We start from the raw sequence: 72,089 nt of genomic DNA, 5'->3' as shown, positions 1-72,089 counted from the left end.
TAACTTTTACATATTTTGTTATCTTAAAAGAACAATGATGCACAAATTGTTATTAAGGTATTAGGCCCCTAATAGTGATGTTTAAAAATGGCATTTGCTTTGTATATTCTTAAAGTTGACCGTACTTCGCACTTTGTTGCAAATTTTTAAAAACTTTTACCGTGTCATATTTTATAAATTCTGTGTAATTTACGGTATTTCCTCAAGCTCAAGTAGAGACAAATTTCAAAGTGGCGGCCTTTATCCAAAACGTTCGCAGAGAATTCATTATACCATTATGTTTTATGAAAGAAACATCAAACTATTGGTAAACAATGATAAAACTTAAAATAAAACTGTCAGTATCATTTTTTCTAGGGTACCTCAAGTAAACGGATTTAATGAGACAGAATTCTAACTCCAACATTGAAAAGTTAAGGGCGAATCCTGCGGGTCTGTTTTGAATTTTGCTCACTTCATTCAAAAATAACCTTGGGGCAGAAGTAAAACCTACCTACATTTCATCCACAATATGTAATCTAAAGAATGAAGGCAAAATGGAGAACTTTTACTGCATGTAACTCAGAATTTTTAATGATGTCTAACTCTACCCCTTCAGTTTCAGAGGTAAATTCACTTTGAATAGCAAGAAATCGCATATCAAATGATTTTTTTCCCACTTTTGTACAATAAATCAATAACAAGTATTGAAAGACATCAAAACTTACTAGAAAAAAGGAAAATAAGGAGAAAAAAAAATGGTCCCAGTGGGGCTTGAACCTACGCACCCCTGAAAATTGCAGTCAAAGTAGGTTTATGGTAGGAATTGAATACTCTTCAAAAAGGAGGTACTCTATTATGGGCCTAATACCTTAAGACAGTAGCAAGGTATAGTTCAATCTTTCACCTTCATTTTGGTGTGAGCGGGTACTGTGAGTGTGGCCAAGTGGTTAAGGTATCTGGCTTCAAATCACTTGCCTCTCATCAATGTGGGTTTGAGTTGCACTAGAGGCGTAATTTACAGATTTTTCAATATATATGTTTACATAAGTATATTATGTACAAAACTTGCTGTAATGAGATTTTTCCTCTGGGTTTAATGAATTGACAAAGAAAATCTCCTACATAAGTGACCCCTCCCCCACTAACCCCTCAAATACCAGACTTTTTAATCCCCAATATACAAGATCCTGTCTGGTCCAGTCTGATTAGGGTCCATAAAACCCCTGTAGACTTGACATGTAGCCTAATTATTGTCAGAGAATCATAAATTTTATTGCCTACAGATAAATTGGTTATTTCCTGTGTTTTGCATTGCTGTTTTTTTTTTCTTTTCAGAATGTACACAAAATTATTTTAACTGATAATATACTAATATTGATTGCTCAGTCATGTTGAGTAATGTCCTGGCCAGTTAAATTATAACTCTTATAGCAAAGCAATTCTCACTCCTTAACAATCAGTCAGGGGTGTAACTGTATTAGGTTATGTAACATATTTCAGTTACTTTTTCAAGCATTTTATAACCTGTCTTAGTTATAAAATATAGATAACCCAGGTAAGTTATTCTAAAAAAAGCCTTGCTGCTGTTCTCACAAAGAGACCTTTAAATTGTAATTAGTAGCAAACTGTGGTTAATCAAATTCCCTTTTAGTCTGATCATGACCTGATGAACATAATGGGATGATAAAGAGTTTTATAGCTTTAAAACCATTTGCGTAAGACTTTATCAGCCTTGTGTAAAAAAAATTACTGCATAGCTGGAAAGATAAAAGGCCAAGGATTCAGGAAATGATTGCATTAGTCACATTCAAAATAAGGAATTGACACAGGAGGGCTTTGTTATATTTTCTGATAACTGAAACAAATTATGAAAGTAAACGTAATAACTCAAATGGGCTATTAACTGTGATAACTTGAAACAGTTACACCCCTGACTGACAATAAAATAATTATTTAAGAGAAATTACAGGTTTGTTTATTCAATGATTATGATCTTTTTATCAAAAGTAACAAAATAAAACCAGAACAAAATGATAATTACTGAATTTTATTAGAAATTAAAGAAGCGTTCAGTTGCATTTTTAATAGATATAAAAGTGATATGAACAGAAGGATTTTATATATTAAAAATGCATAATTCCCCTAGTGTTGTCTAAATAACGTTTCTTTTATGTATAATAAAATCCAGCAATAAAATTATATCATTGTTCAAAATACACATAATTTGTTATTTCTAAAAGCTAAGTGCCTGAATGCATTTTTTACATTTTTGATAAAAAATAAAACAACAATGATGAGATGTAATTGTTAAAAAACTTGATTTATCTAAAATAAGATAAAAACACTGTTATCTTATCACTTTGTTTATTTAGCCCTAATTCAGTCAAGCTTTCTGAACTGTTATAAAAGTGAGAACTGATTTGCTATAAAGGTGAGAAATATCACCTGCAATTTATTTGCTATACAGTAGCTTATTATGATAAACAGAAGCAAGTCTATGAATGGTTCAGACTTGTGTATTGGCCCTTACCTCCAATACTAGACCTTATCATCCCCATAGGCCACATACCAGGCACACCAGAATCAGTGTCTTTATTACTTACTGTAACTGTAAAACAGAATTAAGTTAGCTCTGTGTATTTAACTGTTCTTGAAAAAGGCCGCTAAAAAGCTCTATGGAGCTTATGTTAATTGTTTCACAAAGCAAAGGTAAATAAAAATTACCTTTACCTTTACCTATTCCAACTTAGTCAAAATAATTGGACGTTCAGATTGTTCTATGTTTGAGTGTTTTTAAAAATAATGAAGAACAAGTTGGACATAGAGTTGAAAACCTATTTCTAATGGTGGTCACCTATTTTATATGATAGCAAATACTTCAAATTTCAAGGAAATAACTTTGGAAAAGTGCTGAGAAAAACAGTTCAGCCTTTAATTTAAAGTTCAGTGAATTTCAATTGCAGTATGATGGGTGATGACAGTGTTTTATGATAAGAAAATATATTAACAGTTATATTTTCAACATATAAGATATAGGTGTAATGTGTATGGTTTGAAACTTATTCAATCAAATGTTTTTGGACATTGGTTTTTAAAATCAGCCTTTCTGCACAAATCTGACATGAAAAAAATTTTACCTAGAAGATTTTTTGCTTAATGAAAATTAATTAACATATTATTATAAAACCTATTTTTTTCCTCAAATTTTGGATGTTTAAAACATGCCAAATTTCAAGAATGTCCAGTAATCTTAATTTCTAAAATTTTCAACACAAAATTGAGTTATATTGCAGATGCACAGGGGACACATACTGAAAATCAGTATAATTAATAATTCATTATTAGTTTACTATTCATAAAAAAAAAAAGAAAAAATCACAACAAACACATGCTTATTCAACAGCATGTGTTCCTTTAAATGAAAAATAAGTGACTTTAAACATAACCAATCAATTGAAATCATTTATTCTACATGCACTGCTTACTGAGAGTAGAAAATGACAAAATGCCATTCATGGTAAAATGTGACAGTAAAATTCATACATACTTTATCATGTTACTAAGAAGATGCACAGGGGACAAACTGCAGCAAAATATATATTCATAGAATATGTTCATAGTAAGTAATTTTTTTCAACTACACAGCATTCACTTGTGAACATTTACATATGTGGATAGACTTAAGAGCTTGAGAAGCAAAAAAATTGATGTTTCCACTTTTTAACTTGAAAACTGGTTAGTTCTGAAAAAAAAAATGCAAACAATGAATTTTAAATTGTCCAGAGTTTCTTATAAAATGGTAAATTAAATGAATGTCAAAAAAGGGTGCACAGGGGACACCACTTTTGTCTTTGTGAATGTTGAACAGTCCTTAATATGTGAAGTTGAAAGCTGCTTTTTTATCCACTGTAACTCCATTTCAAGAAAAATGAGCGTGCCATGCGAAAACCAACATAGTGGGTTTGTGACCAGCATGGATCGAGACCAGCCTGCGCATCCGCGCAGTCTGATCAAGAACCATGCTCTTCGCTTTTAAAGAGAAACTGTTAGCGGACAGCATGGATCCTGACCAGACTGCGCAGGCTGGTCTGGATCCATGTTTGTCGCAAACCATCTATGTTGGTTTTCTCATGGCAAGGCTCAAATAAAGTATAATCTAATTTTATTTAAAAAAATAAAAGAAATCTGACACTTAACAACTAAAAAGTTGCAAAGGGGACATTTTTGGGTGCATGTATAGACATTCATCAAATCTCTGAGAAAGTTGATCTATTAAACAAAAAATACATACTGTGTCTTCACAGCTGAAAGGATAAAGATCTTAGAAAAACATTAGACTTTAGAAAACTAATGGGGTTATAAAATTGTAGTGTTCCACATTAAAATTTTGTTCTTTTTCACTATATTTTTGTGAAGAGAGTTCCATCACAAGATGTGAAATATTGGTAAGAGTAAGATGTTGGTAATGAAAAAAGAGTATTTTGCTTTAAATGTGCAGAGTTTAAGCTTACTGGAACCAATCTCAAGTCCGCTTCTTGGAATAACCAGTACTGGTGTCATATGAGAAGTCCTGACCCCACTGGGGCTCGAACCCACGACCCCTGGATTGAGCTGAGCCAATAACTTACATACAACATAAATCAATGAGGAACTCGTGCGGACGCATTGGTTGATAGGGCTAATACGCTGTCCTACAGATGTGAAGCCCTTAGGTTCGATCCCTGGCAACTCCCATTCTGGTGAGACCTTGGGTAAGGCACTTTATCATGATTACCTCAGTCGGCTTAGCTGTAAATGGGTACTCGCAAATGCTGGGGGTAAGGTATAATTGGTTTTAACTGTTCTTAAAAAGAGGTCGCTCAAAAGCTCTACAGAGCTTATGTTCATTGTTTCACAAAGCGACGTTAGATAAAATTTACCTTAACCGAATCCCCTTTTGATAAATTTAAGTTTTGTTTTTAATTAATTTCAAAATTGTGACACAATCGGCATTTAAACCTATAGAATTTAAAGGGTCAGCAGCGATGAAAATTTTATCACAGACTGCTTCCAATATTTTGGTCTTTCGAGTGTTTAACACAAGTGGGGAAATTAATTGTCCATACAGTGTATCATATAAAAAATATCTCATGACAATATCTCCTCTGTTCCATATGGATCCCGTTTTAAATTTTTGGATTACATTCCAACTGAACATCTAATTACGGATCACTTTTTTCGAATTTCAGTAGTTGAAAACAGCTAATAAATCACAACTACAGCTGCTAAGTAGACCTAGATCTACCAGTATTGTAAAATTATGTCACTCTGCCTCTGCCTAGTCTTTGGCTGAAGAAGTCTTAAGAGTATCACTAGGCGTTATTAAACTGGTTGTATGTAATCTACTAGATCCATATTATATGTGGAAACAGATAAATAAGATAAACCAGTGACTGTCAATCAGAAAGATCTAGAATCTACAATGTTTTATTTAAAAAGTGCAGATCTACTTACTTTCCATTTCGCAAGCTCCGCCATCTTGTTCCTTCAGGCGGCGAATGATGAAATTAAAACGTGCAAATCACGCTTTTCTCCAAAGGTGTAATTACACCGATAACAGATATTTGCCTATGGGCATGTCAAGCAAGTTATTAGAGTCTTAAATTAACAAGAAGTTTTACTGAAAAATAATAGAACAGTTTTGAATTAAGCAACTCATTATTTGCACACCTCGGCCATGTTTTTCGTAGATTTTTAGACAAAAAGATATTTTCAGAGCGTGTAAATCTTATTTTGAGTAGCTATTCACAAACAACAGTCCCATGCACAATATTTAACACCTCTAGCAAGTTTTAAGACAATCTGATTCGTGAAAAAGATAAGTTACTGTGTTCTGCAAGTTTTTTCTGAAGCACCATAAAAGCCGGTAAAATACGTCATATTGGGCATATTCAAAGCAATATATTTAAATTTCAGGAATATAAAATCAAAATCAAATCATATAAGTTACAAAAGCTATCTTTGAGAATTTAATATGCAGAATTTTGCAAATATTGGACAAAGAATAAGCATTTGGGCATGTTTTGAAAAACATATATAAACCGTAGACCTGGTCACGACCGTGTGATAATTACGCTACACCGGTACTAAATTGCTTTTGCCTATATTTGTTGTTTTACTTATTTCTTGTATTTTGTGTTTGTATATATGTTCTTGGGTATGATATGCTCTCAGATGTTGTATGTTGTTTTAGCTGTTTGCAATTTTTTATCATATAATATGTAGGGTCGATAATGCACCTCTTTTGACAATAACCTTGGGGTCCAAAGTTAAAGAAGCTGAAAGGAAATATTATTATGCATCTTTTTCCTTAGATAAAATTATATAATGCATCATAGTTAAGTTACATATCTTTATCATTAAAATACACATTTTCTTAATTCATACTGTTTGATAAGCATGTTCAGTATTAAAATGTTTGTCTTAAAGTCAGGATTTTGAATCTGTAGAGTTCATTTTTCAATTATTAATTTTGTTCCAAAGACTTTGAAAAACTTCTGAAATTCATCTTTACATTTTTTAAATTATTGAGAAATATCTTATTTTTCTACTGTCTGTCAAACATAGTCATTTAATGGCCAGTTTATTTCTTTGTATTGTCTTCAGTTGACAACTGTGGCCATTTTTAAGTCTGAATATGTAAGAGTCCTCTGTTTAAGGGTGGTTATTTACTCCTTAATGTAACACCTTTAGGCTGTAAATTGTCTGGACAGACAGAGATAGGTAAAAAGTCAAAAATATAACCAAGTTAGGCATTTCTAAATTAAATGGACACTTCCCGCTCTAACGGTTGAAGTGAATTGTAATCGAATAATGGAAACTCGACAGAATTTTTCAGATGAACCAATCAGATACTCTTGGAAAGCAAACACAGTTTTAAATATATGATTTTTTCAAGTCCAGCCATCATTCTATGCTTGGACATTGGAAAATAAACGTTAATTTTTCTTTTTAAAGACTGTGTTTGTGCTATTTTCCAGGTATGTGAGTTTTACTATTTTTCCTTTTTCTCAACTGTTGACTAAGTAAATTTTAGTATTATTTTGATAGCTTCATTTAGGTGAATTTTTATAAGTAAATTTCTGTTGAAATGCAAATGTATATTTCTGTTTATCGAAGGAAATGCTTTTATTAAGGACATCATCAGGCTTACACTTAATTTTAAATACTGTACATGATGTGTAATTGCTATATACTTTTTGAGCAAATATTACATTTGATTTGTTAACCCATTTTAGCTAGAGCCAGAACTTAATGTTTAAATGCCTAAGAATTATGTTTAAGTAATTTGACAAGGGAAATGTTTAATATAACATTTTAGAAGAAATGGTTCGATGCTAACTGTCAAGGTTTGTGCTAAAATGGTGAATATATAATTACTTTGAAGGAAAGCTAATTATTGAAGAGCATTAATTGAGTCTATTTGCCAATCTGTTAATCTGTTCTAAAGTTACTCTAATATCTATAGTTATTCTAATATTCTATTTAGATCTTTATACGAAAACAACATTTATTTAGTGTATTTTGATTTAGTTACCTTGTTGCAATAGTTAATCTGTAACTGATGTACCTCTTACAGCTTAGCGAAATTCCCCGTTTCGTAACAGGTTTTATAAAATACTCATAAATTACTATGTCATATAAAATGTAACCTGTTACACTGTTACTGGTAACTTTGTAACTTGTGTAACTTTGTAAATGCTTTAACATGTATTTCGTATATAATGTATCATTGTAAATATGATCATTCTATGCTTGGACATTGAAAAATAAACGTTAATATTTCTTTTTAAAGACTGTGTTTGTGCTATTTTCCAGGTTCCGACTTAAATAGGTTTAGCCTACATTACAAGTAGTTTATACAAGGCAGAGGAGGAGAACATTATAATAACAATAAAATATGATTAAACTGAACTAAATCATTAATAAATATTAGCGTCAAATTAATGGCCCTTATGTCAAGTTGATGTGGGTGATAAGGAAGAAAAAGTATTTTAAGCATTATCCATCAAATAATAACAGAGAAAAGCAGAAAAAAGAGAAAGTGTAAAAAAAAACTTTAACCAAGGTGGGGATGCGGAAAGACACGATGAAGGGTCGAGTAGGATAGCTGTCATTTTATTTCGTACAGCAAGCTACAAAGTAGGGTCGTGAGACAGCAAACATACATGTTTTAAATGTGACCTTACTCTGAATCTCCATTGCTCTATTTTTTCTTTTTCTTTCTTTTTTTTTTTTTTGGTAAAAAACTATCTGTTATAGATAATAGAGATTACCTGATACAAAAGAATATTAGGAAATTTTTTTCTGGCAAAAGGAAGAAGGTTGTCATTCAGAATCTTTTGGTAAGTTAGTGAATCTATGATCCCAGTGAAGACACAGATGTTTGTCCTGCCTCGGTATGAAATTCCTCCCCATATGTGCACTTGAAAAGGAAAAGAAACGTCAGCATTATACACTGCCTGCCAAGTATTCGAGATACTTCAAACAAGAGTTATTATTATGCTGGTAAAATTTAATACTCACCAATGAGCAGTAAGGAAATAAGACTATCTAAATATATATACTTTTTATTTTGTAATAGGATGGGTGCATTTATTACGAGTGACTGGCCCACTTAGGAAAAAAAAACTGCTCGTTTTTGCAGTGAAACAACAGTTTTTTTTATGAAAAACTGTGTTTTTGCCGGTTATTAAATCTGTTTCCAGCATGAAATGACCAGTTAAAAGCATTTTTTTTATACGCGACGACAAGTTGGACCTGGCTCAAGCGGTTTACGTTAGATAAATACGACTTCATTTTAGAACCGCTGATCTCAGATAAACGTTCTAGTCAAAACACAAGTCAAGTATCAAAAGGGGTTATTCAAGTTGAAGACATCAACTATAATAATAACATAAAGTAGTTTGCCAATGAAAGTAAAATTAAAGTTTATCACCAGGGATTGAAACAACTTTTCCCCTCATTTATGGATTTTAGAAATTCAAAAAGTTTTGAAATGCTAACAATTCTCATATTTTCTCATTAAAATCTCTTTTTAAAATTAATAACTATTTTTAATAACATTTATTAATGGCGTAGCAATTTAACCGTTCATAATTAATCAATTTTATTTCGAAATAATCATTAAAAGTGATTAATAAATTGCTTGCTTCATATCCTTTCCATTGATTAAAAAATGATTGATATCATTTGTGTTTTAAGGAAGTTTCTAACACGATCCGCAGCAGTTGCTATATAAACATATAGCGAAATCGCCTATACATGAAATATAGCTCTTCCATTCCACCCTACGATTGTAACACGACTGTGAGATTCTACTCTGTTTCTGTTATATACTGACTAAATACTCGTCTTTTTCAGTTCTATGTACTAAGTAGTAATTAAAAAGTACATCAAATTTTCTGAAACAAACAATTTCTAACTGATGAATTTATTTGTTTATATTTTTACCGTAAGAAAATATTTCAACCCGGTAAGTTTCAACTTCACAACCAGTGCATCTATGTCTGGCCATGTGTGTAGTTTACAATTTCTGCGTTGTAGACACCACAAATGTCAACTAGATTCTACTTTGTCAGTAAATAAATTATAATTCATGTTCCAATCTTCCAGACTCAAGTGTTTACGTGTTTATATGCCGCCGCAATGTTCTGGCGTGTATGTTTCAGTGCCATCATGAAGGTGACGTGCACTATTTTTAGAAATTGCATATATAAACTTTGAATGAAGTATTTACTTCTGATCTCTATATCTTAGATGTTATTGAAAATAACATTTTTACAGCAGTAACTACTTAATACTTTAATTAAAATTAGCTGAATATCGGAAAATTCAGTTTTTTTGCAACGCTTTCCATTCGTAGGGAGGTTTTTATTTATAGCACATATGGCCAGCCGAATGACATATCGAGCTAAAACGCAGTGCTGTTTCAAATTGTAAACTACACACATGGCCAGACATAGATGCACTGCGAAGAATTTGCGTGGTTAGAATCGAAGTAATAAATATGTTCAAATAATTTTATCAGTTAATAAAATATGGGCAGTCGTTCGGATGCGAATATTAAATCACCGTGCTACGCACTTGTGATTTAATTATTACGCATCCAAAAATATTAACTGATAAAATATAGGCACATATTTATTATTTCTTAATTAAGCCGTTAGAAAAAATCATTGTTTACATAAAAAAAATCATGGACAGTCGGCGTCTGCCCACCCAATATTAACCATGGTAACAGTTCTCAAAATAGAAAATACAATGGTTTTGTATACACATAGGATCTTTCCTATATATATACTAAACACACACTTTGTACCCTGACAATCTTAACTCTGTTCAGTGACCCTAACTCAGTGCCAGCATTGCGGATGTAAAGCCTATACAGCTTTGTAATTTCGATATATAAAGGAATGTTTCGGTTGTTATATCTGTCTCCATTGATCAAGTGTATCGTATTTATTTCAAAATCTATCATGTTAAATATATCAACCCTTGTGTTTTCAGGTGGAATACCGACGAACAAGGCAAACTTTTCAACGAATTTTTTTTTAAATCTTTAAAAATGCCTATATGCTATTGATGCCTCTACTATTTTGTTGTTTGAAAGCAAAAATATACTGCTTTATAGGCCCGTTTACACTATGTTGTTAACCTATTACATGTTGACACAATACATGTTCAAATGTACTGACAGCGGGAAAAAGGGATAACAACCTAACTTCGATTTGATAAAAACCGAACTCAGTTTACATGAGGAATGGATAAAAACCTAACTTTCATAAAAATCGCGGGAAGGATAAACACCTGACTGACTAGTATTCTATAGAAACGAATGAGTTGACATGTACATGGTCTGATTATTGTAAACATTATTTTATAAGCGGTTTTGTCTTCATACTTTGTCATTTATTTTACAAGATGTTATATGTATGCCCACTACAGTCAAATATTTTTTCATAATGTTGATATTATGCAAATAGCAATGTTTGCAAAAATCTGGATAAACCCTCGAAAAAAATTCAATATGAAAGTCAAAATTATTATATAATTATATAAGAAATTATTTAATACCACCGATGTTTTAAGTTCTGTAACCCCCAACCTCCAGCTCTCTCTCTCTCTCACACACATTGTTTCAGAAGAATTGCATTTGTTTCAAATCTTGTATATCTTATAATGTAAGAGATTTTATAGAGGTGCTAGTGGAATATGTTGATATTGTTTAAATGGGACTAGATTTATAATTAATCATTAAATGTGATATTTTTTTAGACATTAATAAGGGAAGAAAAGTGCGTGTGTGGGGGTGGGGGGTGATCATGGACTGACAAGGCAGGGGTGGTGGAAATCACACATGTTTCACTTCTCCACGGACACTTAAAAATCCACTTGTCCATAGTCAAATTTCACCCGCTCGGATTTGTTATATTAAACCTCCATGATGCTGCAAATAGACTGGAGAGTTCATTATTTAAAAATTTAGGACAATGAAATGAAAAGCATATCACAGTAACTGTGGTTAAAAAATAAGCTGTTAAAATTTCTGACTTTTAAAGTTTATAAAAGTCTGAAATCGCGCAAGCAGGGTTCAGGATCTTTTGATGCCATGCCCAAAACACTGTCCACGCAATAGTACAAAGCCAGATGATTTAAGAGAAAGACTTTAAAAACATTCCGACTTGTTTTTAGTCATACTTGCGATCTCTGTGTGCTTTTGATTTTCATTTGGTTGACTACTCGCTCCTATATCTCCTTTGACAATTACTGTCCCAGCAGTTGGAATTCTACTAACAAACTTATCGAAATACTTTTTAAGTTATTTATATTTCTGTTTTTTTTTTTTTATCCTAGTCACCGAGTTACAGTGTGCGAAAGACCATCTAGCCGAAGAATCAATCAGATCATGGAAAGTGATGCTTAAAGACACAAATGCATGTTTTTTTTTCTAAAACTGCAGCAGTCGAGAGACTCTCAGCAAGTACATCACGAATTTCATACATTAAATTATCTTTATCACCTCCATACACTTGAAGCAACACACAATCTAAATGATATTTTTTGTTTACTCATTTTATACCTGAAAAATTCTCCTTGTCCACAGACACACAGAATGAAAAATGCACTTGTCTGCCGGCAAAAAATCACGAGTTGGACATAGGAATCCCACATCCCTGCAGGGGTGGGTGGGTCAAAGAAGTTCAAGCATCTATAATTCAAACACATAGCACAGACGAACAGCCATGTTTTCGTTTGGTTAGGTGTTTATCTATTTTAAGTTCGTATTTATCCAGCACTGTTTCCTATACCAGTTAGGAATTATCCGCAAATCTAAACCCACCTCCAAATCAATACAGTTTATAAGCTATAAAAATGTATTTCAAACTTTGATACTGTTTTAAAAGCATTGTCTAAGAGATGTTTGTTGAACAAATACAGTTGATAAATAAAGTCTTATTGCAATTTCAGGTACTTTAAAACAGTTAGAAACATAAAACATGTTCATTTTGAAGACTTCTTTGAGTACATTTTAATGAATTCCAGTCACATAATGTGACTTGTCGATTGAAATATTAAGTACACAAAATATGTTATCAATACACGATATTATGGCTATCAAAAGTTTTACGCTAACGTTGCATACTAACATAAAAACATGAAAAAAAAAGACAGGGAAAATAACTACATAATCGTCTTTCTGTCAGCCATGTTGGCACTGAGTTACGGTCATTGAACAGTTAGGATTATCCGGGTACATAGTGTGAAACAGAAAAATCACAAATAGTAAATGATAAATCACTAAAAATGTAATTTAATTAACATATATAATGGTACTTTCAGACTTTATGATACAGTTTACAGGGATTTTTTTGAAGTTGAGAAACTGGGGCCCAGGACCTATTCGGTTGGGAAAAATGGCGTGTAAAATCTGAAAACTGAGAAATATAAAAAATAAGTTTTACCATCATACAACCTTTATTTCAGCATTGTTATTGTTTGATGTCATATTACAAATCTTTTATATTATATTTTTTTTTGTCTTTTGAAAGCGTCTTCTAAATTTTCTGATATTTCTTCAGTGAGAAACTCGCAGACACTCAACGGTCAGCAAAATTTTGGGAAATTTAAACCTCAGAATTGGGAAAATATGCCCATGTTTTGCCCCAAAATCAGCCTTAAAAATCCCTGGTTTATCAACTGCGGCTACCTTGACTTATATATATTCATAGTTTTATATATATATATATATATATATATATATACCAGTACAGGGTGTATTTTTATAAAGATAGACTGACAGAATTTCAGACTCCTGTGATAAAGAGCCTACCCACTGTATAATCATCTTAGCCAAGCATAATGTCGCTGTGTGGCTGCTTTTAATGTTTGACTTTTGCAGCCACTCAAGTTTAAGTTTGACCATCAGCATACAAAACAAATCATACGTCGGATTAATTCGACTACAATTTTATTAAAGAAAAACAACTTGAATGTTACCTTATATGAATGTTTTGGTTTTGGAGCCTTTGAGGGAATCTTGTCCATAGCTGAACATTTACAGTGAAAAGTTAAGCTGCCTGCTGAACACATTTCAATTGTTGACTCGCCAGTGAAAATAACATCAGTACAGTCTTCCTTTGTCGATAGCATGTACAATGACCATCTTTTCCGGAACTTTTTGTTTTTGTCAGAGATCATTTGACAGTACCCTGTCATATTGGCACTCCATCCTAATTTTCTTCTGTAGAATTTAATCCTACTAACTGACAGGTCTAACCCGAAAACATCTAAAAGTTTCCTCTTTATTTCTGCCGCTGTCAAGTTTGAATTTTTCTGTAGTGCAAAATTAATATATTGTAAGTGCACCTCTTCTACTTTCAGTTTCTTCGCACGCGTAGCCCGCTAAAATCCTGCCGCCTGTGGCTGTTGTAAATTCCTGGAAGCACACTTTTTAATCAATTTCCTGATACCTCGTGGGGTAATCACGTAACTGTAATTACATTTCAAAACTTCAAATCCTTGGCGATGTAATTTCAGTATCGCCGCTTTGATATGCAGCGGAACTGCCGCCATTTTATTTATGACGTAAACAACCTTGACGTAGATCTTGTCCCAGTACACTGTACTTTCCGGGTATACCGTTTAGAAAAAAAATCTTTTAGAATACTTAAATGATGAAAGAGTAAATTTTCAAATCAATAATACAGTTAGCAAGAAATACCGCCTTTCAAACTAGAACCGTGAGGCGATGAATACATGTACATTTTACAGAAATCAATTGCACGCTGCGCATGCGCATTTAAATGCTCGGTTTCTCACGCTGAGCATGCGCATTTAACCTTCACGGTTTGGCACGCTGGGCATGCGCAGGAGAACATTTATTTGCGCGGCAGCTCACGCTGCACGATGAGCATGTGCAATAAGTATTTTACGTTTATGCACGCGTTTCTAACCGAGCAACACTTTGACACGTTTCGCCTTCAACACGCGTGTTGCTCGCGTTTTCCTGCAAACTCGAGGAACAAACTCGCAGGCGCCACTGTACAGATTATATACATTCGAATGCATTATCGATGTAAAACTTTATCATTGATAAAACTGTCAATTTAATGTATAGCAAAAATAATATATATGATAACTGATATAAGTATAACTAGACTGGTAGATACACTAATTCAAAAAATGAAAAAAAGAAAAGACTTTTGAATGTGTATTGAATGTTTCAGATGATTTTTTGGTTGACAAAAAGGAAAGACGAAATATTAGACTTATTTATTTCAAAATTTAAACCAATCAATTATATCACTTTATTTATAACAGTAATTTTAGTTTCTTCCTACATATTTCTAAATATAACAAAATACAGTGGTAACATATTTCAGAGCGCCGTTACGGACAAAACCTATCTGCTTTGGAAGTATGGAACTGTACTATTTTCTAAGAGTATTTAGTAACTTGATACTAGAATATTCCTATACTACTTTGTAAGAAAATAGCAATACAATAAAACGAGATTGCTAGAATTTTAACGTAAGATATGTTACAAAATGTTACAAAAACTGCTTTTGATAACTTATTGTTGATCAAGTAGTATGTTAAAACAATTTTACAAAGAAAGAAAGTTATAGTAAATTCAATCAGTAAATATATAATATAAAGGAAAATCACTACAGAAAGTATGATAATAAAACTAAGGTCGGAGGGATGTGAACTTTCCAATAATTAAACTTCAAGATATTCTATCTTGTTTCAAACTAACCTTATGGTATAGTTTGCAACCGACCCCGTTTTATATAGCTATTACTTAGACCGAACTTGTTTAATGTATCTCCTTTTAACGAGCACTTGTATTTTGCTCAGTTTGCTTCAAATGGAAACGCATATTTTCTAGAACAGAATTTTAGCCGCTGCGTTAGAACACTGACTAATAAAATAGATACGGCTATCAGTAGGTACAAAAAAGAGTTATTAACAAACAAAGCTAAGCATCTGATCTACCATAGCACTTACAATAAAGTTATCTGGGTGCAACGGCACTGAAGCAACGGAATTAGTTGCGTCTCTGTTGTTCAAGATAATAACTTTTTTATATAACCCGTTAAATGTCTCAAATATGATACGTGAGAAAACATAGCCGAAAAAATCGTTAATGCCACCTTTGTCTTCTGTATATGTATGTGGCATTTTGATAAATATTTTTACTTTGTTATTTCTTTCTAAAAGTTTCTCGATACTAACTCTAATTAATCGCATTTTATTCCTAAAGTTTTCATGATGGAGTGTGCTCATGTGAGCAAAAATATGAAATAAAAATATCGCATCTTCATTCGACGATATTGACTCTAGTCGTTTTGGTATCGATATAAGAGAATGTTTCGGGTTCCTGAAATAATTTCCAATATGCACAGGCTGACAGTGCAATGCATTGATAACGGTAATATTATGGCTTTCCACTTTGCGGATTGAGAGCATTTCTGACCCCTCGAATTTCGTTCTTTCTGCAGAATATGTGCAGTTATAACGCTCGCAAATATTTGAGTACCACTGTCTTGTTGTTGAGTCACCTACAAGGTAGAGTCTTTTGTTTCTCACACATTCCTGAAAGGTGGTGCCCTTGAACCCTAAGAAAGATTAATAAAAGTGATAGATTTATAAAAAGAATGAATATGATCCACGATAGTAGCAAACTAAAACCTAACCCTGCATAACTGATATGGGTGTGCACATAAAGACGGATGGGTTTACAAATATACATAAAAATGTAAACAAATAGACAACAAGTACACAGCAAAACAAATAAACAAGGAATATATTTAACTGATTTAACTGACTTATAGTGCAAAAAATCAGTAAACAAAAAACAAATAGACAACAAGTACACAGCAAAACAAATGAACAAGGAACATATTTAACTGATTTAACTGACTTATAGTGCAAAAAATCAGTAAACAAATTTAATTCCGGAAACGGTAGGCTTGCTTCTGTGTTTTAGGTCTTGTATATGATACTTTGAGATGGTCAAGACCTGATGGTATTAAACTGCATTATCTATTTTTTCCAACAGGGAATAAACTACATTCGACGATAATTTCAATATTCCATTTGCATAATTACGCAACGCCAAATATTTGGTTAGAATGCGCAGGGCGGTATAGATAGTCTTGAACAAGGAACGAGCTATACTAAAACCTTTGTAGTCAATTAAGTGACAGAAGAATCGCTTTTAATGCAGCTTCTCTACACGTCTATAATCTTTAAACTTGGATAAGCAACAACATTTGGAATCTGCTGAATGTGACTTTCATGATCGTTAAATTTATGTAAAAGACTATGTTTACTGAACATGCACTTATTATCCTTGGACATTTGTTTTTGTTACTTAAATTGCGGATGTTGCCAAACAACTGTGCCTCCTTTGGCACCAACAACACGGTAGTATTGTATTTTTTATGATACTAGATTTAAACGAAAATAGATATATTGACTTTTTAAATTAATCTTAGAATCTTTGCAAGAAATGAACTGTCCAGCCATTTCTGACTAACACTAAAATAATATTAAGACATTACTGATCATATCATTCCCAATTATGCTTCATTTTGTTTTGTTTATTGATGACCTAAAGTTTTCCTTAAATTCTTATCTAGTTATTAGACATCATATGTGTCAATAAGTTATTCATATTGTATGGTTTTCAAGGAGGTTCTAGCATAAATACTTATAAACACAGAGTCAACATTTTTTTGAAGTCTGAATAATTCTATGTTTTTTTTCAAGAACCTTTAACGTTGGTGATAAATGAAAGTGCTGGGATCCTTTTATGATCCTCTTAATATGAGGCCGTTTAGAAACATAGATAAAATAGAGAAAAGTTGAAACTTCACAGGTCGCTCAACACAACAGAAACAAAAATGTTGCAGGCTCGGTTTGATTGAGCCTGTTCATGGACGGTAGTGGAAATGCATGCTACCGTCCACGCCCTCTAGCCCCGGGTTGAGCAGAACTCAACATTTACACATGCTAAAAGTACAAAAAGCAATTTAGAGACATCCGCAGATATATTCAAACGGCGGTGAACATGGAACCTTCAATGATACACGTGTTGAGGCGTGTAATTCCATGAAGAGCGGCGTCTGGTCCCCAGATAAAGAAAAGGGTTTGCCCCAAACGAGAAAACAATGGGCAGAAATAAACAAACTGGAATTTAGGAAGGGGATTTGAGGTTATGGAGCCTGCGTATCACAGGAACTGTCAAAAGACAAAATTAAAAAGCAGGCACCATATCCAAGGGGTGATTATACAATACCCAAGGCTATGAAAGCGGGAGTATTGAAAAAAGTCTTATTGAAAACCGTTCATGTATTTCTAAATAGCCAGGTACTACCAATTTTGTTGATTCAGGGTGAACATCAGAAAGATATTTTTGGGAAATTGTCCTGTATTTCTTAGTAGAGAGGTACATGCATAAACCGATGTGAACATGGATAGTGTATTAGTGACAAAATAAGGAATTTTCTCAAAATTGTTTTACCGGTGCTTGATCTTGAATTATCCGCCCTAGATTATTTTTTATTATTTTCTGACTTTCAAGGGTAGAAAACTAATGGCCGATGCTGGGTACCTATGATTTACTTTATTTTATATTTCTGTTTTTCTTTCTGTCAGCACACACAGTTTAAAAGAAAAAGGTTCTGTCCGTAAGAAAATTTGTTCCATGTCAATATGTGGTAAATGCCCTTGACTATGAAAATGACAAAACGATACCACGTTCTGGTCTTTCCCTTTGACTAAATTTCTTTAAACTTTGTTTATAGAATGCAAATGATGACTGAAACAAAACTATAAACTTAAATGCACAATTCCCTTGTCTTAATCTTGAATTATCTTAAACAATTTAGTATTTTCTGATTTTCAAGAGCAGATAATGCAAGATCGAGCACATGTACCTATTGTTTTTAATACAAAAATCCGTTTTAACCTCATTCTCAGTAAGTACACAAAGTTTAAAGAAAGTCTGTCTGAAGGAACGTTTTTGCCTGTATACATATGAAGCACTGTCAGATGTAAAATCTCAAATAATTACAAAAACATGTAAATAAGTCAGTTCATAGAAACACACTTATAAACATAAGATTAAAGTTATCAGTCTCTTTACGAAATCAAAGTTAATTATGCAATATGTCATATTAGCCCGGCTTATAAGTTATTTGATCTTGCACATTTTAGTAGAGACAAGCCATGGACATAAAATGATTGAAGGTTATGTCAAACAGAAATCTGGGTATGGAACACTGACCTATCGCACCTTCTCTTGTCGGGGGTAGACAACTCATATAAAGGATATTTTCAGCAGACTTCTTTTTAAATCGTCATATTTTGCTCAAATTTTAATAAAACTTTAAGATTTTTTGGATTTAAGTGTTTTATTTTACTATCTTTCTATTTATAGTAACAAAAGTAGGTTTATTCTCAAGTTTATTCATGCGCAACTTTATAACTAAATAATATTTTTAGAAAAGACAAAAATATTCATTGTGGTTTATATACAGCAATCGTTCCTTCTTTTTTATCAAAATTACCGTAACATGTTTGTAACATAACATTCAAGTTTTCAATACAAAACCCTTAAAGGGAATTCCTATAGTTTTTAATGCGCATCTTTCTGCGCAGCCGACACTTTCTATGGAAAACTGAACTGAAGTCAACATTTGTTGAAACATGTTACAGACAATCTTAAATATGAGGAATCTTGAATGAAATAACATTTTTGATAAGTTATATCAGTAATCAAATGTTGATACTGGATTGTGTTGTATTGACAAGTATCATGCCTGACAGGTATATTGCTATTTTTGTGGTTGTGTTTTCACATCGCATTTTAGTATAAAGACAGTGTTGTTCATATAATGTAAGATAATTGACTTAGTACTGATAAGACAATATCACCTTTCAGATTATTTAGTATGCAATTATAGAAAGAATTAAGAATTTTTAAAACTTTTTTTAAACTTTTAGCAGACATACATGTAATCAATTTGGGCAGGTTCGCGCCATTTCCGTCCGAACAGGTGTTTGTATTCTAGCGGTCTTAACATAAAATTTAACCTGGTGACCCATACATTTAGCCATTTTTATGCTCACAATACAATTATCTATACACAAGAAAAAAAGGAAAAAATTCTATGAAAGAGTTTTTTCAAAATTTAAAAAAATATTCTTCACTATGGGTATTTTTCATTGAAAAAAGTTCACAAAAGTAAATATGAAACAATATTTTTTTTTTTCATTTGTACCCATCATTGTAAGGATAGAGTATTACAAATATGACTATGATATCAAGTAAGTATATGATAAAATCTGTAATAAGAAAAAAACCGTATTGGGCTGTCTGGATGTATATTTTGGTTGGTATTTATAAAAAAGCAGAAAATTATGAAAATGTTCAAAAATCGCTGGCAGTTTCAGCAACAGTGGGTGTGTTTAAAGCAATTTTTCACAAAAACAAGCCTGGTGACCTATTATTTTTATTTGTTCATTGTTTTCAGCACACATTTTCCTATCATATATATGAATTTAAAAAAATTCTATGAAAGAAAAAAAATTATCGGAATTCTCTTTAAGACAACATTTTTTACACTTTTGTGACATTATTCGCGATCGAATATATTATTTTTTCCGAACAAATCAATTAACGCAATTCAAAGGGAGGTAATCGGTACATGGAAATAGATTGTGAAAATTTGTCGCATCACCGTGATTAATGTGTTATTATATTGCTTAGTAACAAGTATCCAGGCACTTATGTATTTAGATTAAAAGGTTCGTGGTCTCAAAAGGAATAATTGAGTGGAATCATTCATGGCGATTTACCATTTAATAAATAGCACATTTGCTGGATTTGGTTGCAAGTTAAATAAAGAAGACAGTAGTCAATTTTTGTTTATTTAAGAAATAAGGAATAGTATCTGACGGGTGCGTAGCTCGAGTGATAGATAATAATACGCAGCAGAACGACAAACAACAAAGAGCAAATCACTAAATTAGATATATCATTTCGATTCTAACACGTTACTGATGACTTTAAAGTACACACTTGACGGCACCCATCAAATGGTCGTATTTGCCTATTTCCTATTTTCTGCTGATTTCCTTACCTGCGCGACTGTATGCCGTCTAACGCTTTGATGTAATAATTGTGACGTCATGAAAATGTATTGATGTATGGTAATACACAATAATCAGCTAGGAAAATGAATTCTGTTGTGTTAGAATCTGCGATAAACAACGGTTGACGCGCAGACCGGAAAGACAGCATTATGAACTTCATTATGGCGTCAAATCGTCGCATGACTTCCGATTTGTTTTTTTATTTGGATAAATGAAGCCAAGCAAAATTTTATCACAATATTTCAATGACCATGTAAAAAAAAAAAAATGAAAAAGGCCGTCAAGTGGTTTTTCACCTGATCTATCACGGTTCAGAGCACGGATGCGCAGGAACTGAACCAAAATGTTTTTAATATATCTAATTAAAATGCGATATTTTTAACAACGTGATTTTTATTAAGACATGTGTGTAATATTCTAAGTAAAATGTTTCTATCAATCTAACGACGCTGTTTCACTCTTTGTAACGGCAAGATGTGTGTATCATTCTGTATATTTTTGCAAACTAACGTAATAAAAGATATACTCAAATGAAAAGTATTAAGTCGCGATTTATTTCTTACGTTAATCAAAGTGTGTTTATATCAGACAGATTAATAGTTTTAGATTGAAAGAAAAGTGACATTGAAACATAATTTAATCATACAAAGCATGAAAAGTCTTACAGAGTAATTATCGACCAATTGTCCTAAAGGTCTATGACCAAAGTGTTAATAAAAATCACTCAGAAAAAAGCATATTTCGAACGCATCCTTGTAGTACATACCAAAATGAAAACTGCTAATTTGCTATTTATATCATATAAGTACATTTTTTATTTGTCTTTCTTTAACATTGTTTACACTGATTCAGTTTTGCATTACTTTAACGTTTTTTATAGATAAACGTTTCAATTTACGGCATATATTTATACTAGCATGCATCATTATGAAAGTATCTTATGACTAATGTCCAGTGTATTCATAAAAGAATGACGACGCGACGTCTGTAAGCAACAGAACATCCAAACGTTGTGATATTTAAAACCCCGTTTCGGAAAGCCAATTAACTTCGGTAGAACTATTTATTTATTTACAAATTCCACAACATAAATAAGTTGCTGAACTATAGCATTCATTATGCATAGAAAATGGTAACTATAAAAAAAGACAATTTTCAATATATTTTGAAGCGACACTCTAAACGCATACATAAAACTCTGCCAATGCAAAGATGTTGTCACTGTCAATGACAGTAAAACGATATTAAATTATTTTCTGTTTTATAATGCAGATATTGTAATTTGCGGTAAGAGAGTTTTGACACATCTGCGGATGTTTCTAAATTATTTTTGTACTTGTAACATGTGTAAATGTTGAGTTCTGCTCAACCTGGGGCTAGAGGGCGTGGACGGTAGCATGCATTTCCACTACCGTCCATGAATATGCTCAATCAAACCGAGCCTGCAACATTTTCGTTTTTGTCGTTTTGAGCGACCTGTGGAGTTTCCACATTTCTATTTGATTCTCGGGTCCACTGTTTAGGAGATTTATTACATTTGGATGGAATCTTTTACAGCGTTGACGAGTTCAATAATAAATGAGCCGTAACATGAAATTATAAACAAATCTGACGTCAGAAAATGTGTTTGTGGTTTCCTGACTGGAACATGTTCCTTAATGTGTGTTAACGTTGTTAGTACATGTGACTGTGCACTGAAATATTAGTTAGATGTTTGCAGTGTGCAATGATGAAACAGTCTTTAAATTAAGACTAAACGCGCGTTTTTCTAATTAGCGACGTGCAGCTTGAGTTCCTAAAAGTTCTATTTTATCTGTTACACATTTTAGCATCAAATTAATAATTTTGTGAAATACATGTTACAAAGGGTGGGGTAGGGTGGGCCTATTGTTCATTATAATATTATGTTGATGATTTTTTGATATGTTATCGTTCAAAAAAATATGCGTAAGATCGAACGCAATTACAAGAGTGTTTGAATAAAGTTCAAATTTTGGCCATAAAAATGGTTTAAAATTTTCTTAATCTAAATCTCAGTGTGTCCACTTTTGTCCATTACGGAAACAACATGATGATCCTGAACCTTTCCTAAATGGTACAAAAATACCCGTTGTTGGTAAAGCAAAGTGTTTTCGTGTTATCTTTGATAAAAAGATTTCTTTTATACCAAATATAGATACCTAAAAGTCAAATGTATTTAATCATTGAATCTTTTAACGGTAATTTCAAATACTGATTGGAGAGCAGATCGCAAGCTTTTGTTAAAACTTTAGAAGTTCAAATATAATGAAATCAAGTCGACATACAAAAATCATTTTCCAATTTACATAGACGGTTCAAAAGATGATTAAAAGGTTGGCTGTGCCGCCGTCAGCCACCTACATCAGTCAGAATTACGTTTGCCAAATAACGCTACAATTATTTTAGTCGAGGCAAAAGCTATTGATTTGGTCCTTAATTTTATTTCAAAATGTAATGAAGAAAAGTTTATCATCTCTTCCGACTCACTTTCAGTTCTACCATCAATTCACAGCCTGAATATTCTTCTCAGGGTTCATGAACTATCTCTTAAAGAGTCCATCATATTTTGTTGGATTCCTAGTCATGTTGGTATGTATGGAAATGCTTATTCCGCAGCAAAGAAATCGCTTTCAAAACAACAATCTAAACTGAAATTACCATATACTTATTTTAGGCCAAATATCAACAAATAAATTTTAACTAAATGGCAATCATTATAGAACAATGCTTAGTTAACAAAAACTTCATGATGTAAACCTATTTTAGGTAACTGGCAACAAGGGAACAGATGTGTTCGAGGGAGGAAATTGTCCTTTCTCGTTGTCGAATAGGTCATACCCGTTTGACTCATTCTTATCTTCTGAACACTGAAGATCAACCTAAATGTGTACCAATTCAAACACCGCTTACTATTAAACATACTTTAATTGAATGTGAAAACTTCGACTCCCAGCGCAATTCATACTATAATGTTCAATCGTTAAAATAGTTGATTGAGTAAATTCCTGCCGACGAAATTTTACATTTTTGATGAAACAAATAGGTTTAAATCATAAAATCTGAACCTTATTAAAAAAATTTCACAACTTTTGCAATTTCATTATGGTTGCAACTGAATTGTTAACACTATATGTATATATATATATATATATATATATATATATATATATTTTTTTTTTTTTTTACTTTAATGGTTTTAGATATGCTTCACAAATAACGTTATCAAAGTAACTTTTTCTAGGCGATATATGACATTTTTGTGTCGATTCTCCGTAAAGCCCAACTCATTCATTCATTTTGACTTATTCATGGAGTGTTGTAAACAAAAGCGATACATGTAGTGGGCGGTCCCGGTCAATCAACTGTAGCTATAAATAATGGCAGAAGGCGGAGATGAATCACAGGTATATCTTAGGGTGAAGTATTTATATTCTATTTTATCGTTCAATACTTGTTATCGTAGCGACACGCCCACTTAAAAAATACTGGAAGTCGCACTTCTACCAGTGTTTTACGAGGCTTGTCCGTACAATGTGATCAGATATTGTTTCTACTTCATACCAGACATCTAAAATCATGAGCAAGTCATTTCCCCATAATTTAAATAAATAATAGTTACCGAGAAGGATCTACTGAGAATTTTTTCAACTGGCTGAATCAGGCCGGGTCTCGTATCCATGGTCTTGTTAGTCTGCAGTTTCATGCTAACAGATTTATCCATGAGCAGAATAAAAACACTTAACGATGTCGCATTGATTAATTATTCGTTACTTTAAACATGATCACTGTAGCAACTTTCCAATCAAATTGAAACAAAAGGAGTTAACACTTTATAAAGTAGCTGTCAATAGCAAACACTGACATGCAAGATTTGTCTTCCATGTTCGATTTAATATAGCGCATCACCCTGTGACAACATGAACGCGATGTATGTGTCTTGACCATGCGTAAATGTGGAATAAAATTTGAATATCTTTGAATTTTTAGTTAATTATTGTGGTTATATTTCGTATGTTTAGGAAGTCAATGATCTGTTCAATTCGATTTTGGTATAGCAGAATCGTCAGTTGTTATCAGTGAAGGCACATCAGTCTGTGAGACATATACCTGTTCAGCGGAATCGGAAGACAAAGATATTGTGGAATCAAATAAAGTCCTGGTAACACATTACTTTAAACACTGTTTAGATCACGAGAATGCAATCCATTCTGTGAGCCTGCTAACAATTTAATGCATAAACATTGTGGCTGCAAAAATGAATAGAAAACACGGTAATACCGGTAAAAAGCCAGTATATGCTATCAACTTTGATGACGTGATCAACATCATAACCTTCGTAAGATCATAAGCAGACGCAAACGGATTACCAAAGCCAGCTTATATATTTCTATTCATCAATCACAAGAAAGAAGTTCAGGCTGTTCATGTTAATAGTTGGCCAGAGAAAACGCAAGAACTGTAAGAAGAGTCAGCCATCTGTCAAATATGGAAGGCATGTGTGCCGCATATTGTTATTGCCTCGACTCGGTATGATGTTTGTTTAAAATGTGAACAGTTTAAAAAAATATTATTGATGCTGTGACAGTAGCTGAAAAGCTAGAATCAACAACAGCTATGCATATACACATCAAGTTAGCACAGGCTGAAAGAGATCTGTACTTTGCCCTTAAAAAGCAAAGTAAGACGTCCATTACGACAGCTGCCTTCAGTATGGTAAAGGCGATGTGCCAAGCATGATGCAATACACCTTTAACCTTGCCCAAAATGTTACTTTGACGCATCACGCTCGTCAGATGGGTCCTCTTTACTTGTTAAGTTTGTTCCTTCGACCGTTATTTCGTTCCTTCTTTCTTTTGTTTCTTTCATTTTTTCGTTCACTCCTTCCCTCATTCCTTTTTGTATGCAGTTTAACGCCTGTCTGAACAGTATTTCAGTTTAATCAAGTTGACAGTTTTCCTGACCGTCGTTACTGGCAAAACCCGTCCAGTGTCAGACTCTATTCTCAAAAAGAAACTGCCAACTTTCTCACATATAGAGACATGGTTGTAAGCAGGGCTCAAATACAAGGTTCCTTAATCAGTGAGCGATTATAGTGTTTTAAAGTTACTCACTAACCACTCGACGATGGAATGTGTTCATTCATTCGTTCGTTCATTCATTTAGTTTTAAGACTCAGATCGGGAACTTGTTTCTAGTTAGTTTGCCGGTCCCTCAGTCCTTGGTGTTTATAGAAACTCAATAAGCTTTATATCATACTAATTTATTTCTTTCTACACCAAGTAGACTTTTTTCTAAATGATTCATTATTTCCATTGAAATATGTAAACAGTTATGTCCGGTATTATGTGGTAAAAGTTTGCTCTAGTACAGACGGCTATGTAACATACTACATAGTACCCAGAGCCTTGCCACGCACTGTTCATATATGTAAGAGAATCACGGTTTTTATGTCGTTGTATTCATCCATTAAATATATGGACCCGAAATGACAATCAGCAATTTACTTGACAATCCGTTATCATCCGATATAACTTTGGCATTTTCCGGTAGCTGATGTGGCGTATTTGAGAAATCAGACATATTACAAAAATGCGGAAAATACGTAATCGCACGGAAACAGCCAATATTCACTACCTTAAACCCCCAACTGGGATATAAAAGCAAGAAGATGGCGCTGGGGCAGGTTTCTACATAAAATGTGCATGCTTACCTTAAGAGAGTCCTTTTTTTGAAATCCTGAAAAAACTCCTGATTAAAAAAAAAAAAAAAATAAAACTTGCACATTTATACTTTGATAAGTATTATTTCTATAGGTGCATTTTTTTAAATGTCAAGAAAGTATACTTATAGATTACTTTAAAATCTCAATTGTCAAAAATTTGAATTTCTCGGGAGGGGCTTAGATGTAAATGTAAACAGAACTAGCACATGGTTTTGTTAATAAACAAGATTGCTGCAGCAGACGATAATTCACCACAAAATGTAAAGGCATTACACATTCACCGCTTTTGTTTAATATCTGTTTATCTGCTTTTTATCACCTGGGTGATTATGAAATAACACTATATTTAGAAAATGATTCATACTTGTGAATGAAAACTTATTGTATAACAGTACATTAGTGTTTATTTACTGAAGCATGTGTTAGACAAATAAGTTGTAATTTCTGTCTGTTCTCTTTCCACAATAAATTATATTTCCATTTGCCCAGTTAAATGCATTATTTTCAAATTGAAACAATCTGGTATGAAAGGCAAGTTGCAAGGTGCCACAAACTTATCTGTAAACAGGTCTCGAAAAAATCTGCCAAACTTTCATTTCATGTCTTGAGATTGTGTTTCACAGTCCTAGTCCTACATTCACCTTGATCAATTCGGATTTTATTAAAAATATCATTGTAAAGTTTTTATAATACTGAAATATGGATAACGAAAGTAGTCAACCTCCATTGGAGAGAATTCGTGAGGAGTTAAGGAATGAGCCATTGAAGCAGTATCCATCTAAAACAAAAGAGGCAAGAAAATTAGCTTGCATTAAGCAAAAACAAACAACTCCGCTTCTTAGAGGCAGACTGGATTATTATTTTAGAAGTGAAAATGAAAAAATCAAACTACTGAACAAATGGACAAATTCAAGTTGTTTCTAGGAGACGGAAACTTTAATAACGACTCAACATTCCAATTATTAAACAGGGTCTTAGTCAATATTCCTGATGATACAAACACACAAACGTATTAAATTAACGATGATTCAGAGTTTCAGTACATTACTGAGGAGAAGGAAAAGATGAACTTTTGTTCATGGGCACCATGATTTTTCATGACAAACTTGTCCAGCAAATAGAAAATCATTCGAGGAAATGTAAAAAACATCTTCATATTGAATACATCATGTTGCTTCTGTTTCTGTAAAGTGTGATGAGGCATCTCATACATTAAGATGAACGTCTTCCCGACATTTAAAAAAACATTTTTGGCCAATATTAGGTTTGCTCATGGCTACTTTCTTCAAGAATTCTTCCTAATCAGCTAAGAAAAGTGTGTTCTTCTGCAAACATTGGTGAAATGGGAGAAGAATATCTCAAACAACATTAAGGGACATGTTATAGTTGCAAACGAAACAGAAAAATCAATAGAAAAAGCTCTCGAGGCAGAAATAGCCTTGTCAGTGACATCAATGCTGATAATGTGAATGCAACAGACATAAACATACTAACGGATGCACGTCACTGTTGGCGGAAGAATGCTGCATATACAGATGTTGTTTGTCTAGGGTAAAAAATTAGGAAAGTGTTGGACATTGAAACTATTTCAAAAAAGACAGATGACGTGTGCTCTCAAAGGCATAAGCTGGTCGGTGTAAAACGGATCTTTGAGTATCTATGAGTATCTTGATAGCAAGTCTTGTCCAGTGGAAATATATCCACATGACAATAACAATCAAATAAACAAATTTGTCAGGGAAGAAAGAATGCCGACCCAAAATGCGCTTGACACCTGGCATATGTCAAAATCACAAAAATGGCAAAAAAGATCACAAGTTGTCAAAGAAAACACAAAGCTGCTTGGCATGAGGAATTACCAGACAAGGGCACAGCTTTAAGGACACACATTTATTATTCAATGAAACATTCTGAAAACAGTGCAGAAACATAAGATCAAATATTCTAAACTTCATTGAACATTATCAAAATCAACATGAAGATTGCAGTCAGATTTCCATTACGTGTGTTAGAGATTCACCTGGAGGGGATTACTTTTTTTATACTGTCCCGTGTCTTTGGAACATGGTGGGGGTAAGAGTGAGGTTGGGTGCGCACCATAAACCGGTTTAAGCTCCCCAGTGGTGTTTTAGGCACTGACCGTTCCAAGGCGGTGCCCCACTGTGTTCCTTTGTTTGTTCGTTTTGTCATAATGTGTTGGCTTTGTGTGTGTTCGTGTGTATGTGTATGTGTTTGTTTTTGTTTGTTTTGGGTTTAACGCCGTTCTCCAACAGTATTTCAGTCATGTAGCGGCGGGCAGTTAACCTAACCAGTGTTCCTGGATTCTGTACCAGTACAAACCTGTTCTCCGCAAGTAACTGCCAACTTCCCCTCATGAGGTGGAGGACTAATGATTTCAGACACAATGTCGTTTATCAAATAGTCACGGAGAACATACACCCCGCCCGAGGATCGAACTCGCGACCCCGCGATCCGTAGACCAACGCTCTTACCTACTGAGCTAAGCGGGCGGGCTTGTGTGTGTTTGTGCTGTGCGCGTCTGCGTGCTGTGGGTTTCGTTTTGGGGAAGCTGCGTTTTTTGGTACGTGACATTCCCTGTTTGATATTTGTCTTTGTTTGTTTTTTCCAGATGCAAAACTGACTTTAATTATTAATATTCAAAATTTGTTTTAAAAAGTAAAACAGCTGGTGTGGTTTTATCTGACTTTTTAAAACCACTGAAAGTCTACAAAGAAGCGGAAAATTTTAAGTACTGTATGGACATACATTGAATCTTTTAATAATAGTCTATTGCAGTACGTTGACAAACGAATAGCTTTTAAAAAAAGAACATATCAAATGAAAATAAATCTTGCTTTACTGGACTGGAATGAAAACACTGATGGAGAATCTACTTCCCACAGAACAATGCAATATAAAAAAATCCCACAAAAACATACCAAGTACCTGTGAAGAAAAGTAAAACTCGTGATTTTAAAGAAAACATTTACAATTTTTTGAAATTGGATTAATAACTTTTACAAGTTGCAAGTAAGTTGCATCCTCTTCTATGTTTTGAAAGCTTGTCTGCTACAAGCTACCTGTGTTTTCAATGGTTATTTTTAGTTACAGCGTCTGAGTAACAGAATGTAGCTCCTCCCACTATTTTCCGTCTGCCCTGATAGGAAATGTTGGGGTTTTAAACTGTTACCGTATGATGTCTGAAATTCTAGGTTCAGGTATTTGGCTGCCGGTCTAATGAGGATCCACGTCAACTGTTGTATCTATTCGACGAAAACCAGTGCATTGGGACAGATGGACATGGTCCGAATTCTGTTAAACGTATGATTCACGATGCATTTATGCGCATCGGTAAACAGGAGGAAACTTCTGAAGTTTTATAAACGTATGCTGCAAAGTTAAATCATTATTGAAAAAAACTCCAGTTGTTCAATGCAAGAAAGCAAAAATCTGTTTAGTAAATAACTGCGGGTTTCTTAAATTGGAATATCATATGGAGGAAGCATATCATATATTCTAATTATTAAAGGCACTGACCTCCAGATTTAGGCTAAAATTATCTTTCTTTCAAATTGATGTTTGGTTTCTAAAACATTTAAAATATGCCAAAAAAGTACGACCGCGTCTGGATTCGAAGCCCGGACCTCCGCAAAAATAATAACAATTTCCCGTCGTCGTATCCAACTGAGCTATCACAGAATTAATAATTATGCATTCCAAAATATAGATATTTATAATCAAGACGGTTTACCTCAAGAAGTAGTTACAAACGCTTTTCGATTTAAAAGGAAGTAAAGAAAAAGCAACAAAATGATCATGTGTTTCCGTAGCATATAGATTGTCAGTAGATCTAATTAAGTATTGAAGCATTTTTTATGAATTAAAGCATTAATTTCCAGATACCTAAAAGGGTGTTGATGTCGAACGATCTGGAAGCCAGTACCTTAAATGCAAACTCATTTTTCCTAGGGCAAAAAAAAAAAAATGAAAATAGATAATGGTTATCGTATCTTTTATTGTTTGTTGTGACAGCGTTGAACAAGGAAATCGAGTTGCACATGCAATCAGGAAGGTGATTGTAAAATTGCGCAGAATTTAATTGGGAACAGACTGTCTATAATAAAATGATGATGATGATAATAATAATAATAATAATAATGATAATTATTTCTTTATTTCGCGAAGGTAAACTCATTATGCAATGACATAAGCAGATACAAATAAAATTATGTATTTACAATGAGGACTTCAACAAGGTACAAATTATTAAAATACATATATTTATTTTATGCTAACTAATGAAATACTGTATTCTATCAGTTAAATATTTTTTTATATCTCATCAGTCACACTGTGAAAATATGAAATCTATATTTTCACACTGTGAGAGATATAGCCCCGCCCTCTCATACATTGTGTATGAATTTTAAATTATTTGCTTAGAACAGGATGCCAATTGTAGTCGCACTTTGTTCTTTATAGTATATTTCTCGATTAAAATTATTTTACTTAATGAGAATTTCATAACGTTATGCAGCAAAAGATAAAATAAAATGGAACTTTATGTTGTGTGCGTCTTTTTAACGGCACAACACGTCTGACGTCATGTCTGTATACGCGCGTCTGTTTCCCGCACTGAGATTAAACATTTTTGCAAAATGCAAATATCAACTTAATTGAGCATAAAATAAAAGGAAAATTGTTTGTTTTTCGTGAATATTGAATATATCTCACCTGGAAGTGAGCAAATGTCCACGCGCTCGTGAAAATATTTGAAATTGTCTCACTTCTCAGTGAGATATATTCCATATTCACTCAAAACAAACAAATATCCTCTATACATACAAAACAATACAACAAAACAACAAAAGGTAAAAACGAATTTGATCTGAGCACCTGTAGCATTATGTTTAGCACTGCAAACTTCATCAAATGAAAGGTTTTTTCTGTAAAAAACAAAGACAAATATCAAACAGGGAATGCCTCGTACCAAACACGCAGGCTCCCCAGAACGAAACCCACAGCACGCACACACACACACACACACACACACACACACACACACACACACTCACATACACACACACACACATACACACACACACACACACAAAGCCAACACATTAGAACAAAACGGACAAACAAAGGAACACGCAGACGCGCACACCACAAACACACCCCCCCCCCCACCACACACACAAGCACACACAAAGCCAACACATTAGGACAAAACGAACAACCAAAGGAACACAATGGGGCACCGCCTTGGAACGGTCAGTGGCAAAAAACACCATTGGGGAGCTTAAACCGGTTTATGGTGCGCACCCAACCTCACTCTTACCCCCACCATGTTCCAAAGACACGGGACAGTGTAAATAAAAGTAATCCCCTCCAGGTGAATCTCTAACACACGTAATGAAAACAAAACTCTATTTTAAAGAGTTCACTTTCGCTGCATTTCTGATAATAACTGGTATAGAATTCCATACATTTATTGATGCAAATTTTAAGTAATTAAAGCTTGAAAATTAGATCATAGGTTGTATGACATGTTGTCGGAAACAGTAATCAACTGAGTAATAAACTCCGGGGTAGAGCCTTATACGTCATTATAGCAATATGTTACTTATGTCTGTTTTCGACAGAATTTAAAAATTGCAACAGAAGAAGTTAACAAAGGTTTTGCTAATATCCATCTGAAACACCAAGACTTTTGAAAAGTAAGTTTTGGGAGCATGACATTAAATTATCGCACCGTAGTCAATAATCGGAATGATGTAGGCATTACGAAAAGACATTTATTTCATTTCTAGTGTAAGAAATTTTGAGATCTTTCGAAAAAATGTAAATTTGTTAGACAATTTTTTTACAGACATTTCTATGTGAACATCCTACTTTAAATGCTGACCGATATGTACACCTAAAACCTTTTGATTCGAGACAAAATTTATACGACAGTTATTCAATGTTAGTTTTAGAGAGGCAGAATGTCTTATTTTAAACTGGGAAACTATCAGCATTGAAGTGGATTTTTTCAGACTGTAGATTGTTCTCAGTAAGAGAAACTGACCGATCAGCCACATATTGAGTTGCATCATCAGTATACATGTCAACGTTAGAATTTTTCAAATGTAAAGGCAAATCGTTAACGTATAACAGAAACAATAAAGGGCATAAATTGAACCTTAAGGCATTCCTGTTTTTATGAATTATTCGTCAGAAACCCTTGTATTTAATTTAACAGACTGCGTTCTGTTTGAAAGATAAGATCAGATCAAAACCAGCCATCAACGGAGGGAGAAAAATGATACAATGTCAATTTTGAAAGCACAATTTCGCGATCAACCAAATCCAATGCTTTACGGAATTCGAGAAAAAGACTGCCGACTACATTACCCGAATCTATTTCTTTCAACAATTTATTTACAAGGTGAATTAAGGCAGTGTGACACGAGAGATTTTTCTGAAACCTGACTGAGCCGCATGAAAACTATTAGTTGACTGAAAAAGTTTTGTACTTGTAAAGCAACATGCCTCTCAAATAGTTCTGATGAAGTCGGTAAAATAGAAATTGATCTATAATTAATTGGGTTGTCTAGAGGACCAGTTTTATGTCAAGGTAGTACACAGGCTCTTTTAAGTTTTTCTGGAAAAACACTCCGGTCAATACATTTATTAATTAAATTGGTTATACAATTCATTAAGTAGTCAGAGGACATTTTTATAACACGAGGTCCTATACCATCAACCCCAGTTGCTTTGGTTGTGTCTAAAGCATTAATAAGACTTTTATCTTCATGAGCTGCTATCTGTTCAATGTTAAAAGTCACATTATCCAATTTCTCGCATCGCAAAATGACTTAAGACCAGAACAATCATTTTCATTAATAGAAACCCTACTGATAATATTCGCGATATTCACAAAGTGACCATCCATCGCATACGCAATATTCATGTCGCCTTCTATGACTTCATTATTGATTTTGAGAACTGAAGGGAGGTTCACTGAAGCTTAAGACTGACCAGAAACAGTTTTAAGATTAGACCATAGGTGATTTAAATCAATCTAAGACTAAATGGCATTAGTAAAGAACTGCTTTTAGTCTGTGGCGAATTTTTTCTATATTTTGAAAAGTTATGTTTTTATGAAAGCTTACGTGATACTTTTCAAGAATTCCATTGGTAACATTTTTTCGGCCATGATTTAGGCAGTCATCATGAATTTATAAATGGCGGCTATATTTAGTATACCCTTATATATTCAATCTAGCCTTCATGTAGGCCTGTTTTTCTAATTAATAAATAGAAATTTATATTTCTAAATAGTAAAGGATTGTATTTATAAGGTATCTGTAAAGTTTTAATCAAGTATTGATTTTATATACATGACAACCGTCTTTTTTATACATCTAAGTTTTAAATGGTAAAATGTGGACATTCTTTAAAAGAAATAGTTTTTTTTTTCAAATACATACTTAAGACATTCATCTTAAACATAGTATCAATTATCTAAAGACATTGTATTTATAAATCGTGATTGGCAGGATGCAGAAAAAGCCCCAGCTGCAATTAATACCTATTATAGTGTAAGGAAACACAAATATGGATAATGGTGATGAAATTAGAGTTGTTATCTGATTTTCTTTTCATTTAAACATTATCATTGTAACTAGAACACTCTTTACATGTAAGAGTACAGCTTTTCCAAAATATAATACAGGAAGCCTGCTACAAATAAAATATGACTGTGTCATAAACTGGGATACCTTTGTAGAAGGATTGTTAATAGCCAGTTTTCAGCATATGAACTTGCTGGTGTAACATGTGTGCATTTAAATTTGGATAAAGATAAGCAGATCTGTATGAAATATGAAGAATTCCATCCCACCCCTTTCCCTCACACATGCACTTGATGAATTTGATAACTCTTTCATTCTAACTGTAACTATTATAGTCGCAGTCATCTATATGTTGTGCTATGGAAGGTATCAATCAAAATGTGAATAAATACATGCAGTATAACTACAAAATAACATATTTTTCACACACAGAAACATTTGATATGTCTTCTTTCGGGATATGATGAGTTCAGTCTTATTTAATCCAATATCTTCAGACAGCTAAGTATTAACAGTTGCAAAAAGGGAACTTAAGTATTACAATCACCCAATGAATGAGTCCTTAACAAGGCCTTATTATAACAGTTTTTGAAGAAAAATTGCATTTTTGAGCGCTGTCTCTTAATTAAATACATGTAAACATTTGTTCAACAAAGCAAGCTTAATGACTTGCCAACCGTAGATATGGCAATAACATTGTTAGACCTTAGTAAGCTTGTTGGGGAATTAATCTTCAAATCTAATATCTATATTGTTTTTACCAGTTTGATTTAACTATTTCTTGAAATGTGAACTACCTGATGAGACTAGAGTTGAATATACAAAAGAAAATGCATCAGAACAAAACTGAAGTGCCTTCACTTCCTTGACCACTTGTGGTATTAAGAAATGGTAAGCAACCACATCTAAACGGTGTCTTTAGTATTGTATGAAGTTCCTGAAATTAGGAAAAGGTTTACTACACAGGCTGATATGTATAAATATTGTCATTTCTAGTTAAAATGACTCTATCGAAGCATCACAGAGTTTTACATTCGTTCTTCACTTTTATTTTCCCACATTCAACACCATTGGTCCTCTTTCGTAATCATATTTCATTCATCTCGCTCCAGTTAATGTCGAACATTTTATACATTTTAAAAGGATGTTATTGGCTTACAAATCGAATACCCACTTATATGTAAATAATTTACTACATGTATTAAAAACTGGAAACCAATACTGCAAGAAAATCGTAATTCACTCATTGAATAACACATCACATTGCACAGAAATGTAAATGTTCTATTCAGTAATGGTTTATTTTTTTACATCTAACTGGTCATCTAGTACAGTTAGCATTAGCTACCTCTGTAGCCAAGTGGTGAAGGATGTCGGTATCAAATCACTATCTTCTTGACCATAGTTTCTGCAGGTTCGAGCCCTTCTTTGGTCATCAGGTGAGTCATCCAGCCTGCTTGCAGAAGGACAGCGGTTCAACCAGGTGCCCATATATGCCCGGAATAATGCCCTGAAGGGCACATGAGTCTTCCTCATTAATTACAGATAGAAAGATGCCATTTATCCTGCACTGTGTCAATGTGATGAACAATTTTAAACATATATAATTATGTCCACATAAGAGTGTCTTCAAGAAATGGGTCATGCAGTTTTGTTTATTTTTAGGGTTTATGTCCTAACAAAACAATTTAGGAATATGGCAATTTTTCAGCTCTGAATGGTAAAGGAAGGCCCAGGCACCCGCAATTATAGGCATGAGCAGATGCCCCTGTAGAACCAACTATCTTCGGTAAATAGCTGCATTGCTAACATAACTGAAATAATTTTACGTCACTTAAAGGATTTCAACCCACATAAATGATGGAAAAGTGATTTAAAAGTCAATGTCCAGCTTTGAATGGCAAAGAAAGGCCTTTTAACCACTCAGTTATGCATTGCTCTGAGACAGCCACCATTTAGTAAAAGTATAAAACCACAACATGAACATTTGATAGTTATAACAATAATTTATCTTAAAATTACTTCCCGGTATTTCCTGTTTTTTTTTTTTTCAAGTTATAAGTTTTATAATAAATCATTGTATATCATAATTGCTGCTCCAAAATGGAGAAAAAATGGTACAGTGTGAATGTTCATTCTAAAATATCTGGATATAATTCTCACATTTTGTAATTATCTCCATTTTTATTAAACACAAAAGATAAAAAATAATAATAATACACCAAGTTTACCTTGACTTATTTAATGTAATACATACAATCGCTTTGCCGATAATTGAATAATTTCAATAACATAGGATGACAAGAAGCAAATACCCATTTTTGCTTTTTATCTCCCTTTACTTTGTCTTTATCATGTTATCGCTATGCTTTAAATTTTAAAGATTAACTAAAAAGGCACGCAGTATAGTTGATTTCGACATATTTTGTATAAAGAAATGTAGTTTGTTCATGTCAAATCTGTATTTTACAGATATTGCAAATTATACTAAATTTACAACCGAATTAAAAACACGAGATAGAATTAAATGTTCCATTTTAACTTGTTTAATACACTCTAGCATTTATGTAACATACAAATGCATACAGTACATTTTAGAGAAATTTAATTGGTAAAAAAATGAAAAATTTCGTAATTTGAGGTGGCCATTTTGAAATCAAGATGGTCGCCAAAATAATGATGATACAAAATGTTACCAATGGATTTGGAGAGGTTGGGTGTTTAAACTTTCAAAAAAAACCCCCACAACTTTGTAAAATATAGTAAAAAAATCACAAACTCTTTTTTTTCGGACACTTGGACACAAATTATGTTTACTTTTGGTAATTACACATTTAGTTTTATTACGCCATCATATTAGGAATCCCAATAATCTATTTGATGAAACTTATCTCTCTTTCTACATGTTCTTATATAGAATCTGTATACCATTCTGGTTGTTTAAGACGCTTGACCCTTTTAAGTCTGAGTGGTGCATGTTCGTTTAAGACGCTATTTAATTTATAGTAAATCATATCTTGACACTAACTAGGATCTGTTTTCTTCAAAAAACTTACTAAACGATCTATAAGTGATGGTTTTATGCTTTAAAAATTTAATATGTTTACTATCTTTACGTATAAAACTTACTGGATAATGGTCATTTAGACTTAATTCTGAGACTTTGAATAACATTTTCCGTATGTGTAGTATAAATACGATCAACAACTCTTGTACTAGTTTAAGTAACTCTTGTTAGTAAAGTAATCAACTGAGTAAGCCCATACCAGTGTGTACATACCACGTGGTTTGTGACGTCATTTTCGGGTATTACGACAGGAAAATTTATAAACAAATCCGTCGATTCAGAACTTAAAACCGCCGTAAGTTTTTCATTTTTTCACCGATTTGCGAGGCTTTTACGAGGCTCAAGCCAAGGTATTGGGCTATAAACATAAGACGAAGTTTTCTTGAAATTCTAAGCAGTTTTTGCAAAGGTCGGTTCCAACCCTGCAAATCGGCAAATTCTTGGAGGGTATACGGCAAGAAAAACCCGTGTTTTACAAAATAATGCAGGATTGCTTTCCTTTACATTGTTGTGCCTTTCACCGATGTTTATTTCGGTTCCAAGAAGGCCTGCGAACCACTTTACTTGACATAAAATGGTTGGTTTCTCTGTGAAAACATTGTCTTCGGAAAATGCTAATACTGCAAGAATGATATGACGGCATGAATACGCCTATTGTTCCTTTATGAACAGTTTCGCGAATTATTGAGTTTGAGACTCGTTTCCTCATGTATAATTCCTGTTTGCAAATTTCTTTAGCTTCTATTCAGATAAATTTCGGTATGATGTGATATGAAAGAACGGCTTTTTTTTCAATGCTTCTTAAAGATCGTTTAGTAGATCTATTTTTTTTCTGTTTCATTACTTGTTATCTAATTATAGCTTACAAGAGAAGCTTCCTAATTTCTACTTTATTTATAGTCTCAAGAGGTATCTTAAAACTGAGTCCCTGTGTATCTATACTGTTGCATCCGCGAATGTTAACAACCATCTTTAAAGAGTCAAACTGCTAAAAAGTCTACAAAAAGTGTTTAAAATTGAAAATATATCCTACATATTCAGATTATGTGTTTACTTATCAATCATTAGTGAAAGCTGGGCCTCTGAACAATGCCTATCAATAATATTGTAATTGATAATGTATCGAAACTGTATTTCGATATATGTCTTTGAGATTTCGAGATTATGGTGATAGATCTACTAAACTTTGATAAAAAAAAAAACAACTTGATGTTAGCAAAGACAAATACTCGGACGACGTACTTTTACTTTATAGCGTAATGACGCGAACAGAGACTAAACTTAAACTTGGGAAACAACCTAAGACGTCAGTGTTAAGACACAGAAACCAACAAGTGAGTTCAAATGTAAAGTTTGTTACATTATGGATACACACAGAAATTGAAAATTTCAAAAAAATTACTTATTGTAATAAAATTAACGCATTACACATTAAATTATGACAGTATAAGCAGATAGTTACAAATTTTAGAAATTTATGAAACGTTTTGCAATGTTAAACATAACAGTAATATTAAGTAAAATTGCACAATTCATTTTATCAGACCCAAGAAAGCAAAGGTAACACAACAAATGCAAAACCAACAAAAGGTCACCAAGCCAGCTTTGTAGTTTCCATATACGTAAGTAACGCAACGACATATTATACACATTGAAATTTAGTAATCAACGTTCATAAATGAATACTGTGCAGCATCCTTTTTATATTTGTGATAAATTTGTATTTCAAAATTATCTTTTATTCAAACAAAAATTTTACAAACGATGGGCAAACTAGCACATAATTATGATACAAAATTATTGTAAGTGCAAAGGATTTCCATCTCGATCACAGTTTAATCAATGTAAATCATATAATTATAAATAACAAAAATATACATGTGTACTTCTAGTATGTCATACTAGAGTGTAAAATGCAAACGCACCTTTAAAAAATAAAAACAATATGCTAAACGTAATGTGTTAAAATATTTTCTTAAATATTTGGACACTTTCAACGCGTAAACCAACGATTCTTTGTATCTCATAAAGATCACACCGAACGTGAGAGAAAAAATTATTGTATGACCTTTGAATAAAGTGTTAGATATTAGCCAAAGAGCACACATCAGTGCGATATTGATCTGCTCCTGAGGCATACCAAACTGTTGGAAAAAAAAACATTATTATAGTTGTCACAGACGGAATCAAGGGTCGGTGTAACATCTTCTAAATACAGGTCATGTCATGAAACAGTTGTTTACCAAGTTATGACCCTAGTTATGGTAAGGACCACAGAATCATTACTGAAGATAACTTGGGCTTAACCTGAAACTTAAGAATTATATATCCAATCATATAATGATGAATCCAGAAAGTGCTAAAACTTTATGTCCTAAAAGGGGACATAAAAGTAAGGAAAGAAAAGAAAAGAAGGTTTATCCTGTTCGGTAAACGTAACATTCTAAATTTGAATTTTCTTAAGATTTTGCATAATCTAATATCAAAATTGTACAGTATTACATGCATTCTTCAGACCCTAAACGTAAGTTGTCATAGTATCAAATTATTTTTGACAAACGATAGATATCTTTTATGAACAAAATTACAATCGTTCAAAATATCATTTCAGAATCATGTTCGTAAAATAGAATGTAAAACTATGCTTATGCAATCACTTTACTTGCCAAAAATATTCGTAAAATGTATTTTCAAGTTGTGTTAAACAGACAGACTTTAAAAAATAATCTTGAGACGGCTATTACAGTCCTTTATCGCTCTTATAGTACAACTGCTTGTACAGCAATGCCCCAATTCTTCCTATGGACTGAAAGTGCATGAAAACGTAACAATAATTTTGAAAACAGACCACCGAATTATTCTTTTAAAAAATTATCAGGCAGAAAAAATGATTTGTCAAAACTTCAAAAATGAAATAGGGCTTAACTGTTTATAAATGGTTCCGTCTGGTTTAGCTTACCATGCAATATGTAGGTATGCCCTATTTACTAACCTGCTGACAGAAGTAAATAAGTCTCAACTGCTGTTAGGGACAATAGGAATATTCATAAATCTGCTTGCCGTCATATCATTCTTGCCGTATTAGCATTTTCGGAAGACATATGTTTTCACAGAGAAACCTACCATTTTATTTTCAGTCAAGTGATTCGCTTACCTTCTTGGAACCGAAATAAACAGCGGTGAAAGGCACAACAATGTAAAGGAAAGTAATCCTGCATTATTTTGTAAAACACTGTTTTTTCTTGCCGTATTACCCTCCAAGAATTTGCCGAATTTCAGGGTTGGAACCGACATTTGCAAAAACTGCTTAGAATTTCAGGAAAACTTTGTCTTATGTTTATAGCCAACTATCTTGGCTTGAGCCTCGTAAAAGAATTATTCAAATCGGTGAAAAAATGAAATACTTACGGTGTTTTTAAGCTCTGAATCGACGGATTTGTTTATAAATTTTCTTGCCGTAATACACGAAAATGACGTCACAAACCACGTGGTATGTACACACTGCATACTTTAAAATAAAAAAAAAATCCCAATTCTTAATTTCAAATCCACAAGTATTTGAATAATTAACATTTATATCACCTAACATGTATATTTCATCACAATAGTCTATAGCATTACAACGTTTTTTTAAAAGGAGTATATTGCTAAAATGAGAACACTGATAAATTTATATCATGTATACGCCGTACATGCGGAATAATTTTATCAACTGCGATGTCATCGTTACAGACTGGTAAATGTACATGCAATTTTCCGGTGATGTCACGAAGAGTGTTTTGCATAAAATTAGTTCTGGGAAAAACGAATGTTAAATTTTGTAATAAAGGCTAGGCATATGTATTAAATGTATGCGGTTATTTTTTGTCTTTCTAAAATGATTTTTCCATACTGAAAAATGCTAAATATCGTCTCAATTTAGGCTGACATCTCAAAAATCACCTTCCGTCAGTACTTTTGTACTCTGATTTGCATTTTAAATGCGTCGTTCCAGTAAATGAAACTGTGTTGTACACGGATTGGATATGTTATGACCGAAAGACATTCTCTAACCATCCCTTACTTGAATTGTATCATATCAACATTCCAGGTATATAAATCTAGCATTTAATACGCTGTAAATTTATAATGATGAAATTTCACAATGCATACTGATTTTTTTCTAATTATTCCAGAGTCGTGTACAATAAACCAGGGATGGTATTTATGAAGAAAACCCCCGATGTTGAAGAAAGGTCCTTTTCGATTATTCGTGACCAGAGACCGTGTTTGTTGCAAACCACATGCAAGAAGTGTTAACTGCGGGTAGTCTGTCAATTGAAAGGCAAACATATTTGTATAGGACCGTTAGACCATACGTACGAAAACTAGCAAAAGATGAGACCTGTCCTCCGCCTAATAATGGAGAAAGACATAACTTTCATTTAATAAATATGTAACGATCAATATGTAAACAATATAAAGTGAGCTGTCTGTGCTTTGGGCGACGTTTTGTTTTGAGAGGAGTACATTGTTAAAATGAGAACACAGATAAAATACATTGTTTCTATTTTTACGCAAATCAAGTAAACGTTAGGAAGTTCATTTATTAGAACTAATTTGCAAAGCTGTCTTTATTTAAATCCTGTTTAGTTCTGGTCTTACGACGCCTGGTCGGACACATAAATTCTTGTAGAAGACAATACTCAGTCTGGTTATTTCTGCTGGTGTAATTGTGTTTTAATGTTCCTAAAATGGGTACATAATTTGTTGCAATATTTTTATGTGTGTTTGTTTTTTTTTTCTTTTTAAGGACAGTGATCTGTTTCGGACTACCAGTTTTACGTACTTATCTTATAAACATTTTTATACAGACACTAGCGTTATTACAAATTACCTCACCACATTACGTCGTTCTGTGGTATAGCGACGTCACGGACGTCGAACAAAATTTATACCGCAACACCTAGTTAATAAAACTGGTCTCAAATGTTTGATAAAGGAGTGCAGTTTATTACTCTATTAAAAAGTGACTGTGATTTTGACCACTATGTTGATAATGTCAGGTTACGGTTCCAATAAAGTTTAAACACAAATTGTCTGCACTTTAAAGGGCAAACATTTGATATATCACTATACTTAAATAGGAAGAATTATATATAGGAGAAGCAAGTAATTCGACTAAATGTAAATAATTTCTTAAAATATCCAAAAGGATATATGCAAATGTATAACATATTAAAGTCAAATATACATGAACCTTCATGTAACTAAAAAGGAAGCAAACTCTTGACATTATAATCAAAGAAGAAGAATGGGAAAACATTTCTTCTTCCTTTTAAAATTACCAAAACAGGTATATACAATGGTTTCAATACAAAATATTCTTAGAATCTTAGGAATCAATTACCTTTTTATTCAAAATAAGTTATTAAGATAATCCAAACTGTACTTTTGCAAAAACTGCAGAGAAACTATAAAACATTTTGGGACTGTCCAGCGATTTCTGAAATCAGTATGTAAAATGTCACGAAAAAAAATATTCTTGGCAAAACTAAATCAAATGAATAAGAGCTTAACTTTCTTCTTCATATATATATATACAAATATGAAGAAGAAAGTTAAGCTTATGGGAATCCATTTTAAATTGGTTCCCTGTTTGAAGGCTACCCGCAGCTGTTCAAGGCCAAGATCTTCCAGCTCAGAAAATACATGAAAAGCGATGACAAGAAAATCTGTGTCTGTATCTTTAATGACAAGTTGTTAATGACTTTGCACAACAGCATGTCTTGCATGCATAAAAATCCGTGTATCGGCTTCCTTATAATTGCATTGCATTGCAGACCTTCAAGACTGATTTCCCGATTGCTTACAGCCTTTTCCTCTTTACAGATGTAGTTGCCATTGCTATTCATGGCTATTCATGTATTTTCTGAGCTGAAAGATCTTGGCCTTGAGATTTGAGATGGATTCCCATAAATGATGTCATTCAGTCAATCGGCAGTGTTTGCAGGATGTGATGTAGTGTCAGGTTTCTTAGGAAAAGGTAAAAAGACTGTTTGGCAAACTTGGAATATTTGTCTGGAAGTGACAGATGTCTTTAAGAACCTAGGTGTATATCGGCTAGTGATATGTAATGAGAACAAGGGGGTTCGTGAAAAGCTTGTCATCTTTATATATGACAGGTCAAGTTCTATAGCAGATATTTATGGCGTCAAACTGGACATGTTTGCCTGAAAACAGGTCATATGATGTTCTTCATCAAACTCAAGCAGACCTTGCCGAACACACAAAGCGTGCTGAGTACCAAGCTGGAGCATATGGGGACAGGCATTGTTTTGCCAAATGGAAGTCCAGAATCCTGCTGAATGGGGATGGGAGAAACATGGTGACCTTTTGCAGATACACTGGACAACATGCCACCAGTTTCAAACAGCTGTAAAGAACTGACCAAATGTGCATGTAAAACAGAATGTTGTGGTAGGTGTAAATGCAATGGTTTCGGACTCCCATGTACAGATTTATACAGCTGCAAATGTGACAAGTAATTGGCCAAAATATAATGTCTTGAGACATGCCTTCCAGAGGAAACAAGTACAGTAGATCTGCATCGTTTCACCTATGACACAAAGCATGTTGTTTGTTTAACAAAACATCAAAACGATGTGTCTACGTATATTGCTACATACACTTTAATTTTAAAAATGTCTGCCTTATATGTGACCATGACTGAGAAAATGGGTCCAGATGAGGAATTTTGACATTTTCAGGTTTTTGCATTTTTAGAAAGTATATTCATTCAGAAATAAATCCTGAAAATTTCAGATGAAAATCTTCAAAATTGTCAATTTTATGACAGATTTTGTAACATAGATATTAAAAATGAAAACAGTACATTTCAGTTATCCTTTCTTTCTAGTTTATTTCTCACATACTGGTAATGGCTAACAATTCTGAAATAAATATATCTTTTGTTACAATTGCATGATATAAGTAAGATCCCTTCTTAATACACAAAATGATAATCAATTAAAATGTACAACAATTTCTATAAAAATATTTCTAAAATTGTGTTACCATGGCAACAAATATATTAAAATCCCTTTTCTATGATAAAACTTAAAAAAAAACATGTTCGCTTGAAATAAGGATTTTAAAAAGCGAAATATTTTAAGGCATATGTATTTACAAAAATAAACTGAAAATTTCCCATGAAAATATTAAGAATTGATGTTTGGTTTTATGACAGTTTTTGTAACATGGGTAATAACCACAAGAATAAGATAGATTTGTCATTGTTTCTTCATAACTTGTCTTTTACATGCTGGTAATAAATGACTACCTTGGAAAAAAAGAACCTTCTATTACTATGAAATTTTATTTTTGTGATGCTTACTAAAACAGAAAAATACAGCTAATTTAAATCTTTCATATTTTCTATGAAAACATTATTCAAATTGTGTTACCATGGCAACATATGCAATAAATTGCTTTTTCTACAATAGTACTTATAAATAAAAGCTTAATTTAAAATAATGTTTCTTATAAGTTGAATATTTAGAGTTTTATGTTTTCAAAAGTAAAATTTGAAAATTTTATATGAAAAGATATAAAATGTTTGGTTTTATGACAGATTTCGTAACACGGGAAATAACCACAAGAATAAACTATTTCAGTTGTTGTTTCTTCAGTTTGTGTTTTCAGTTATTGGTAATCACTGGCTATTTTTAAATAAATGAATCTTCTTTTACAAAGAATATTTAGATATTCACTTAAAGTGCAAACATCTAGCTGGCTAAAGTCCTTCACATTTTCTATAAAAACGTTATTAAATTATGTTACCATGACAACATATGCATTTGATTCTGTTTTCTACAATAATACTTTAAAAACGGGCTAAATTTGGAAAAGTGTTTCAGATAACTTGAATATTATAAAGTGGTATGTATTCAAAAATATTATCTCAAAATTCCATGTTAAAAATTTAAAATATTTTGTTTTATGACAGTGTTTGTAACATGAGTAATAACTATAAGAATAAGACATTTCTGTCATTGTTTCTTCTTAACTTGCCTTTTACCTGCTGGTAATAAATTACTATTTTGAAATAAATGAAACATATATTACTATTGATTTTTTATTGTTTATGCTTATCTTGAATACTAGAAAGTACAGCTAATTAAAAAATTTCCATATTTTCTAAGAAAATTGTGTTACCATGGCAACATATGTTTTAAATTCCCTTTTCCTACAATAATACTTAAAAACAAGAGCTTATTTTAAAAAAGTATTTCTAATAAGTTAAATATTTGAAAGTACAAGTATTCAGGAAAGAAATCTGAAAATTTCACATAAAAACTTTAAAACAGTCATGTTCTGTACCAAAAGTAGTTATCGTAAGAATAAACATTTCAGTCATCCCTTTCCTCATAATCTGTTTTTTCACTGACTAGTTATAACTGACAATACTGAAGAAAGTGAACATTCTTTTATCATTACATTATAAACTATAGATCCCTTATTGAAATACAAATCCATAATTTCAATAAAATAGAATTTGAATTATGTTACCATGGCAACATACATACTAAATTCCTTTTTCTAAAATAACTTTAATAACTAACACAACAGCTTTACTTTTGATGAAGTTTACACTGCTACAAGCTCTGGTGAAAAGTAAATATTTATTTCCAGCCAATACTTTAATGTAGGTAACTGAAACTACAACCTTTACTTGATGTTTAACCTTAACAGCTAAACACATCTATATGAACAGCAAAGCAGGCTAAAGTGTTGTATATTAAAACGTTTGAATTCAACAATTATTTCTATCTTTTATATTCACTTCCTTTTTTCAGTTCTCAGAAAAATCCTCGTCAATCCAATTTCAGTTCAAGTGGTTTGGGACAAACAGAATCCTTTGACTTTTCAGACTCTTATGAGTTCATACAGGTACCATTGTCAGGCTTGTGTCATTCCATGTCAATAATATTCTTTGGCAAGGGGGAGTAGATTTTAGTATGTTAACTGGACTGTCACTTTTAAGACTAACAATCCAGGTGTTTCTGCAGACATGATAAGGTGGTAATACTTGGTTATCTTCTTCAAAAGTTTAAAATATTGTGATAAGATATTTCTCCACTGGAAGAATGTGACAGGATTTAAATCATTGTTGACCAACTGTGTTGTTATGACATTTCTTTGATGACTGACACACTGTGTCATCAATATCATGTATTATTAAAGGTCTCAGAATTCACCCTCCTCCACAGATTCTTCTAAATTCAAAAGAGCAAGTCAGATTCAAACTTTGCATGGTCTGTGATCATTGTTGAATATTCAATCGATCTGTGATATCCTGTAACAAATAAGTAAAACATTTTATTTTAAATAATTAACCTTGGAGTCGCTTTATTTAATAAAAGCAGGGTTATCACTATTTTTGATAATAGATGATTCTTACAACCAATGCTCTAAAATATTGACAAACAGACTGACAACAGCGTGCTGTCAGTATATAAAATGTACTTTGTTTGTAGATTTTGGTTACTGCAAATAGGATGTTCTAAAACACATTTTTTGCATTTATTGTGTTAACCCTTAACCTGCTAAATTTGTAAAATGGACTACTCCATCTTTAAATAAAGACAGTACCATTTATAGCTTATAGGGGGTTCTAATAGAAAATTTGCTGACTAAGTATCAAACACTGCAGATCATGGTCAGACTGCACAGATGTGCAGGTTGATCTTGATCTGCACTGGTTGCAAAGGCAGACATAGCTGCCTCATGCAGCCTAAGGGTTAAAAGTATACACTGTTTTAACAGCTATCAAAAATGATTGTTACCTAGTAAAACTCTCCACAGACCATACCATAGCAAGATGTTATTTCTATTCTAGCTAGCAGCATTGTCAAAATGGAATACCAATACAGTAGTGATGTACCATGCTCACAAGTTGTCTGCCCCTTAACCAACTAAGTTGCTTTCATAAACAAGAGGAAACACTTGCCTTCCTGAAAAAAAGATTTAAAAGTCTTTGGTAAAAGTATCTGTTATCTTCATGTATCTCAGGAACCTTTACAGTCTTCATTCTAATCCATATTCTTGGTGCAATAAAACTGGTAAAAAAATTCAATCACATAACAATGTCTATGTCAAGAATGGGTTAATTAAATCTGAAAATAATCATATTACAATTAAACTAAATTACAATTAATTGATTTACTTCATATATTAATTAATTAAAATTCCTATTAATTAGAACTATTCTACAACTTTATGAGATATCAACTTATACACATGTACATGTAGTGTTAAGCATTCAAATTATCCATGTACTTATTGAGTGCCACAAACTTATCCCAGGCTAATAGCCAATGTAATGAAGAATTTACACCAACTGATCCTCCTCAAAACCAGATTGTTGAAATTAAATTTCAATAATGCCAGTTTTGTCAGTTTAGGCCATTCAATAGTCATAGTACATGTACATACATTGTACAAATCATTAGTGTAGAAGTAGACTTATTTTGTATTGGCTCCAACAAAACCTAGACAGAGGTATAAATAAATAATATATTGCAATAAAATTATAATAAGAGCCTTTAGCTGCATGTTTCTTACCTGATTCCTCAAAGCACATCCAAAATATGTTACATTTTCTTGAGATCTTAAAGTAAACAGACCAATTTCCTGGCTGTTGTAGGGTATATAATAACCAGCTGTAGTGGAATGAACCATTAAAGGAACAAGGAATATTATCTGAAAGAAGATACATTACATGTACCGTAAACATCACTAAAAATCAAAAACTGACTACTAAATTAATAATGTGATTTTGAAAGGTTTCATTAACTTACCACAAAATACTTTAAAAGTTATTATACTAGGAATCTATTTTTTAAAGGATCATAAATTGTTTTACACACAGCAAGGCTCAAAAATTTCAAAAATAAAAAAGATTTTAATTATATGGCATAAATTCCCACTATCCATATACAATCATCCTGTTACAAAACATTCTGAATCAACAATAATGGAAAGAGAGTAGTCACCAGACAGAAATAACATGACTTATGAGACCCACAGCAAAAACAATTACCATTTTATAAACGGAAGTGTCTAGACATCCGGTAACCAGAAACCTAGCCAGTGTTCTAGCTGACCGGTAACAGGACGCCTAGCCTATCCTAACCTATAGGGGTTTTCTAGGCGTCCGGTAATCAATTTTAAAATATTGTATAAGCCTTACAGGTGAATATTCAAACTTATGCCAAAAAAATATGATACAATAAATTTATTCATTACAGTATTCATATGTAAAAAGATCGCCGAACAGCTAGAAAAACATTACCGGAGAGGCTAGTCGTCTTGTTGCCGGACAGCTAGAATGTAGGGTAGGCGTCCGGTTACCGGACATCTACATATTTCCTTTTAAAATACCTTGGCTACTACTGTGAGAGGGGACTTTTCGAGAAATCATGTGACATAGGCAGGCATCTATAAGTCTGCATCAAATTTATTAATTATCATAGCTACATGTATATTGACTTTTTATTGTTTTTATCCATAAATAATGCTTACTAGTCTATGGACAATGAAATAATTTGATGAATCCTGGTCACCTTGAGTAAGAAGCTGCCTGCCTTCAATAATCTTTGTGATAACCCAACTGGCCATTTTATATTAAATACACAGACATAGTGAAATCATCTCAGTTTAATGGCCACAAGATAAATTTCATAAATTTCCCTCTTTATGTTTATGTTTTGGATTCACTTCCGGGTAAAAGACAGACTTATTTCAGTGAAAGTTTCAAATATATTAAAGAATCTACATTAACAACTGTTTATAAACGGTACTTACCAAATCACTAAACAGTATTACAAGTCTCAGATCCCTTCATCGTTGAACAAAAGGTAAATAAACAAAAGTAAACTTCACACGCTTCCCTGATAAAATCCGAAACCGGAAACATATTGAAGGGGAAACAACTGATTTTGAATGAAATATTTTGCATCAGGCGTAATACCACTATTTTTTTACAGGTCTGATGTCTAAATATTCTTTCTCTAGTAGGCTGTTATCAATCATGTAACAAGCAGTCGTACTATAACGGTCAAACTTTTGCTAATTAAAACATGTGTAAGAAAGCTGCGCGCGTAAACTTGGCGCAACTTTAAACGTCGTTTCTCGATATTACGTCATGCCGCATCTGGACCGTTTTTCAAAGACGACGTCACATATAAAGTTTGACCAAAATATCCAGTCAAGCAGTGACAGCCATAAAGGGACATAATTAAAAAATTTCCATGTAGAGACTCGAAAACTTAAGTTGAAATTTCTAATTTTAAAAGCGGGATAATTATGTTAAAATTATTGTCAGAGTTATGGCACCTGGCTCTGTGCAGTGCCTAATAACCATGAAGGCATGTGTGAAGTTTCAACCAAACAAAAAAAACATTAGTTTTAGAGAAAAAGACTTAATACGTTGAACATCAATCAAGATCTTCGTGAAGATCAGTTGAAAAATACAGCCTCTATCGCATACACATTCTTTGAGTTGACCTTTTGACCTGGTTTTTGACCCAATATAACTAATATTCAAACATGGCATAGATGTCATCAAGGCAATCATTTTGACCAAATTTCAAGAAGATCAATTGGAAAATACAGCCTTTATTGCATACACAAGCTAAATGTTGACAGACAGACAGACGACGGTCGCCGGACATCGAGCGATCACAACAACTCACCTGAGCATTGCTTAGGTGAGCTAATGAAAGAGATATTAATACTTTTGTACGGCACAAACTCGATATTTGATATATGCTGTCTGTGTTTTGGGTGCTAAATATCATAGAACAACACAATCTTGATAGGTTAGATTTCACATAGTAACAAAGTTAATGTACAGTATGAAATTCTATTATTGAATTTCAAAGATTCGTGAATATTGATTGCACTAGATGTAAACGCATATATGTGAGATTGTCAAAAAAACTTGATGCATCCAGAAAGTAAATAAAAATGGTAACCCATTTTGGGGCCTCAGACAAAATAACTAGGCCAGATTATAGACAACATATGAGACACCAAATTTTCTGTTTGATGAAAATGAAATAGGGATCTTTATTTACTGTCAGACGAGTTTTCAAAAGGTTTCATTGAAGTCAAATCTAAGGTCATAAAAATCGTAAACACGCTAGATGCCACATTTTCTTCGTAAAACTTAGTAAGAATATATTTTGTATAAATTTTAAATCAAATGCGAAACTAGGTCATAAAGTTATTGTGAATATCTTAAATGAATTCTAATCAAAATATTTATTTTGGGTAATGTAGGCCAAGTTAGGATCTTGTTAACCTGGATTTAAAAAGTTGGTCGCTAGGTATTATCGCTATGTCTATGTTACATGTAGAAATCGTAGAAAATGTGGCATCTGAAGACTAAACCGGTATTTTCTCTTATTTGACCTATTATTTATTTTGTAATTACAAATAACCCATTTTCTAACTTGAACTAGAGGTTATAATTAAACATATTGTGACAAAGCTTTAGATTTAGCGAATGTCGAAACTGTAGCATCTAGGCCGTTAGAAAGGTTTTCCATAAATTGCCAAACAACGAGTTTAGTTTTACCCCAAATGATCTACTAAAAATATCAGCTTCATGTCATTTTCTATGATTTGAAACAGTAATTATAGATTTTAACTATTTTTGCATATTAAATTTAAACTTTCTACATGTAGCTAGTTAATATTTTCAAGGTATTTGTTTTGTACCTTTTAAAAGTATATCAGTGTCTCAAACACATGCCACTAGAATACTTTTTATTTGCTTATCATGACTGGGTAAAAAAGTTTCAAAAATTATTTCGGTAAATAAGATAATTCAGATAAAAAGTAGCACTTAAAAATCCGAACACAATGACCGAACATTCTGCAGGACTCTCGTAAGCGATTATATATAAATCAACTATTTGAAGCTCATGCATCAAGATTGCTTAATATGTCATTCTATCAGCAAAGCCGAGCTATAATTTAACGTAAAATTCTGATGCGTGACTAACGCCTTATGTGAAAGTTAAACGGTTTCCACTTTCCTCTATATTATATACAATTTACAGGGAGCCTTATAAACAGATACTGCTATAACTCATTTATTCAACTATCATTGTAAGTCAAAACATTTTATGACATCTTGGGATGCTCATATACTTCGTAAAGACATATAACGCCTCTATTAAAAAGTTAGATCAGGAATCTATCTGATACTGATTTTTATAAAAATATATAAATATCTCGCTTTAATAGAAACATATTGAAAAGCTAGTATTTTCAAAAATATGTTGAAGATATCAATCCCGTGCACAATGGAATATATATCAATAGTTTGAATCAAAAAATCAAATATGGGCTTAGCCTAAACTAGTCATAGCCTCTATGCCGTCTAAACAGCTGATCGCATGTATTGACATGCTGCCGTTTGACGTCATAGGCCACTCCTGTCAAAAACTGTCAATATAAGAAGGAGAATTTAGAATGTGCAATGCAACTCCATGCAAGGATTTCGGAAAATTTTGTATAGAAATAAATAAACATAAATTGTCCTTTTTTTATATTGAATACCATTTGAATCAGTGAAGATGCTTCTAATTTGCAAGAAAAACGTTTTCTTCTCCGCTGTGATTCTGTCATGTTTTCAAACAGCGGCCGACATTTTAGGAATTTCTCTCCATTGTAATGACGTCACAAATATGCAAATCACTGGGGTCAAACGTGCGGTTTCCCACGGGTTTCTTTGAAATTGTGGTGGGAAATGCCTGTCTGATGTAGAACATAAAACCTTAACTTTATTTCTAAAGATAATCAGAAAATAGTGATGAATGTTTTTTTTTAATCTGTTGTGTTACTATCCGGGTATGGTAAAAGTGGCTACTCTTGATTCTTGATTGACCATAAATCAAAATGCCAGGGTCATAATTATGCGTGTAAAGAAAATGAGGCACTTAACGGGTTTATTGTTTACGATACGCATCTTACCAGTACCGTAAATTTATAAACAACTGAGGGAAGCATGTAATTGATTTTTTTAATAATATACTAAGGTGTTTGTTAAAACAAATTTATTTAAGCTCGATTGTGATAAAAGCTTCAAGTTTATTTGACCAACACTCGAGTCCGCTTCCTGAAAAAGCAAGTCTCCTAGTGTCATGTATGAGAAGATGCGGTCGTGACCTCAGTGGGGCTTGAAACTATGAACTGCGACCGACACCTTAACCACTAGACCAGTGCTCCCCTTACGAAGATGTTGACATCAAGTTGTTTTCCATCAGGAGTTTGAGTAACATGATAAGGGCAGGAGCAAGCGCTGTGTGCTCAAACTTCATAACCATTGACTCTTCGAGATCGATGTCTACGGTTAGAAATATTATATAAATTATTTATAAAGTAAATACAGAAATTGACATAACTCACCCCTACCAATTTATATCAAAAACGTAAAATTTGTTTCACCATTCACTTGTCTTAATGACAGTCAGATACGGACTTGAGACCCGGATCCAGCTCGTGCTCCCCCCTCCCCCAACCTCGTTGACTGAGAAGTGTCCTATACTCATTATATTAACTCAAAATGCACCAAAGGCCACCATTTCATGTCTGTATTTCAAAACTTCCCAGGGGAAGAGCCCCCTGATCCCCCTATAATGAGGGGGATGTCTCACCAGTCTGTATTAAAAAAATATCCAGGCGAGAGACCCCCTAAACCCCAAGCCCCTTATATGGGCAGAGGTCCCCTCTAATACCTACCGGCTGTCAGCGCTATGCGCCTCTACGGTGACGTCTTTGTTATAGACTTAACAAATAATCAAGGCCTTCGCGTTGTTTATCGTCTAATTTACCACGGTTCAGAGTTCAGATGCGTAGGAATTGAGCCCGAGTTGTTAAATACTGAAGCATCTGAACGATGAACCGTGGTAAATTAGACGATAAATCACAAGGAGGGCTTGATTGTTTTCATTCTGACATGCTCATTGACATGTTATAATAAATATTATGCTGGATTCATTGAATCGAGGAGTAATGTATCGGACGTCATGCGGCAATTTGACGTCATAATTGACGTCATAATGCTCTCTTACCGGTCCGCGCGTCAACCGTTGTTTATCGCAGAATATACAGAGCTTGATTCCCTTCTTTGTTTAACTAGAAATCAAATCAAGTCATGTTAGAATGGTACGTAATTAATTGTAAATTGTGTTTACGACACAGGAACGCTAATTTAAAGCATATTCGTCTGAGAGAAGCCGATTGTTTTTGAATACTTCATCCAATACCAGAATAAGAGTAAAATTAAAACACATGTTTCCGTGTGTTAACATCTGCAGAATGTCTCATGGACTCGGACTTAAACAATCCCTCGGGAAATTGCAAATAATATATATGTAATATGATTAGGATAAACTTGCACTATCTCTATGGAAATTTCCGTTCTCTTAAAGTCATACTTGTATACTAACATTTTCAAATTAGGACAGGAAAATCACATAAATTTAAAATTAAATAAGCAGGCGGTCAATAACGAAGGGGTCGCATGGAAGACACGTACAGATTTGCCGCCAAAATTTTGAGGTAATCAATAGCTAAAACGGTACTAAGAATTACATGACTTTCCCCATTCTATGAGTAAGACCATGTTGATCGTCACGGAAAACATACGCCTCACCCGGGACTCGAACTCCCGACCCGAGATCCGGAGATCTGCGTTCTTCTCCCTATTGAGCTAGGCGGGCGGGCTAACATCATGTTGAAGAAAAATTTTATATATGTGTGAAAATAGTGCAAGGTTCCTTGCCTCAAAGACGCAAAACTTTGAGGGAAAGTGAGCGTCCGGGCGTGTATATGTGTGTGGGGTGGGGAGGGGGAGGGGAGTAGTCGTTAATATCACTGACTTAAGTGACTTCTGTTCAACATGAAAATAAGTTCAGCTGTACAGTAATTATTTTTTTATAGTTTCATTCTTAATAACCAAGACATTTATTCAACGTCCTAGATCTATAAGAAATTAAACATCGATGTTTACTTGTCCCTAAATTTTCATATTTTCATTTTTTAAACCTTACTGACTCATAATTTATTATACCATGCACATATGTGTAATATGTAATATTATTACATACTCGTTTCTATTCCCCGTTAAGATCCACTGGTACCGGAAACGTCAATATTTTTCCATATACTGACGCCTGAATTTCATATCGGGTGCGTGACGTAATTCAGTGTGTGTTGTTGCACTTTTTTCTTCTATTTAGTTCAGTATTGTCAATCCTATTCAGGCTATTGAACAAATTTATGGTACTTACATTATATTTATACGTGTAGCTGAGTATGTAATAAAAAGGTTATTATCTTTGCATCGGGAAATATGCACTCGTTCTTCGGTAGAAGAATATTGCGCTCCTCAAGTCGCGCAATATTTTCGCTGAAGAACTCGTGCATATTTCCCGATACAAAGCTAATAACCTATACTTACGGGTCGAAAATTAAGTAAAGGCATGATAACGCATAAAAAAATGTTTCCGGTATCCCGACCTACCCTAAATTTTTGGTCCGACCCTAAATGTTTTTATGGCCTTGGAGAATGCACCTTTTATGCTTTAAACATGGTCAGTGATGTTAGAAATCAATTTACTGATGCTGATACTCTAACGGCATAACCCCGTTATTTGTATTCATTTTTGACAAAAAAAAATAATTTCCGAAAAATCTCCCTTAATAAAAAAAGTCCCAAACAAAAATCCGACCTAGATCTACCTACCCTAACATTTTTAGCATGTTACCGGAAACAAATATTTTTCTTATAGCCAAACTATAAAATACAATTTCTTTATCAAGATGGACTGCTTCTTCAAAACGGAACTCGCCTCCACTATTAAAAAGTGAGTTGCAATATATTTCTAGACAACTACGTAACATGTCTATGTTACAAATAAACTGTCCGGAGAAAGAGCACTGACAAATTGACAATCTATTGTAGAAGTTCAGTATACTGAGTACAGTATACCCGAATGCGCCTCATGTAAATTTGCACGAAGCTCTCGGCCTTCTTACGTCATTTGTCTCATACGTCACCTGTTTCGGAGAAGTGAAACAGTAACAGCAAGGACGCGAACATAGAGAATAACCATATTCTATTTATTTATTTATTAAAACTGTTGGGAAAATGATTGCTAAATTAAGGAACTGGAAATAATTCAATAAGGATACTAAACTACAGGTTATCTTTGAACCATGCTTTTGGAAATGATGTTGAATTCAATGAATAATCGTTTCAAGAGCATGGTGCGATCGGTGCCTGGATTTCATCGAGATGATTGACGAAGTCCGACTTATGATGTCATCGAGGAGACAGACAATTAAAATGAAATTTGTTTGTGAATTGTAAATTTTGGAGGGATCACAACTTTGGAAGATTAACAGTGAGTTAGTTTACCTTATAAATGTTCATATTTCTTTTTAAAATAACTTTTGTTTATTCAGAACAGGACAATTTCGCAACTATCAAAATTAGTTTCGAGCCGCTCGTGAGACGTGGAATTTGATTCATTTCCCGTAATTATCCCGCGACAATGTAAATTTTACTTAACATTTTCATTGACCTACCTAATTTGCATATTTCTCATGATACCTTGTGGTCAAATTCAACATGGCGTCCCGCATCGATTTGGATGCGCGATTGAAACGGAAAAACACAACTAAAAGTAATCATCCGAACATTGCGGAATAAGTCGACTTCATAGAAATGTAGAAAAAGTGGCAATCAGTTAGCGAAGTAAACAAATTTTTGGCAAAATGCGTATATAGAACATACATTAGCTGAAACCTTATATTGCATATTTTTGAATGGAAGGGAATAGAGCTCTGACTGAGGCCCGATATGGGTAGCCGAATTCAGAGCTCTATGTATAGATCTAAGCCTAAACGTAACATTCATCTGTTTCAAATATACCTTTTGCGCACGCGAATGTACAAATAACACGGAATTTGGCAAATCCATACTTTTGCTAGATATTTTTATCTACATTTTTCATTGCAAAATCTAAAATCAAATTTAATTGTCCTTTTAAAGTAATTTTATCTTAAATTCAAGTAGTCGGATAAGACAACTGAAATTTAAAATTGAAAGTCTAACACAAAGAGACGTACTGAACCTAAAATATGACGATCATATGTAAAAAAAGTTCAATTCACCCGACCAAAATACGACTAACAGTTTTAAATAAATGATAGCGCATTCTAAATATTTGAAAATCTGAAGACAATATTGTCCCGTGCTCCCTAAAGGCATTTTAATTTTTATTTATTTTTTTTTTTTTTTTTACCGGTGTATTTGTTGAGTCTTACCCTTACGGTTAATGGTATAGTACTTGTTACCTTGACAAAGCGTCAGATGCCACCGCCGTTTGAAGAAAAATCCAGTAGTATGTTTTCTATACCATAGTGAAGTTGTATTATATTTTGAACATGGAATACTTGGTTGATAATATTGCAAAATTGTCCTCCTATTGTTCTTTTTTTGCCCTTTAACAAATACCTTGAGGACCGTTTTAATAACTTGATGGGAACTGAAAATAAAAAATACATTTTACTTGATAAAACAAAAATCCAAAATTTCACTTTATTTGAATTCCAGCTTTCATTCAACATAACTCATTTGTGTTTTGTATTTTTACTCAAATGGTAAGTAGTATCTGAATTAAAATATACCTGTGCTGTAGAAGTTCCTTTTCGCACTTACTTATCGTTGAAGGAATTTTTGGACGATCACTTTTCAGAAATTTCCAGTCACTACATCGTAATTGCGGATTTTGTGGTTTTCCACAATACCATGGCATGCCGGAATTTAAGCTCGTGAAATTGCATGCATCTTTGTAGTTCGTATGTGCGAGTAAATGATTCAAATCAGCATGACACAAAGAATCTTCATCGTAGTTATTAACCTTGTACTTCGCAAAAATATTTCTCAGGGAAACTACCTGATTAAAGTGAGTAGAAAAATTCATGTTTATATATAAACATATATATAAACAAACATTTGAATGTAGAATTCACCTTAGATGGTCCAGTGTTACGGCTGCTCGGAACAAATTAGAATTTTCAGTTAAACCTATATGTAGCTGTTATAGGTTTTCATAATGTTTGCTTTACAAACAACAAACGATACGTTATCTCTTCCAGATATATTTCTTTTTACAAAATATGACAAAATATGACGTCATCGGAAGTGGTTATTTTACTTGAAACGGCATTAACTTGATATAACGGACAAGGGACAGACACCAACGCTAGTGAGTTAGAGAATACATTATTTACACCTTAGCCAAAAATAAACAAACAAAGATATAAATCGCATGTACTTTGAAGTATTAACAATAGAAAACTTTGGTAGAGTATCGTCCAGTGATGTGGGTTTACTTATTTTTGAAGGAAAATAAAATTCTAATGGACTCATGTTCGAAAAAAACAACTATTTGCAAAATAAGATTAGACTTGTAGTCCTGAACCGCATTAAAGAACTCTTACCTCATTTCACATTTGTATTGCATATTTCGTTTTGATAAACTAACATTTAGATAAATGATTGCAATCACGTAGTAAGCCTTAAATTTCTATTTGGAACCAGTCGAAAATCTAAAAAATACCTCTGAAGTCATTCGATAAAATGCTGTAATTGCTTCTCTTGTGTATGATATAGTTGCTGAAATGCGTGATTTCCCACTCCACAAAGCTTCGAAAATAAGTGTGTACGATCCATTATTATGATCATACACAACTCCCGGCGCAGAAGCATTTAAGTTTTGATTCCATATCCTTGCACGGAGATGATCCCCACCAGACAATTTTCGTCCTCCGTAGGAGTCAAATAATGTTGCTATCACATATATTTTGTCTCCAATTTCGTACTCTTTATATGGTGAATCTATTATTATTATTATTATATTATTATTATACCAGATTTATATAGCGCCCTTTTCATGATCAATTTCACGTTCAAAGGCGCTTTACATAGTTCAAATGCAGCCACACAGGGCGCATAAATTCATCCTCTACTAGTACAGACACAGAGCGATCTGACCAGAGGGACAGAGTGAGACAAAGCCCCCACGACAGAGAGATCAGAAATCAGATACAGGCTTGTCCGGCTTACTTAGCCTAGCTCGTTGCGAATAGACAGCCTGGTTCTTTAACGTGCCCAGTGTATAGCACTGCTACACGCAAGGATTGCCTGGGTTCCTGACCAGTACACCTCTAGTTGGCATGTCAAACTAAAGTCTTCTTTCATCAAGGGACAGTACTCTGTATTTACCGTTGATAAGAAGAATTAGATATGCGAGTTTCTCCCCTTATCTACCCGTTTGGTAACTTAACGTATCTTATCACCTAGCCTGAGATTCAGTCGGTAATATTTTTTGCTTTGTCATAACATAGTCATACGCGCTATCTTATAAGTATGAGAAAATTGCTGTTACTGGCCCGTTTAGTTTCTAACAGTAGAACAGAAACACATGAAAAATCAACCGACTGGAACCCAGGCTACTTTTCACAAATAAACAGTGTTATTATCATCTATAAAAGAAAAGTAAAGACGAAATGGGAGTCCGTATAATTAATGCAAGAATTTTACAGGATAAAATATTTTCATGATCACCTTAAATAATAACCAACCTTATGAAAAGATAGCTATGATGTAATTATGATCATATGAATTGTAATGATAAAAATATCATTTCATCAGTGATATGTGATTGAAATTTTAATTAAAAACATTTAAATTGTAAAGGTATCCGGATAAGAAAATTTTGATTCATCAAAAGCTTTTAAAACTCGATTTGTAACATTTAGTGTTAAAATAACAATTTGCTTCAAGGCTTTCTTTCGATTTTATTAAAATGAAAGTTCATTTTTGAGTACAGGCTATGAATGGACTAAAGCAGTCTGGCATTGTGGAAACTTTAACTTGCAGCAATTAAAACACATGTATTTACAATATGTAACAGTACAGAAAGAATAAAAAATTAATAAACCGGTCACATAATTTTAAGTACTAAAATTTTAGGTTTATCAGACCACTACCGCATTTGCATTTGCTTAGTTAATCAAGTATGATATGTTGCGCAACAGAACATCTGGTTGTATATATCCGTATGGATAGCACACACTGCTGCATGCAGTTGTGTAAACTCGCAATTCTGTGATCAAAAGTATTCCATAAGTTCCGTAAAAGTCAACGTTTTAGGATATATTTTTAGGATAGAAATATGATGATTTAATTAAACATCCAGTTCATTTTCTTTCATTTCTTTTCATCATGAAGTTTTTCTTTTAATAGCTGACCCTTATACAGGCGCGGATACCTGCTGTGTTAACAGAAGTTTTATCATATTGTCATGCTGACAGCTACTATACTTTACACTTTGCTACTAATCAGAAACACATTACGCCCTTATATATAATTAGCAAAACTGCCAACATGCTATATGATATTTTACTTTAAAATCAAAATTACTGTAATATTAAAATCTATTTTAAATAATAAGATATCAAGTTAAAAGATATATCATGTCAAGCCATTGTTCACATTTAAACTTAGAATAGTTTTGACAACTATTTGTTCGACTGTATGATAATTACAATTAAACACTCGAATCAATAGAATATTTTATATACTTCCAGTAGTCCTGAATTTATGTGTTAGTCCATTATATCATATAGCAATCTGGTAATACATAAAAATTATGTACGTAAAATTAATACAGTCGTATGTTGATATAGCTGTGATTTATTCTGTTATGCACTGATCAAATTCTGATAAATAGTAATGGAAGCGAAAACCCTGTAAAAACAGTTTAGAATTTCGATTTTGTTTAATATCTATACCGAATCTGCACGTTATACTATTTTTATTTCGCACGCACTAATTTCTCTTTTACAAAAATGCAACCGATATATTCTGTCAGTCACAGTAAAGCGTGGATGTACAATTTACAAAACTATAAACTGTAATTTTTGACATTTTAAATTTTAAATCTGTTATATTCTAAGATCGAATATTTCAATGATACGTGGTTGAGACAATTTACATTTTTTGATTGTAACAATGACACATGACTGACTTTTACCGAAATACATAGTAATGTTTGACACCATTTTCTTTTTTTTACATAAAATAAACGATATGTAACGAAAAATGGGATAAAGGCAATATTTTATCTTTTATTTTTAAAACAATCAGCCAAAAAACTTAATCTTTACAATGGTATTCCAGCTATAATAATTCTAACATCTTTGCCTCTGCTACGGAATACTTCAAGCAAGACAGAGACTCTTATCAGTCAACCGAACACAACTCGGACATTTTGGACAGAGTGGCTAAAGTGCAATTTTAGCCGTTTTTGAATGCAAATGGAAGCAAGATGCTATTGAATTACTTTAAATATTTTTATATCATCATTTTCTTTGTTTGTTATACTTTCACGTCATAACAGTGATAAAAATTGTTTCAGGGGAGAAACAGTATTAAATGTCCTTTAAAGTAAGCGAAAAACGTGTTTTGCTTGCATTTTATATAGGTTATATAGGGAAATACTATGGTTGGTTTCAAATGAAATTGGAAGCAAGAAGAAATAGTGTTACATTAATAAAAAATACACCAGTGGAAAGATAAGAAAATGAATTTTATGGTAGGAACAATGATAAATTAAAATATCAGAACAGGAAATAAGAATGGTCGAAACAAAATTTAATCCTTTTATATTTCAATGTAAATCTCAGGTCTGTCTGATATCGGAAAGTCTCTGCGGCGGCTGTTCTCGCACCCCGCTGCGGATGGCTTGATAAGACGCCTAAGAAGAAAAAAGTTGGGTATGGGTGGGAAACACTGAAAAGCGTTTCTGAAAATTCCCGAGTAGCTGCCGGGGATCGAACCCCCGACCTCAGGATTGGAAGGCCAGTGTGCAAACCACTGAGTTATCCGTCCATCCATAAAGTAGTAGTTTATAAATTAATTTTCTTTATGTTGTTTCTGTTTAATATAAAGTAGTAAGTTGACATTACCGCCTTTCGTGATAAAGGAAGATCCTTGGACTTTTTTAAGCAAGGGCAAATATACTGGTAGTACCTATCATTTCAAATTTTATTCAGTGATACAGTTTTCGAAATTTATGTATTTAAATATTGAATACCATAACAAACAAACAAACAAACAAACAAACATAACACAGTTCACAGTACTTCGACACCTTTAAAGCTGTAGTAATAGCATTGAATAGATTGAGCGACATTTAATGCAACCACACTTATTTTAATAAAAATATAAGTATAGATTTAGTGGAACTGCTGAGTATATCAGACATAGTCTGGGCCAATCATTGCAAGGTAGTCCTGTCACATGTAAAAGAAACTCAAGTGGAAACTATAGACGACTGAAGCTTATAAAGGTTAGACCGAAACAAAATCTCATAGTATAGCGTATAATGTACCAACCTAAGTAATACAGTCTAGACAATCTTGCATTTGCTGCAAGGCTTTGATCCTGACATGGTTTGTGTTGGAGAGCTTCTTTTTCGCTTATAACTTCATTCAACTGGGTGTAGATTATCTGATGGTTATCTGTATTTGTCAAAGATCCGTTTCTGTTGCCTGTACAGTACAGATACCTGAAACAGACATCTGCATTAAATGAAAGGGAAGTAAGGTAGAAAGTGTCTATCAACTTAAAAGCCTTTACTTTCGATGTAAAGTTTCATTTTCCAATTAAACGTTCATATGTGGCTGGTATGGCAAACTTTTCTTATAAGTTTCTGTTCAAATGTTTGTCTGTTCTGTTTGAAACCAAAGAATTTGTTTATAACGTGAGTTCTTAAATATTCATCAACTCCACCGCATACATTTGACAATGTCTTAAACCCAGTAATCAATCTGCCTTGTTTTACATGCTACTATGTGTTGTAATGAATAATAATTTGTTTAATTGTTGAAATTATGGCAGTATAAAATTGTAACATTTCTGTAGGTATTTAATTTCAAATTAACGTTATCATTTTAAATTTAAATGATCACACAAAAAGTTATCACATACATCCGTAGAACATTTGACTAAACTAATGTTCATAGGACGAACTCAACGTGTTGAAATTGAAAACAAGCAAATTAATAGCCACGATCGTTGATGTAATGAAACCTTGATCATGATATTATTGCAAAGACAGATATTTCATAAATCAGATAATATATTTTAGTGGCAATTTAAATGTCTTCTTCTGAATAAATAAAAGTGAAAATGTACATAAGAAAGCATTGGACCATTTTATTTTCTGCAATATATTAGTTAACTCATTAAGGACGCAGATCGCATTTATGCGTTCATTTTAACTCTTATCGAGTACCGCATGTCGTATTTATCCGTCAAAAGATAACAGGCGTGTATTCCGAGGATCGCATAAATGCGCTATCCGCCTGATAGTACTGTATGCCGCGTGACGTGATTTTACGTTTGTAAGAGTACCAACGACTGGACTGCTGTCAAAGTCAACCAATGAAAATATTTTACTCTAAAGATTTATAAAACTCGGAAGCGATCGAAACAATCAAAATATTTACTATTTTAGCATGTTTTGTTTAATATACTCATCACTAAAAATCGGAATTAGAAAGTTATTTGTAGGTATTGCCTGTTGTATCTTCTCATTCTATTATACCGCAGAATCTTTCTTTTTTATTCAGTATTTTTAATTTTATCAAATAAAGTATAATTTAGTTCTTTCATAATGTCATTTGCTTTAAAGTTTAGCAATAGATGATATTTGAATAAATATAGAATAATCAAATAATGGCTGTTTTTCTATGTCCATTTTTTCTTGAATATTGCAGTTTTCCATATTCATGTTACTTCAGTTGGACTGTAAAACAATTTTGCAAATCAAAATAGTAGTAAATTTTACATTATTGATTAGATCATGAATTGTAGTATCAGTTGTGAAAATTTCAGTTTTATTCATCTTTTATAAACAGATGCTAGTCCCTAATTTTGATCAAAGGATGCCTAGATCTTACCGATTATTGATTATCAGTGAAAATCCACAGGCATACAAAGCAGATAAATTGATAAGTGGCTCAGGAATGTATCGGAAAATTGATACCAGTAATTAAGCGGCGATATGGCTGCAGGTATTAATGGGTTAAAACAGTAAATACCAGATGGTGTTTTTGTCACAAAAAATATCATGTCTCCCCAAATGAATACCTTAAGCTTTGGCGGCAAAGGGCTTGGTTCACTAATGTACGTAAATGGCACCGAATTTAGCCATATTATACATTACTTATTCTACATTGATACATATGCTGTTCGTAACAAGTAAACACAATGCTTCATATATAAGTAATAAACTTTGAAAAATAATGTGTTGTTGTGTTTATATATTACTCCAAACATGCCCCACTTTCCAAAAAAATGTGAATTTTCCATATATTTGAGACTTTATTTACGATTTTCGCTTTGGCGGCATCCTTTACCAGTCTTAATATTTTAACCACTACTTCGTACATTAAAAACCAACAAAAAGTGCAAAAATCATCGCTGGTGAGCAATGCCGCCATATTCAAAAACGAAAAAAACGTCCGTCTCAGAGACACATTTTTATCCGAAATTACACAAACCTCGATTTCGGTAAAATGACGTTGAAGTTGACGTCACTTAATTAGATATTTGTTTTCATTAATTTGTTTTTCAAGCAACAGCCATTAGAGCTAGTGTTAAAATCAATAATATCGGACGAAGATTTTTAAGTTTAAACGTTTCAACATTTAGTGAAATATAACAAACCTAATGAGTGAATTAGCGAATTGTTTCCCTTTGAAATCAACACGCCATTATCGGTGAATACATGTCTGAAACTGGGTCAGAGAATACATGCAGTTATTGCTCTGAATATACGCGGATATTTAAAGTGCATGGCGGATTTAATAATTGTTATGGTAAGTGTTAATTTTCATTATAAATTTATTCGTAATTGGAGGCAAAACAAAATGGACAGATTGCTTCGTTTGTTGACTTATCGAAGATACAACTTTGCAGCGAAAAATAGCAATGTTGACATTTCGATTCGACTGTCTGCTGTCAAATACTTTTAATATCTTTCCTGTGTATTTGGTAGTTTGCATGATGGCAGAATATACTTGTAGCCAAGACAGTCGGGCATCTACTATGTTAAGTAGGCCTTCTGTATGAAACTTTCTATCTAGAAATTGTAAAGAGGTAAATGAACTGATGAACAGGAATGGACTATTCCAGAAAATATCCACCCCCCACTGTGGAAGCAGTTTTTTTCGGAGAATATTACCCACCCCTCCTGGAGACAGTTTACCCCCCTCTCCCCCTTCCACACCCCGGTTACCTGAAAATAACCCCCTCCCCTTCCTCCCAGTAGGATCCCTCCAAATACGCCCCCCCCCTCCCCTCCTCTCAGGTTGTACCAAAAAAGCTGCTTCCACAGGGAGGGGGTGGATATTTACTGGAATAGCCCAATATTACAAGATACTGTACATTGTTTAAACTGTCACAGATGTGAACAGTTTAAACTGTCACAGATGTGAACAATTTAATAATTACTTGGTCATTATGCACAGTGGAATCTATGAAAATTGAAAATTATAGTACAATAACACAGGAAAAGTGGTCTTTTAAATTGTCACTTTTTGTTGTAATTATAGCAACTAAAATAGACCTCCTGAAAATTTCTTAAAAATTCTACATGCAAATTACAATAAAAACTACTTTTTTCATTCTCACTATTGCCATTACTGGTAGACAGCATGTTGGTAGGCTACTAAATAAATGAGAAATTCTTTTTTTATATTTTTCAGGATAACCTCCAGCAGTAAGAAATATAAAGGCTCACTGCAGTTTTGAGTGCTCAACAAGTATTGACCCCATACTATGCTCAGCAAGTAGGGCCCTTGTATTTCTGTGAATCCTCATGCAGGTATAAGATTTTGAAGTTAGTGTTTACATTCATATCAGTGTCAGTATCCTCAAATGCACTTTTTCAATATCAATTTTAACTATGAAATTCCATATATCACTATATTAAATTCCATAGTCTTCAAACAAATCATGACTCTATGAATAAAAGCTTCAGGCCTGCAGTGCACATTTTACATTGGAATTATAGTGACACCTTTGCAGAATTTTTGTCAAGTAAAATTATCTAAAGGAAGTTATGTTTTGTTAAGACTTGATATTACTAATTTCTATTTTTTTCACTGAACTTTCTATAAATCCCTGAAATTGGGTTGAAAATACTGCATTGCTTTATAATAAAGATGCTATATCATAAGTACTGTGAATTGGAATTCAATTAAGTTTTGATAAATACAAGTTAATGTTAAGCAATATTTATAAGAAAGGATGAACTGTTTGGTCAGTGTTGATTCACTCCATTTTTGATGAGAATTTAATACATTTCTTATAAACTGTTCTTGTTTTTGTATGAAAAGTACAGTACTGCTGTTGGAAGAGGAGCAAACAGTGTGGTATATATGGTCCACCATCACTGCAAGCATCATTGCTATGGAGAAAAGAATGTTTCATTACATATGGACAATTATAATGGACAAAATAAGAAAAGTGTTATAATAAGGTAAGAATTCCCAATAAATAAAGAAATATTTATTAAGCACACAGAATTTGATATTGAAACATTTAATTTTACAGTGTGTTCATACACTTCAGTTTGGAAAGTCACTAGTTTCCAGTTTATATAGATAATGTGCATAATTTTATCTAAATGAAAAATAATATTACCACTGATAAACATTGAATTACAATTTGAGTATTGCATACTTACACAACATACTGTATTAAGACTTAGGTGTGTATGTAAGAAAATAAACTGTGTAGCTGGCATTTATTTGTTTTAATAAAGTGATGCTATGTTATATTCTAAAGACTCACTATTGCTACTTAGAAGTTTTTGTTTAAGAATTCATTGTTTAAATATACCCGTTATTTTAGCTATGGAATGTGGCTTGTTATGATGGGTCTACATGATGACTTGGAGTACAACCTGATTGAGGCCCGGCATACAGAATTCAGACCTGAACATGTTTAGGTATATTTGGCTTGAGCCTCTTTTATCAGTTATGTTTTTATTGATAATCAAGTATTGATAAAACTTGCTGCAGAGATCATGTCTGTAAAGAGGCCACTTATATTAAAATCACACAGTTTCTGTTTATGTTTGTGTTGTTAAAGAGTGTCTTGCTCACTGCAAGCAAGTTAATCAGAAATAACATAATTCTAATAAAGTAACTGTTTTTTCTTGACCAGGTTAAAGAACTATTTGTTAAAATGAGATCAAAATCATGGCCCTTACTTGATGTAGAATATGTGCGATGGTTGAATTTTTTCATGAAAAGAAGTTATTACTGTAATAAAATTCTAAAATGTTATTTAATGTAATTATGTGTGGGATGTCTTTTGGAATGCTGTTGTTCAGGATTGATGAAAAGGTTATGTGTTCTTTGTCTTAAATATTTGATACATTTATCATTACAGAATGTCTTCTGCATGACCTGGTATAGATAGTATTCTCAAAGGATTATAACTTCAACACAGAGACGGAGATTAATATTTTTAGGCAGGGGGTTGGCAGGACAGGCAAATTCACCAACCGTATTACCATTCCTGAGCTGGATGCCAGTCGACAGTGGTACCTGTATAATGAAATAGCGCCCTTTTGCAGCAACAGCAATGTATGCTCAAAACCAGCAGTGTCAAAGCCATTATAATTGATAATTCAAGTCATTTAAAACGAAGATTGAATGGAAAAAAGTGTTTAACATTTAAAGTAATACAGAGAAAGAGCTCTGAAATTTTGATTAATTTTGAAAGTGTTTTTGATTTTTTGAAGATGTACTAGACCCAAATTCCATATATTTGAAAAAGAACAAATGATACATATAGTTTATGTAAACATTGAATTAACAACTTTATGGTGTCAACAGTACTATGCATTTGTTAAATATTGAATCACTATATACATGTAAGGCTGAACACAGTATAAATGTGAAATTCCTCTAAAACACTGGAAGATTTTTCAACAATAATTGTAACATATATGGTAGTAATGTACATTTTTTTCATTACGACAGTGGGTTATATAGATCTACGAATATTTTCTGCTGTATTCAAACTGCATGTAATCATTTCTGTCGGCAGTATCATGTTTATTTTCCCTTTTCATGAACAATTAATTTAACCTGTCTTGAAAGCACAATATATGTATAATTTGTAAAACATACATTGGATTATTGTGGAAACAATTTAGTTTTTGTATGCCTAATTATATATTATTGCCGTTAGTATCATCTGACTCTTTTAATATGATCAAGACATTTAATAAGGCAGTTTTCTTAAACTATTACTGTGTGTTAAATGAGATTATGTAGATTATGTTTACGGAATTAACTGCGTAACCGTGGAAACATTTTTTCTGTTGTTCTATATTATGTCTTGAAAAAAACATTGTTCGAAGAACACTTTTCAGTGGTGCATTTTTTTAAATTTTTACATGTAATGGTAAATGCTGAAAGTGTTCTACAATAACTTAGCAAAAACGTCATTGTTGTCTCATTGAAGCATATACTGCAACTCCATTGTAACCATAGCAACAGAAATATATTGTATTATTTATGAATGATGATCTTCACAAACAAATTACATATGTTATTTTTCTTAAAGAATGGCCTAAATTGGTTTTATTCCATAAAAAAACAGACAAAGCAAATATTCTCATTTTTATCTCAGTTTCCATGGCAACCATATATTTTTTTGCCTCAAATTTTAGGCGTTGCTAAGGGTTATATCTTAGCATATCTGAATGTTAATTATACGTTCTGATGTAATTGTTATAAGAGATTTTCGTGTTTCCATAAAGAAAATCAATCGGTTGCCATGGCAACAGCACAATTTCAAATGAATTAAAATATGAGATTTTGCATTCCGAGTTGTTGATCATTCATTATAATAATATTTCAACAACATTTGATGTTGTGCCATTTTAACCTATAAGTGAACCAAGCCCTTTGTGCAGCGAGGTGGAACGTGTCGGTGATTTGCACAACTAGACTGATCTCTCCTGTGGAATTTCGTCTAAAACCAGCCAGCATTTTGACCTGTAAATAGTCTTCTAGCTCCGTGGCAATTTTGTGCAGCAAAGCGGAGCATGCCGGAGATATGCACAAGTCTTGGAACTGACCACTCCTGTGTAGTTTTATCGAAATTCAGCCAGCTGTTTGACCTGTGAAAGCCGGGCAATATTTTCTATTTGTAGCTCTGGCGTCAGTTTTGTGCAGCAAATCGGAACGTACCCGTAATGAGGTGCAACTAGTCATTGTACTTATCACTCCTGTAAACTTTTGTCCAAATGAGACCTGTGAAAGGCGGACAGGCTTAATGCGGACGGACGGACGGCGAATGCAAAAACAAAATGTCTCCCACTTATGAGTGAGACATAATTATTGATAAATATGCCAGCTATACAAAAACATCTTTAAGCAAATACATATTATCTATATTAGCAATATCATCCCAATAACTTTATACTTTGTTAAATGCAGTTAATGCTTCTGTCTGTGTATTCAGAGAAGGTTTTAGGAAAACATAGTGCACAGTATGTTTCCCTCAGATAGTTGAAAAAACAAATTTTGTATAACATACGTAAGATAGACTCGGCCAAAATTCAACATACCGTGTAGTATATCTATGATCAACCTACAAGTATATATGCTTGCAAGACAAATAGAAGTCGGACTTGAGAGAATTCTTTCATTGAAGGATGATATATTTATCACCATTAAACTAATCTGCATTTCCGCTGACCTGTTTGGAGATAAACGTGAACTTCTTCTTTTAAATAGCTTCTTGTGTGATTCTTTATTGTGAAAGGTCTTTATCTGTTCAATTATTTTCTATATCATATTTGTCATTGATTTTACCATTTGATGAATATTAAAAAGTAACAATAAAATTTAAAAAAAAAACCAGTTTAGATAACATATGCAATATAGTGGAACTTTGGATCAAAGCACAATTTATATGGATAAAATCTACAGCTTCTGATTTAGTTGGTTCTGCTTGTTTCGTGAATTTATTTACCAGACCAGTATCAAGTTTACAAGCTGAGATTTTTTAATATATTGTTTTTGCAATCTAAATTCTGCATTGTTGTCTTCTGCTGATCCACGGGAAATATCTTATCCTATTTTGTATAATTTCCGTAAACGACTCTGTAATTTATGTTTTCATTTGCCTTTACAGGTCAGCGGAAAAAATCGCACAATATTTGTGTGATCTTAGATTGATCAACTTTGAAATGTAAGATTAAAAAAAAAGTAATAAGAGCTCGAAAGTTTCAAAATTTGCCCTCTGTTTATGTCTTGTAATAAATCTTACCTTCTTGTGTGTTTTGTGCATTCATCTGTTTCCTGTTTCTCTAACTTGGAACGTAGACTCACGACTAACGTGTAAAATACGATGTAAAAACATAACCCCAACATAACCTGCAATATTCATAATTAAAAGCTGTGTTTATATTTGAACATTTTTGACATAGATAAAAAAAGCTCTACTTACGTAAGACATATGATATACAGTTTGCCCTATAATACTTAGGGACAGTTCAAAATATTCTATTCTAAAGTGACAAAAATGTTCATAAATTTATTTGTATTTTGCACTCCTAATAGTTATAAAAATACTGTGTGAAAGAGCAATGTAATTTTAGGCAACGGTAAAACATTGAAACATTTACCTTTATCTGTTTATCCATTGCGTATTTATATTGGTCTGCAGGTCTTCTTCTGACAATATACAATCTAATTTTCAATAAACTATATAATATATCGCATTTGTTTATGACAGACTGATCAATATGTTGATAACCGTCTTTAGAGCTTGAAGGTTTAGCCTCCTCATTTTAAATGCAATTTATGAGACATATATATTGCTCAACACTTATATCATCTCCACCGGGTCAACTTAAACTTTGCGTGAGCAGTGTTGCACTTTCAATTACTACTCATAAACAGACTCAACCAAACCGTGTCTCCATTGCTTGCCTTCTTTTTGTTGCTTCTGGGAGATCTGATTTTCAGATTTTATTTTTTTTCTACAAACCAAGCAGTTGTGCCGAGTACTTTTGATTTACAGTACTATCACATATACTCAAAATGAAACATAGTTTCTATCGTCCGAGGAGTTATGTTGAAAAATATTAACTATTCGTCATAATGAAATTTGCCATTGTTCAAATTCAAAATTGCGCTGCGAGGTATTTAAAGCATGCGCTTGGGTTTTGTGACGGAGCAATGTTTTAAAAATGCAATAGTCATCGGACAGATTCGCCAGAATTTAATGCAGTTCAGAGTACAAACAGTAAAATGTACTCAATAGAGACGATGTTGATTAAGAGACTAGCTTAAAATTTAAACGATTCTGTAGTCTGGATGTCAGTGATGTAGAAACAATATTGTGCTACATAGGCAGTGTGTTTTAACAGAACAATTTGATTAAAACCTGCATAAACACAACTCTGCAGTTGTTGATTATTTATTAACATTGATAGATAATAAAAAGTATTTAACTCATTAAGGACGCAGATCGCATTTATGCGTTCATTGTAACTCTTATCGAGTACCGCATGTCGTATTTATCCGTCAAAAGATAACAGGCGTGTATGCCGAGGATCGCGTAAATGCGCTATCCACCTGATAGCACTGTATGCCGCGTGACGTGATTTTACGTTTGTGAGAGTACTAACGATTGAACTGCTGTCAAAGTGAACCAATGAAAATATTTTACTCTAAAGATTTATAAAACCCGGAAGCGATCAAAAATCAAAATATTTATTATCTAAGCATGTATTTTCAATATGCTCATTACTAAATATCGGAATTAGAAAACTATTTCTAGGTATTGCCTGTTTTATCTTCTCATTCTAGTATGCTGCAGAGTCTTTCTTTTTGATTCAGTATTTTTAATTTTATTAAATAAAGTATAATTTTGTTCTTTCATAATGTCATTTGCTTTAAAGTTTAGCAACAGATGATATTTAATATAAAATAATCAAATAATGGCTGTTTTTCTATGTCCAATCTTTCTTGAATATTGCAGTTTTCCATATTCATGTTACTTCAGTTGGCCTATAAAACAATTTTGCAAATAAAAATAATAGTAAATTTTAAATTATTGAATAGGTCATAAATTGTAGTATCAGTTGTGAAAATTTCAGTTTGATTTCATCTGTTATAAATAGATGTTTGTCCCTAATATTGATCAAAGGATGCCTAGATATGATCGATAATTGATTATCAGTCAAAACCCACAGTAATACAAAGTAGATAATTTGATAAGTGGCTCAGGAATGTATCGGAAAATTGATACCAGTAATTAAGCGGCGATATGGCTGCAGGTGTTAATGAGTTAATTTAAATATTGGTAACATTTCAATTGGTGGAAAAATATGAGAAGAAAAAAGAAATCATTATATTAAAGGGAAGTTATTCAGAAGAATACACTGCGAAAAAGGGTCAATATACGGGAGTATACGGTCCCGTATATTTCGAAAATACTGGAGTATACGGGATGTATATTGCAAATATACGGACCTAATATACGATCCCGTATTCGGAACATCTAGTATACGGGAAGGCCGTATATTTGTCATGTATATACAGGATCCCGTATACTCCAAATATACAGTTATGTATATTTCCCGTATATATGAAATATACGAATTAAAAAAATATCCACAGAAATGGTGTTTATTCGTGTCCTGCTTTAACATAAGTTTTATGTTCATGTATTCGTAGGATCTTTAGACTTTTTCACGTATACTTTCTGTATTTTAGATTATACGGAACACGT

The 72,089-nt window shown here is 32.9% G+C and overlaps 1 protein-coding gene and 2 long non-coding RNA genes across 3 annotated transcripts; 1 reads left to right on the top strand and 2 right to left on the bottom strand.

The window, feature by feature from the left end:
* Positions 1-14,818: 14,818 nt before the first annotated feature.
* Positions 14,819-70,444, bottom strand: LOC123525019 (NXPE family member 3-like). Its single transcript, XM_045303693.2, has 7 exons — positions 69,976-70,444; positions 69,618-69,724; positions 61,649-61,821; positions 57,808-58,085; positions 56,873-57,141; positions 56,540-56,730; positions 14,819-16,145 (listed from the first exon to the last, which is right to left on the bottom strand). The coding sequence occupies exons 1-7, from the start codon at positions 69,991-69,993 to the stop codon at positions 15,493-15,495; spliced, it is 1,689 nt and encodes a 562-aa protein (XP_045159628.2). The 5' UTR covers positions 69,994-70,444; the 3' UTR covers positions 14,819-15,492.
* On the bottom strand, positions 44,002-50,714 carry LOC128555457 (uncharacterized). Its single transcript, XR_008370062.1, has 4 exons — positions 48,968-50,714; positions 47,726-47,863; positions 46,948-47,115; positions 44,002-46,457 (listed from the first exon to the last, which is right to left on the bottom strand). It is a non-coding gene; the product is annotated as an uncharacterized LOC128555457 (long non-coding RNA).
* LOC123525028 (uncharacterized) lies at positions 63,704-68,161 on the top strand. Its single transcript, XR_006681386.2, has 5 exons — positions 63,704-64,138; positions 65,027-65,145; positions 65,660-65,802; positions 66,177-66,273; positions 66,720-68,161. It is a non-coding gene; the product is annotated as an uncharacterized LOC123525028 (long non-coding RNA).
* Positions 70,445-72,089: the final 1,645 nt, after the last annotated feature.

This window comes from Mercenaria mercenaria, chromosome 3 (assembly GCF_021730395.1).
Source record: "Mercenaria mercenaria strain notata chromosome 3, MADL_Memer_1, whole genome shotgun sequence".
NCBI classification, from domain to species: Eukaryota; Metazoa; Mollusca; class Bivalvia; order Venerida; family Veneridae; genus Mercenaria; species Mercenaria mercenaria.
The sequence above is the reverse complement of the archived record's forward strand: the minus strand, read 5'-3'. Positions and strand labels throughout refer to the sequence as shown.

Excerpts from the sequence above, each read along its gene's own strand:
- LOC123525019 (XM_045303693.2), bottom strand. Across the intron at positions 58,086-61,648 it reads GTCTAGACTGTATTACTTAG|ATTCACCATATAAAGAGTAC; the intron begins GTTGGTACATTA and ends TAATAATAATAG. Across the intron at positions 16,146-56,539 it reads GCATCTGACGCTTTGTCAAG|GGTTCAAGGGCACCACCTTT; the intron begins GTAACAAGTACT and ends AATCTTTCTTAG.